Genomic DNA, 72089 nt, shown 5'->3' with positions numbered 1-72089 from the left:
AGAGGGTTGAACACAGAGAAACGACTGGTGCCAAAGTCATAGACTAAAACTCAATGCCAAGAAATTATTTATAGGGCCTTTTGGAAAACCACCCAAAAGCTAATTACTCTATATATAAGACACCCCTAAGAGTTGACCCAATAGTCTGGAATCTGGCAACATATGTAGACAGTAATCTGGCCTTTGACCAACTTATGGCCAAGGTAGAAAGAAAATTATTCTATGTCACCTAAATTATAATTAAGTGCATTATAGTCAGGTCCAAGGAAGTCATAGTGCCACTTTATTTGGCCCTGACCCATAATGACCCTTTTGGCATGTACCTGACCAGACATATGCTATAGCTGAAATGCCCACAAAGGCTCCTTACCAGGAAAATCCAGGGTTTAAATATGGTGTCCTATACATATTGCCTTAAAGCCCTTTCTCTATACTCTGACTCCTACTGGTTACTGATAAGCCAGGTTATGCCTGGCATACAAGGCATCCTTGGATCCAGCTCTGATGGAATTTTTGCACATCTACAAAATGAACAGGATCCAAACCACTAGGTCCAAGGATTTAAATTTTGCTTGTGACATAAGTAAGACATGTTGGAGTAACATATATGTCTCTCAGAGGAGCTCCATGCTCTAGAACAGGGTCCTCATACATGTGAAGCAGAGTCCATCCCTAATCCTATTTAAGCAGAACCTTGACCAGTAGATGGGAAATCATAAATTCACCCCAGGTGTAGCCTCCCTTTCTCTGATAGAGAGAAACAGACAGTAATAACCAAACACCCCCCACATAACCTCTAGAAGATTACTAAGATACCCCCTCCTAATAAATGCCCATGATACATAGGGTCACAACTGGGTTGGATTGCACAGCTAAGCTTATAAAGGTCCTGCTGATCGTTTACCTAGTATATATTCATGAACATATGAACCTATGTTCTTGACTACATTTTCATTTTTAGTGGTATGTTGTTTATACAATATGATGAGGGGTCTACTAAAAGTGATGATATTCCATTTTTTAACATTTAGCTTGAGCCCATTTTTAGTGCATCAAGAGTTTACCAGGGAAAGTTCATTCTGTGGGGTTTGATTGCCAGAGGGTGACTTAACAACAACTCCCAGTCTGTAGCTGTCTGCCGACTTTATTAGTCAGATGTCTTGGCTCTCTGCTTAAAGATCTGGGAAGTAAATGGTATAAAGGAGCGGAACAGCAGCAATCCCTGAGGAACTGTGCTGGTTGTTTTCATACTTACTGTTGAGGCACTTGCATCTCCTACTGTGCAAATTCTTCCAGTCAGGTTGTTACCCATCCTACCCATGTATGGGCTAATTTGTAATGGGTTTAGCTTTTACATGATGGGAACAGTGTTGAAGGCCTTGGTCAGGTCAAGGTACAATATGTCTACTGCATGTTCACCATCTGTAGCCTCTGTAAGTCTTTCAGGCAAGTTTACCAAATTCAGTCTTCACAAAGCTAAACTGCTGAGGGTCAAGTCTAATGAGATTCTTGCTATCATAGTTCAATAATAATGCATTCCATGGCTTTGCAAATGTGACATGTAAGACATATCTGTAATCAAACCTCTCTACCGTATCGAATTCCTCTGTATTTCCTGGTTTTGAGGGAAAATTAATGGGGTGCCAAGAATTCTCGAGTAGTCCCTTCATATCCCAGTTTTTTATTTACTATTTTTCATTACCGTTTACATCATCCCACATCACCAGCATTTCCTGCAACATCATCAATGTGCAGGGGCGTGCACGATGACATCAGCATTGTGAGGCAGTGCCTAACTACCTGTTTGAGACTGGGAGAGCTAGAAGAGCTTAAAAAGTTGTTTACAGCTGCAGCCCACAACTTGGAGAGCAGCCAACCAAAAAGGACGTCATGACAACATGGACTAAACTGCTCCTTGCCAACAGCACAAATCAGAAATACAACAAAAACTGCTAAGTACTAATGTAAACACAGTTAATAATAACTTCTAAATGTGCAACTACAAATAAAGAAAAATGGACACTGAAGCACGGCAGCAAAGTAAAATAAGACTAGAGTAGTTTAATATGAGTAAGGTAGTAGCAAGGTAAGCGCCGGTTTCACAATATATTAAAATACTTTGCTGCCATGCTTCAGTGGCTGTTTTTCTTTATTCATAGTTGAATCTGTTTCACAGACACTATTTTACTCGAGTGGTGCTGCCTTTTTGTATGTTAACTTCTAAATGTTAACAACTTTAATTCACACATACTTTTAAGTGACGTGGTCAGTAACTTTAAACTCTAATTTTTTTTTTTTTTAGTACCTGCGTGCAACAGTTAACATAAGATAATAAAGCTCATCTGTGTGTGTACCAAATTTTTCCAGTGTGCGCCGGTTACTTCAGGTGTTTGCATTAGACAACATGTTAATCAAACATTATTGTGGATAAGTGTTATAGGTGTTTCCATCAGGGTGCGTGTTAATCAGCAACTGGTTAGTTGTCTGCAAATACCGTTAACTACAGCCAGTGTCCAATCACACTGTCTCTTTTGCCTTTTAGTTGGTTTTCTCAATTCTTGAAAAGCATTAACCATTGCCTCAATGCTCGCTCTTCTCTGCTTCCCTGTTCCATGTTGCCTAGTGAACAACTACTCTCCAGGAGATGAAACGTGGTTTAAAAAGGCAGTCTTATTATCCCACTAATGGGGGATTTTCGTCATGCAGTGAGCAACAAAAAAGGATAAATTAACATGCTACATGGTTACCAAAGTTTAAACTGATTAGTGAATGCTAGAGAGGATGAAATGGAGCTAAGATAGAAGTGGTAAATGGGACTTTTGGTATGGCAAACAACTTTACCATAGTGATTAAAGTAGGATGGCCAATAACGCATTATGGTATCACATTTAGAAACCAACTTCACTGATTTTCTAAGATGCCGATAACTCTGTGTGGTGGATGCAGCATTACTGTACTGAAATATAGAAATATGACATACTTTTATACTGTGATGTTACTATTATTAGTGGAAATTAGAAGGCAGTAGAAACTAGTATCATTAATGTCCATTTCATTTGTTGCAAACATTCTTCATTTGTTCTTATTTTGGGAGGCACTGGCAGATGAATTAAAATACTAACTAAAACATGTAAAGCACATATTTTCATGGACTTGCTTTGCTACATGTTTAAGTCTTTATTAAGTACATAATGCCAAATATATACTCAGTACAGCCTGTAGTCATAACAATTTGTTAATTAGTGTCCTGATTTTTGGCCAGCTGTACCTACTTTTTACAGGCCTTTGTCCAGATTTTTGATATCTCCAGGTTGAGAGGTATGTCTATAATTACCTGCATTGGTTGTATGGCGACCCCTTTTGGAGGGGCATCACCATTGTAGTGCATCACTCATCAGGGCTATGACCAGTAGCTAAATTTAGGTTTAATAGTTTAAGCAGTGAATCTGAAAGGACATATTTAACACAATTAAGCAAAGAAGTATATTGTCAGTTCTCATGGAGGAAGTGTTTTTAGTCCCCCCCCCCCTCCAATATCTTTATTTGGATTTCCATGAAGAAATTTCAAACACTTCTTCAACATGTGGCAATCAAGTACGTAGAAAATGTTTTGTTTATAATTCATTGAAGAATTAACAGAAAAAAATAAATAATAACATAACAACTATGTACAATAACTTATTGAAGAATTAACAAAAAAATAATAATAACATAACAACTATGTACAATAACTCATTGAAGAATTAACAGAAAAAAATAAATACCATAAGTATGTGACAAGTGTCATAACATGAGCTCAATTAAAACAATGACAATAGTACATAACAGTAAGGTCTCAGAGATAAAAGAATGAAAAAAAAACAAGAGCTGAGTAATAATAGATTCATAGATTGAATCTATGAATGTATGAATCTATGAGTAATAAATCTTCTCTTTATTAACACAGCTTAACATGTTGAAGAAGTTTTTGAAGACTGCCAAATTCCCATAATAACGGCCACACAAGTAAAAAACGCACTCTCCAAAGCTAAGAATACAACATCCATGGGACCAGATGACAACCCAGGCTGTGTACTACATGAACTACAAAATGAATGGGCACCTCACCTAAGTGTCATGTTTAATCATACCCTCACCTCAGGCTTCATGCCCACTGAGTGGCATACAGCTACAGTTATCCCACTCCACAAGGGGGGATCTACCTTGGATCCTGGGAACTACCGCCCTATCAGTCTGATGAGCCTGATCTGCAAGGCCATGGAACGTATTATCATGGAACTTATAAACAAAGATATTGGCAACCTTAAAACACTGGACCCCACCCAGTTTGGGTTTGTGAAGGGCAGATCTTGTCTCCTGAACCTTATTGACTTCTTTGAATCAGTCTCCAGAGCTGTGGACGAGGGTAGGGCAGTCCACACAGCCTATCTAGACCTCGCCAAGGCCTTTGACACCATCACCCACTCTGGAATCATAGATAAACTTACTAAGCTGGGCATTAATCCCTACGTCACTCGATGTGTTGCCAATTGCCTAATAACAGAACCCAAACTGTAAAAGTAGCTGACTCCAAATCCAGCTCCAGACAAGTGACAAGTGGAGTACCTCAGGGTTCAGTCCTGGGACCTCTCTTGTTTGGCATCTACTTCTCTGAAGTACAGGCCAACACTAAGGGACTCTGGCTAACAAAGTTCACAGATGACTGAAAACTGGGAGCCATTATTGAATCCCCAAATGATGTTGGATACTCTACAAAAGGGCCTTACAGAAACAGATGCTTGGTGCCAGAGCCATGGGATCAAGCTCAATGCCAAGAAATGTATAGTTATCCCCTTTTGGAAAAAACATGTACCCATGAATTATCACATAGGTGGCAGTACACTAAACACCGAAAGTATGATAAGAGACTTAGGGACACAGGTGGACAGTGGTCTCACCTTCAATAACCACATTGCCACAACAGTCAGGAAATCCTTCTATGTGGCACACCTCATCACTAAGGGCTTTCATCCAGAAAAAAGGAGGTCATTGTCCCATTGTACTCATCCTTCATTAGATCCATTATAGAATACAATGCCCCATTTGGTATGTACCTCTCAAGACATCTGCAACAACTGGAAAGGCCACAGAAATTCCTCACTAAAAGAATCACAGGCCTAAAGCAGATGCCCTATGCTGACCACCTTAAAAACCTCCAGCTATACTCTGTCGCATATCGTCTACTCCGAGGTGATCTCTGCTTAACATACAAGGCCATGTCAAACCCAGAGCTGTTGGACATGCTACACTTAAAGAAATCCCAATCCCTCAGAGCCACATGCTCCAGGGATCTAAATCTTGTCATCACAATAAACAAAACATGCTGGAGGGATAGGTTCCTGACCCAGAGACTCCCCAGACTCTGGTATAGACTGCCCATACATATCAAGCAGAGCACCTCTTTGTCCCTCTTCAAAAGGAACCTTGATGATTGGATGGGAGAAAGGAAATTCACCCCGGGGATCATGTCAGTCGCCCTGCTAGACATGGGTCCAGGGAAGTAAATAGTCTGGGAAGAAATAGCCAGGGAATTTTTATGGCTAGGCTTGTATAGGCTCTAGGGCTGATAGCCTAGTACCAACCTATGAACCTATGAACCTATTTAGCTGTGACTAGTTGAAATTACTGGAGTATTTGCTTTGGTTGCTAACTATTAATTTATGAGCCATTTTATATGTAATCACCATATGTTTAAAGCCATTCCATGATACATTTGATCTATCAAGCTAGTTTTTTGAAATATTGGTCTTGACAATATAGACCGTTTGGAGAAGATGTGAAATAATATTTATTGAGTTTGGCAGGAATTAAATAGGCATTCAATTGTCCACATTAACACTCCCATTAAAATTGCACCAATAGATGATTAAAAAGTGTTTTAAGAAACCATAAGAACTGTTTTTATCACATAGATTTGAATATAAGAAAAATTACACATTGCACTCAGCTCTTCCTGCTTCAAACCTTTGCCTAACCACACTCCCAAGAAAGCCAGGAAGAGAATAAACTAACAGTGTATAAATAACCATATAAATAAATAACATTATAGTCTTGCATCCATGTGTGTTCATTTTCCAACATTTTTACCCTGAAATTCAATATAAAAAACATTTTAAGTAGATCGAAAATAGCATGACTACCCCAAAAACCCTGTGAAAACAAACCCCCCTTTTGAAGTGCTAACTTATAGTATATAGAAAAAGCAACAGGGATACTTATCGAACGAGTATTTACATTCAAACAGGTTGATTATAAACAAACACACACATCATTTTAGTAGCACAGATAGCATTTAGCAGAACAGATAACATTTAACCTGTTGGTTTCTTTTTCTTTATCTGAATGATAAAATCCGTAGCAGTATGTTATAAATGCTAAAGACATATCCAATTTGAAAGCAAGGACCAGCTTTAATGCTTTCATTCTCATAGAAAATAGCTCCAAGACATGAGAATCCTTTGCATGTACTACAATATGGTAAATTGCCGGGAAGTGTATTGCATAAACTCTGACTCCCCCGATCATTAATAATGATTATGTCAGCACAGACAAAACTCCAGTACAAAACACATATGTGATTACACCAGTAATTTGACATGAAGGCGCAATTATTTAGTTGGCAAATCTTGGAAATCAGTATTTACAATATATCCACTGATATTCAGTATATGGTCATCAGATAATGTTGATAATAAACTGATTTTCTTTAAGACTAACTTAATGGTAATGCTCACATAGAAAGAAAAATAACTTACATAAATTACATTAGGGCACTTTAACAGGGAACCCCCCCTCCCATGAATGATAAAAGAATGAGCACTGTAGAAACATTGTTGTATATAAACAGAGCCCCAGCGATCAACACTGTCAATTAAAGTGTAAAGCCAGCACAGATAATCTTGAAATACAAAACAGATTGCATATGATATTTTATCCCAAACCTACATTATTTGCTTCCACTGATACTGAGTATGCGGACATTAAATAATGCTATTAACATGGACACTTCATTCAAGACCAACTTGATGCTAACTTTCACATAGAGAAAATGGCTCTGGTACATGAGAGCACTGTCACGGGGACCCCCCTTTGAAAAATGGAAGGAAGTGCACTGTAAATACACTGTCATATATAGAAAGAACCTCCGTGACCACATGGTTATTAAGAGTGTAAAACCAGTGCAGATCATATTGAAATACAAAACACATTACATATGATATTTTATCCCAAACCTACAGTATTTGCTTCCACTGATACTGAGTATGCGGACATTAAATAATGCTATTAACATGGAGACTTCATTCAAGACCAACTTGATGCTAACTTCCATATAAAGAAAATGGCTCTGGTACATAAGAGCACTGTCATGGGGACCCCCCTTTGAAAGATGGAAGGAAGTGCACTGTAAAAACACTGTCATATATAGACAGAATCCCGGCGACCACATGGTCATTAAGAGTGTAAAACCAGTGCAGATCATATTGAAATACAAAACACATTACATATATTATTTTGTCCCAAACTTACAGTTCTTTGGTTAACACAGTTTGATTTCTACCATTACTAGTATATCCGTTAATATTTGTATGTGGTCTTCTTATAATGATTCAACAGTCAAACTTCATTCAGGTATTTTGTTGAAAGTATTTATGAAGGCTTGTTTTGCATCTTTAAGTGACTCCACAGAGTATTTATTTCCTTTCTCCAGGAATACCAAAGTAGAGGGGGTATCTCATCTGAAACTTGATCCTCCTCACAATCAAAAATGCACAAAATGGTGACAGTCTCTGTCGCTCCTACTTGACCTGGCATGGTAAATCCTGGACGATAGTAATTCTGTTCCTGTTCCATGTCAGTGCTTTTTTTCAATTTGGCAGCCGATAAGATTTTAAAGGCATCTTGGTAATTTAAGACTCATGGATACTTGTCTCAATTTGTCTTGTTACCCTTGGTGTCTTAATGCACAATGTGGTCTGTCAATAATGATCTGGTTGGATTCAGCCTGCTTTTCTAGGAGAAAGCCAATAATTTGGTATAAAACTTTGGTTAGTTTTGACTGTTTTGACTGTTCGCATATTTCGGGTATTCCTCATACCAAGATGCTGTTTCTTCTGCTTCTTGCATCTAGGCCTAGGATGTTTTGTTGCAGTTCCTGAGAAATTTTAATGTTAGATTGTGATGTTTCTAATATCTGATTGATTTTTTTTATTTTCTAATGTTTTAGCTTCTGTTTTTTCTAATCTGTCTGCTTTACGGTTGATTGGATTACCAAAAGTTTGCAGTTGGTCTTAGAAGTTGTTGAATCACTGATTTTAATGTTTGTAGCACAGTTCTGAAGTCTTCCAAGTCAGGGAAATATTCTGATTTCAGTTTACTTATGCCCTTTTGGCCTTTCAGTTGTCTGGTAGTTCTCAGTCATTTGGAAATAACACCTGGGACGTCACCCGCACCTCAGAGGTAAGTCTCTTCATGGTTATCTATTTGTTGTTTTCTTTTTTTTTCACAATTTTTGAAGCCTTCTGGTTAGCAAATGGTTTCGCTAACCTTTAAAGTCATTTTGGAGCTTAGTTGACTGTCTGAGCTGATTTAGTTGTCTTGTTCCTGCTGTTTTTATCGGAGCCATGCTGACATTATGTTCACAGGACATCTGCCATCTTACCTCTCTATGTTTTTAATCTTGGATAGCATGCTCAGTAATTGATCTTTATCTATAATTGGGGGGGTTTAGGGATTCAGATATATAAGAGTTTTGATAGACGTGTCTGAGAGAAATTGGCATTCAATTTGTTTGCAAGGATGCTGGCAATGTCTATTGGGTCATAATAGGAAATATCATTATGAAAAAGTTCAAAACAATGTCACATATTGTTCCTTAGCTTTCTAACATAAACAAGGAAGGATTTATAATTATCTTTGGTTTCAAAAAACAGCCTAAGTTCATGGACTCCTTTAATGGACCTGATAGTGTTCTTCAGTTTTTTGTAATGCATCTGATATTACCTTTGATAACAGGGGGGTTGTATCTACTAAATAATTAAAGGAGTTTATTTTTTGTTGTTTAGTTTATTTTTGGCACTGTCCCACCAGATTGGTTAGCTTTTGAATTTTCCCTGATGGTTTGTTCCGGTAGGGATTATTAATTCTATGTATTTTTCAAATGTGAATACAATTCCTCAATGAATCCTGCTGCTGTATCAGTGTCAGAGGATATTTCATCACAGAGAAGGATGACGTTGGGTCCATACATTTGTAGTCCTTAAATTCTCTGAAGTTTGTTTTAAGGGGCTTTTGGAATTTAAAGGAGAAGGTCACAAGCTTGGGGTCACATTTCACTGAGGAGTGAGATACCAGAGAAATAGTGCACAAGACAGCTATATTAGTAAAAATCAGGTCAAGAATGATGTGTCCTGTAGTAGGTTTATTTACCAACTGGTCAAGATCATTTTGTTTATTAAGTCTAGGAATTTGGGCCATATCCTGCACTGGACATATAGGAGCCCTAGTTTCTTAAAGGGTAGTTAAAAGCATCAAGGATAATGCAGTTTTTGGTAATAGGGAGACCATTTAAAACACTGAGGAATCGTATGTGTTCATCAGGGGGATGAAGAAAGTTTTCTATAACAAGCTATTAGTAGATAATCATACACAGAGTGATCTGAAACAAAAATGAGTTCAGGCTCTGGATCCCTAGAGACCTTAACAAATATGGAGACTCCACTACAGCTACCATTGGGTTTGAAGGCATGAAAAGTGCAAAACCCAAGCTCAGAGAGAGTACACTCTTTACATATAAACCAAGTCTCAGTGTCCATGTAGAAAATGATGTTTTTCAAATGCGGAAGTCCCTCAAAATCAGGTGATTTATTCTTTAGACTTCTGGCATTGGGGACAAAATTGAAGTGACAGATTAAGTGTACCTTGGGCCCTGGGCTGTTTATAAATTATGCTCCTCCCCACACCTACTTTTTTTTCACCACACATAAATATAGAAGCTCAATTTGATTAACTTTCCTGATTGTTTTAGATGCACACTTACCTAACTACCAAATTGTTTTAAGCTAGATGTATTGTTTAATAAAGGTAAATCTGTGTGTGTACATGTGTGTGTACGTGTGTGTGTGTGTGTGTGTGTGTGTGTGTGTGTGTGTGTGTGTGTGCGTGTGTTTTAAATTTATGTAAACTTGAACATTTTCCATCAGTAAGTGAATCAAAATTTACTTTCCAATAACAAGTAAACCATTTTAGAACATTTCAATCACAGAAGACCACTCCAGCTGGTATCATTATAATCAGCCCACATTTATACACATCAGTTACAGCCACTTAACTGTGTATACCACAAATTTCCAATTGTGATGAAGAATAGTCAGATTATAATAAAAATAATAATATATATATATATATATATATATATATATAAATGAGAATAGAAACTGAGTTCATAACAAAAATATTCACTTTATGCAAATGTTGAAATTTCTGCATCTTTTCATTTTGTAACATTGTGACAAGCCAATTGCAAACATCATGGAGGTTATCTGTAAATGTTTAATTAGCTTTATGAACTATGTCCTTTTGTAACATGTGAAATATAACTTGCAATTATTGTGGAGCTTTTCTCCCTGGGCCTCCACTGAAAATTGCCTCTTCTTGGCCCAGTGGACTTCTCCGGTCATCAAATTTAAATAAATAAATAAATAGTGGGAGTAAAGTATTTCAGCTTGTTTTGTACAAGTACATACTAGTCCTGACAAGAGGGTTTAAACTGAGTAACCAGCAAGAGGGCAAATGGTTTATTATTAACTAATTAATTAATTTACCATTTATTGAACAGGGTAGAGAACTGATCCAGGTGAACCACTTTCAGGCTAAGCACAGGCTAAGTGTAAATAAATTAATACTAAACAGAGATGTAGTTTACAATACTAATGAGGTGAATAAGTACAATATTAAGTATGCATTTCATTATAATATTGTGGTAGAAGCCTGTCTAACAAATCTTTTCATCCACAGACAGCTTCCATCCCTGCCCCCACTGTACCCAGCAGTTATAGCCATTTTGTTGTACACTTTATTTGACTGTGTTAAAAAATACCTCTCAACTTCTTAGTTCAAGAATCAGGAGAAAAGCCAAAAAATAAAGAGGGAAAGAGCCCAAAATCAGGAACACATTTTAAATATTGCTCATATGTACCTACACAATTGTTAGAATAAAAGATTTTCCATTGGCATGCATTTTCTGAAGGATATGACATCTGAAAGTGTATGTCATTTAGTGACTATAATTTCCATTTTTTGCAAAAAAAACAAATTTTATAAGGAGCAGACCAAATATATGGGGTAAAATCAGAAGCATTTTGTAAAATCATGAAGAGTTAAAAACTATATACTTCATCTTTGTACTGCACAAAAGCAGACGTCATAAGTATTCTACCTTATTTCTCACTAATACACACTTCAAAACCAGATGGATGACTGCTTAACCTGATCCTGATGGAAGGAGCAGTCATTCTCATCTACAGCCAACCCTTGTATTCAGCACCTATAACCCCATTGTAGACTCCACATCTCAGATCTCTGACTGTGGAAAAAATAAATAATTATGGCCACAATGATGTAACTTTCTTTTACACAGACACACTGTATCCCATTATTCCTGCTTATTCCACACAAATGCACATTACTCATGCAAATCCAGACTGTTTAAACTGAGCAGCCATCAAGATGGTGAGTTACATCCATCCACAGACAGCCACTATCCCTATACTTTCCCCCCAGTAGTTATAGCCACTTTGCTGTATTCACCTTAGTTGACTGTGGAAAGAAGACCTGTCAACATTTTAGTTTCATAGGTTCAAAGGTACTTATGAACCTCTTAGGTTCTTAGGTACTTAGTAGGCTACTGATGTGTGAGGATGTTAAGAAGCTTAGTCTTGCATTCTCATTGTAGTTCTTAGCCCTTATATTTTGCATGTTAATAACCCAGAGATGGGTCAAACAAGGATATGTTGGTAAATGTACACGTTTGCCATCTATGAGAGGCAGGAGTGCTAAATCTGGGGTTAATTTGTGGTTACTCATCTATTCATCCAAATTATGTTTGAATAGAGTAAGAGCAGTACTTTGTGTGCAATGGAAGACAGTTCATTAGAAATGGCATTCTGTAATAGGTCTGACACATCAGGGTCTGTCGTAGCTATATACACAAGGCAGAGGTCATCTCACAAACGTCTGTGTGGTATTGATAGGAACAAAGCTTTCAGATAGGCTGTATGTTTTTTTATGAGTTAGGCTGTTGCTTTTTTAGTGAGAAAGCATTGTGGTCATTCTAGTACTGACAAGCCCTTTAGTAGGACATTATACTCAGTGATTGGTGCCAAGTGCAGTGAAACAATTACATCCCTGGATGTGAATGCAAAATCTGTTGCTATGAGCTGTGCAATGAAAAAAAGACTTTCTTGCAACAGAGGATATGTACTAATCAAAGGATAGTTCATTGTTGACATAGGGTCTGAGATCCCCAACTACAGGACCAATTTGCAGTGGTGTGTTGTGTTGTCAATGTGGTAGTTACAAAGGACATGATTATGACCGTCTTGATATTTAGTGTTATACCGTGGGGCTGAGTCTTAGCCGAAGAATCGGTGACAAAGCCAAAAATAATGAGGGGAAAAGGCCCAAAGCCAGTGAAAGATTGTATATACTTAGAAAGTTGCTAGAATAATAGTTTTCAAATTTGCATCCTTTTTCTGAAGGATATGAAGTCTGGAACTCAGATGGCTGTCAATATTTAATGACAGCATTTCTCAATGGATTTGCCAGCAAACCACAAATTATAGTGCCATTCTGCCATATTAGAAACAATTATGAGCTATGTAATTTCAACTTTTATTTCATGCAAGCAGCCACAAGTTTTCCAAATTGTTTCATATAATTGTACACTAATCCTGCAAAGCCAGAATGTTTAAACTAATCAAGCAATAGGAGGGTAAGTTGCTTTCATCAACAGACAGTTCTTACTCCCACCCAGCAGTTTTAACCACTTTGTTGTGTACACATCATCTGATTGTGATAAAAGTAATAACTCTCAACCTTGGAGCACAAGAATCAGAAACAAAGTTAATAAATAAATAAATAATGCAGGACAAATGTCTAAAATCCATTTTTTACCTATTTCTGTTCTGTCACCATTTGTATGAACACTTTAAAAAATACATGACTCAAAATAATATACAGACCTAAAGACTGAATACAACCCCTAGTTACCTACCTCATCCCTATGAATCAATTGACTCCCCCCTCTATCTCTCTCTCTCTCGCTTGCTATCTCTGGCTATTCCTCCAAGACTTATCTTTTAAAGGATAAGGAAAACTTCAAGTTCTCTTTAACTAACATAGCTCCACTGTAAATGCGTGCGTGCATGCGCGTGCTTGGGTGTGTGTGTTTATCCATCCTAAGGAATTTACTGAAATCTAAGTTCTGGTGTACAGGCCAAATGTTCTATAAGAAATGGCACTGTGCTATCCTATGGTGTCTCTTTGCATGTCCCTCAGTATTTCATGTCTAAGTCATTCACACCCACATATACCACTACCATGTTGTAATCATAGTTGGCAAGAGTTAGGGTCCTTAGGTTCCTTGTAATGTCAGAGATTCTGGGGACTGAAAGACAGCTCAGTATAATCCTCTCCTTGTCCAGCTTTGTGCCTGACAATACAGTCACCTATCACTAAAACATTTTTATTGCTGCCTTGGTTCAAAGTGATGGATTTGGAGTGATTTTGTTCAGGCTGACTCTTTGTGGTAGGTATACATGAGGTGAAGAAGTGGCATGATAGTCTCTGAGATTAAATCTTATTTCTAGGAGACTTTCGGAGTGATTGTTTTACATTCTCAACATGTGATACATTGGTTTGGTTAGTAAAGGATTGTAGTGTAGGAGTGCAAAGTTCATATGGCAACTTTATAGGTGAAAGGGAAGGCCAGTAATAAATTAGGTATTTGTACCGCACACAGATGGACTTATTAGTGCCAATAGTAAGTTTGTTATCGCTGTATACTGTCTTAAGAGACCTAGTGCTAAAAGACTGTCAACAGAGATGAAACAAGCAGGCTAACCTTCCATCTTGTCCTTTGCTAGGTGTTTACATGAGTAAGGTAAATGCAGATGAAGGTTATGTAATTATTGTGGAATACGCAAAATGTACAGAAGATATACTAGTAATTGATAACTGTATTACCTATGCTGCAGAGTTTAAAAGTAAGATGGAAAAATGGGTTAATACCTCTGGGTACTGAACTGTGTACTAAGCAGGTAGGAAGGTATAAAAGAGGGCATCTCAAGCTTTAGCAGTCAAAGGGAAGGATCTTCTAGTGCTCATTGCTATGAGCAGGTGAAGGAAGACTGGGAGAAGCTGCCAAAGACAAACTCATATTAAGGGCAGGCAACTCAAGAGACACCAAGTCTAAAAGAGCAACATGAACTGGTTTGGTGGAGACTCAGTGTTCTGGATTTGTGGAATACAGTCCGGAGGGCAGGCATACTTAAATTGCTTAAGGAGAGTGCCCGCACATTATGATATGTTTGTGCTTACTGACAACAGCCAAAGAAAGAGGACAGAGAGAGAAGAAATGTTGTTAAATTAACATATGAGACAGACAAGAAGAAAGCCAGTGCCATACCTCTCAACTGTCCAGATTTTCACAGAATGTCCAGATTTCTGCCTCATATTTCTTGTTTATTCCTCATAAAATGTGTGGCTTTCTGGCAAATCACTGGACTGATCTGAGGAGTGAAGTCACTAAATTACATACATTTCAGTTTCAGACATCAAATCCATCAGAAAATGTATATTAAAACAATCCCTATTACTCTAGCAACTTTCTAAGTTTAAAAGAGAAATATTTAAAATCTGTCCACATTTTTGGGCATTTATTCCCCCATTTTGTCAGGCTTTGTCCAGATTTCTTGCACTAAGAGGTTAAGAGGTATAGAAAGTGAGTTTAAGAAAACAACCAAAATAGGGAGGGAAGTATAGAGGGTACAAAAATTCTTAAGAAACTTAGTTCTGTCACTGAATGCCCTGGATCTACCTTAAAGCAATCTCAGCCCTTGAACTAGTCTGGTTCTTAGTCCTCTTCCACTGACTATAGGCTGAAAGAGCTTAGATAAAACAGATGCAGACTGTTAATTTTTTGGACACCTTACCTTTGCTGTTGAATGGCCACAACTATCTCAAACCAGCCATAACATTTCACAGCAGAAATCCCATTTTTCCAAAAAAGGTGACAGTTTCTCAGGAAGCACACATTCCATTCTCTCCCTATCACATTCTTTTTCTTTGCTGATGAGTGTGGTAACCCACATATATCAGCAGTTTTACAAGTTGTTCATAGGTTCATTTGTGCCTCTGTCCCATCCACAGGTCAAGATTTCATGTTACCTCTGTATGAATGAAATTAATTCACTAGGTATTAGCATTTTCAGGCAGTTATGCAGGAACACAGATATTGTAATTTGATATATTTTTACCAAACATTGCTTACTGAAAAAAACATCAGAGCTAGGAAATGTTTAACACAATGAGAACACACTCTTAGCATGACATGCCATTTTAAATTCAATATATTAAGCCTTTCTGGACCACTTTACCGGTGAGGAACACCCTTCCACTTTTAACACATTGTATCAGCTTCTATAGGATACACCTGAGACTGCAGTTTTAAAATTAAATATTCAACTTTACCTTCACATCACATAAACATTTTGCATGAACATTTTTATGTCCATCTTGTTGTCAGTCAAAATTAAGGTTTTTATACTCAACCTCTGTCCCTCATAATAACCTAGGCAACAAAACTAAACAAAGACTCATCACTGGTTTGTCGATTCCAGTACCTTCTAGTGACCTTGTCTCTTTCTGTTTGTACTGTTCTGTTCTGTTTACTGGCTTCAGCTGGTGTGAGTTTCAGCAGATCTGTGCCTGATCTCCAACATTCTGTGCTTTTCTGTTTAACAGTGGCTGCTCACTCTCCAACAGTGACTTCTCTCTCACTCCAACAGTGGCTGGTAACTCTTCAACAGTGGCTGCTCACTCTCTCCAACAGTGGCTGGTAACTCTCCAACAGTGGCTGCTCACTCTCCAACAGTGGCTGCTCACTCTCCAACAGTGACTTCTCTCTCACTCCAGCAGTGGCTATAACTCTCCAACAGTGACTTCTCTCTCTCTCCAACAGTGGCTGGTAACTCTCCAACAGTGGCTGCTCACTCTCCAACAGTGACTGCTCACTCTCTCCAACAGTGGCTGGTAGCTCTCCAACAGTGACTGCTCACTCTCCAGTAGTGGTTACTCATGCCCCAACAGTGGCTTCCTCCACAAAGTGTAAGTGTGCATCTTTCTTTCACAGTAACCATAGCTGCTGGCTATAAGCACTGTCTTTGTTACTGCAAAAACAAATGAAACTGAATTAAACTGCCATCGATACAATGACATGTTCCCGGAGTGGAGTCTATTAAGTGCGTAATGAGTTGATCTACACCTCTGAAAACAGATCATGATTCAGCAATGATTTAGTAGTGTCACTTACTGTACACACATAGCTCACTCACCTTTAACAATGAAAGGTCAGAAGGTCATATGTTCAGTTTCCAGCCCAGGTGCTTACATTAATTTTCCAGCAACAACAATGCAGCATCGGGGGGGGACACAAAATAATAAATGTGGTATCCTTTGGATGAGCACTTAAACAGATGTCTCTTTGGTCTGAGCTGGAGGTGGCTTAGGTGTATGTAAAAAATAGCACTTATCAAAAAAGAGTAGTGGTACATTATTTACATATTCACATATATAAACTTTTTTCACATTCTATTTGTACTCAGTCTTCCTTATTTTCTCATATTCAAATAAATACAATATAATACATATTACCCCAATTATTTCTACCACATCCTTTCTTTGTTGTACTTAGTAAAACACTAATTTCCCCTTTTCTATTAATGAACACAGCAAATCTTCCTTTACAAATCACCCCAGTCAGAAATATTCTCCCTACTCCCCCCAAAACTTTCTATTTCAGTTTTCATATAATTCAATTAAAACATTTCGATATTCACATTAATGTGACCTGCATATACAAAATTGCATAAGGAAAAACTCACCAAAAACTAGGGATGCTTTACAAAGCCAAAAACCTTCTCACCAACACAACTAAATCTACACTTGCACTCCTTATCTCCTCCCCACTCTTCTTGATGGCACTCCTGTCGTTACTAACCCCCAGGCTTCACAAAAAGTAAAACTAGAACAATGTTATAACAAAGTTGCTAAATTTGCACCATATACCCCTTTCAGAACCCGTCACTGTATAGCACTGAAACACCTAAATTAGTTAGAACTGCCACATCAACTAACATATACACAATTTGTTGCCACCTATAAAATTATCCAGCATCCATCTGCCTGTCCAGCACTAAAAAAACATTCTATAACTATGTTGCCAGTGAGTCATTGTGATCCAGTGACCAAAAACTCTGTCTACTAACATCAAATCTTTCTACTGAGTATAGCGAGACTATTTGGGAAGGCCAAACCCCTTAGCTCTTAACCTTGAAATAAAATAGACTCTATTCAGCTGATTTTACTGTTTTACTGTACTTCTACTGTGCTTTGTCCTACTTTAATACTTTATTTTGCTTTTGCTGCTGTTCTTAAAAGTGTTCAGTTGCATTTATACTGCTTCTTTTATTATTGCTTGTTAGTAGCCTGATTACATTGAGAACATTGTTCTACCAAATTGCTGCTTTAAACTGGGTTTTTTTTTTTTTTTTTTTGCTGTTGTGACTGTAATTTTAAGCACTTTAAATGTCAAATACCTCTGCATTTAGCATAGGCTAGATTCAGCCTTACATAGTCTAGACTGCCTTGTATAACTTGAGCACAGACACCAACTCTTCACTGAGATACTGAGAGATTTGCTTGTTAGATCTTTTCCTTAGCACTTTGCTTGTGGTCCTCCAGAGTTTTTTCACTGCTCAGTTCTGCTGTCAGGTAGAACACTAAGCTTAGCCTCAGAGGTTCCAACACACCTCTCATCCACTAGCCACACCTAAGTGCAACCTCCCTTCCTGACCATATAAATTTATTCAACACTATGGATGCACAATTTCCCACAGTTTCTCCAGCCAGCTTGGTCGGCATGGGTATCCTGAGACAGTGTACTTACTGCCCTATGTTCACTGACAACCCTCTGCTCCTAGACCACACAAACTTAAAATGTGAGAGATGGAACTATATTAAGAACCTCAAATCCATGCTCTCTCACACACCAGTCAGTGCATATGACAATGAGTGAGTGATCAGCATGCACACCTCACCTCCTACTCCACCCAAACCCACATCCCACATACCTACATATGCGGAGGTCCTCACCAGAAATATACCTAAACACCAGAGCCCTCCCAAACACAAACACAAGCACGCTACACATAATAATTCCTCTGCAGAACACAATACACATAATAGCTCACTTATTAGTGTCTTACCAATCAAGCCCTTAAGGCAAAACACAAAACATATTAGTCATAGGTGATTCCATCGTGAGACACACAGATGTCCTTCTCACCAGGCTGGATAATGATAAGGTCACAGTCAGCTGTCTTTCAAGTGTCAGGATCCATCATACATGCACTCAGGTCTCTCAACAATAGGTACTGTATGCCTCTGCCATAGTCCATGTTAGTGCGAACAACTTGAGAAGTACCTCTCTGGACTATATGAAGAGAGACATGATTTTGCTCTCAGACTATGTGTCTCAGGCCAGTACGTCCCTAGTCTTAAGTAGCATTTTACCTTCACCTAGGATGATGCCTCATTCCAAACAGAAAATGATTGACTTCAATAATTGGCTTAGTTTCTGGTGTCATTCCAAGGGGATTCAGTATCTATCAGCCTGGGATGAGATGTTTGACAGACCCTGATGCTTTGTCAGAGATGGTCTTCACTTGTCACCCCTGGGATTTCGGCTACTGGCCATGGCTCTTGCCACCCCATAGTGCCTTTTTTAAGCAGTATCTCAAGTACAAAATCCCCGACATAAAAACCCCATCTAAGGATAATCTCACTTTTTGCTGCTAAACGCTAGGAGTCTTAACACAAAACTGCATTCATTGGAAGCAGTCCTCACCTTGGAAGACAAAGATATTTGTGCACCCACGGAGATCTGGCTCAAGGCTTTGGACAGCACCCCAGCCATATTGGGCTACACCTCCTTCCACATGTTCAGACCACAAACTGAAGGCATGAAAACTAAAGGAGGTGGTGTATCAATATTCATTAAAGATAAATACACCTCCAGATTGATTAGACAGCATGATTCCCTGAAGATACTTCAGGTGCAATTAACTGTTGGTAGGACACCTCTTCAAGTCATTGCCAGCTACAGGACCCCCTGCTTGAATAAGGACACCCAGTCTGCCTATTTGGATCTACTTGAGTCTATCAAGATGCATGCAATCACCATGGTTTTGAGTGACTTTAACTACTTATCCATTGACTAGGGAAATTTCCTCGACTTCATTAACTTCAGTGCCCTGGACCAGCTAGTTGACACCCTCACAAGGGATGCCAACATCCTGGATCTGGTGCTTACCAATATGGGAGATCACTGTACCACCCCCATTGTGAGGTCTTCTCTGGTGAGATCTGACCACAAATCAGCCTCAACTGAAGTTACTATCACAACTGACCCCCCCCCCCCACGCAGCACAAACTAAACTACAGGACTTCACCAAAACAGATTACAACCTCTTACAGGATGGTATAAATAGCTTCACTGCACATCCTCCCTCAGATGGAACTGGCAACTATGTGCTGAGTTCTACACAAATGCTCTATAGAAACAACTTCACTGATGCAGCTGTACCTGATAGGACCAAAACAAGCTATTCGAGGAAGAGCAAACTTATCTGGTGGACAACTGCCATTAACAGGCTTTACAATAAGAGGAAGAAATTGCTGTCTAAGAGTAAGAGGGAGCATACCACAAACTGGAAACACTCCCTCCTCAGCTTAAACAAGCAAATAAGACTCCTTGTAGTCCTCCAAAGCTAACTTGTTGTTGTTGTGTTTTTCAGCTTTTCCCGGTTAGGGGTCGCCACAGCAGAACTCCAGTCTGCTAATGATTGGCAGTAGATTTTTACGTGCCGAGTTGCCAGCCCTGACGCACAACCTTCAACGAAGGTACGCCCATTCACGCATGTCCCCACAGAGAAGATGCTTTAGCTGAGAATCGAACAGGACAATGTCTTACTGTGAGGTGACAATGCTACCGCAGCACCACCATTAGTTTCCTCAACTAAGGACAACCATAAAGCATTCTTTAGTTATATCCATAACCTAAAAGGAAAGGCTCAGATTTGTGCCGAACTGGTAGTTAATGATACCACATATACCAAGCCTGTGGACATTGCTAACCTGTTAGCCAACAGGTTCTGTGAAAACTTCACTCCCCCTTCTCTCCCATACTTACCCCAAGACATCCCTACCACATGTCCTCTGCCCTGTATCTCTAAAGAGCAGGTCATAAACGCCCTCTCTAAGGTCTAATTTGTTATAATTATTTAAACTGCAGATGCTTTTGTTTTACTTTTGAAGATTGTAAAATTATTATTCTTAAAATGTTTTGTAATAATTTGGAGTTTTTTCCCCAGTCTCCCACTGAAAATGGGCTTCTAGCCAGTCGGACTTTCCCAGTAATGAAATGTCAGTAAATAAATAAATGCAATACTTTTTCAGATACCTTTTAGCTATTATAGGCCATAAATATTTACTCCTCACACATTTAACAAAAGCATGTTGACTAGTCTCCTCCATCTCACCCAAACTGAATAGTCTTTTCACATTTTTTCTACTTCATGGATCCCTAAAGTGGAAATTTATTTATGAAAACTTGCAATAAAAAGTCCTTCTATTATTCTATATTCTGAAATTACTTGTTTAGCATTATCACTTGTTTTTGTTCAGATTTTAAGCCATGCCAAGGATCAACTATAGAATACATAATTGTATTTTCCTCTGATTTCCAGTACCATCTATATAACATTTCCATAAAACAGCTTCTTTTGATATTCACCTACCTCTGCTTTACCTTTAACAACTAACTTTTTTTCTGTAATACTACTCCAAAGGTAGTCATATTTTTTACTGAAGAGTTCATAGGTTCATAAGCAGTTACTAGGAATGCAGTACAGGAGACCATTGAAAATCCTAGTCCAATTTTCCAATTGCCTCAAAGCATTGCCTGTTAAGTAACTTGCTCAAGGCCACATGGAAGGCAAATGAAGGTTGAGGGAATCAAACACTGTACCACTGGAAGCAGCTCATTAACCCCAGTGCCTTGAACTATCAAAGTGTTTCCGTGAAGTTGTATTACCTGTAATGCAGAGATAATAAATACATCACAGGGTACAGCAAACGTCAACCTCCATTTTCTACTTTGTAATACAGTACCCTTTTTCAAAGGATTTAATCTAGAGCCACATATTACACAACAAAAAATAGCTAAAAGATCCTTTTCTTTTGGAAACATGGAAACCTAACTTAGATAAGCTAATTTCCCTAATAACCGAGAAAAAAAAAACAAAAACACTCCAAACCAGGAAAAGATGCAGCAGGATACAGAGCAAGCAGTGAAAATTGTACATAACCAGCCCTCAAACAGTTCCATATGCAGTACTGGAGAAAGTGACAGCAAACCACACTGCAACAAAGTAAAATCCGCAAATGTTTATTCAAATAAGAACAAAATGCCACTGATCTTTTTGGTTTAAATGATACTTTATCCTTCCCTTATTGGCTGAAACTCGGGATACTGTACAGTTAAAATCTATATATAAATATTTTATAAATATAAATTGCGTAATGTATGTATTTATTGGATATGTTGGTAGTAAATATTTTTTAATATGTTTTACAGCTTTTATACTTCAATGTGATTTCGTAAATTGGAGATATAATCAGTTGCTAGGAACTCTAATTAAAAGTATTAATGGGGTGGGAACTTGATTGGTTTTGCTATATAGCTTGGACACTCTGTTTTAACTGTAACACACACACACACACACACACACACACACACACACACACACACACACACACACACACACACCTGTATTTATATTTTTATACACACACACACACACACACACACACACACACACCTGTATTTATATTTTTATACACACACACACACACACACACACACACACACACACACCTGTATTTATATTTTTATATTTTTATACACACACACACACACACACACACACACACACACACACACACACACACACACACACACACACACATCAATCAATGGTATCAGCCTGCAGAATACTCAGCATGTTCTCAATATGCTACTTCCACAAATGGAAGCATGCAGTGTTAGTTAAAGGCTGTTTGGCAGTTCATGGTCAGATCACACCATGCATCAGACTTCTCTGCATACAATGCATAGGAAGAAGGGTGCGATAAGCCACAGTCTTCATCATCTATATAAGTGGTAAGGAACACAATGACACAGGGTGGCTATCACAGTCTTTGGTGGACAGCATGTGACTAGACGCAAGATAAGACTATTGTGGCAAGAGGCACTATGTGTCATATATATAGTGTCTCCAGTGGGGGTGGCAGTATAGAACCATGGCTGAGAGGGGTGGCACTATGTGACCATGAGTTAGGGGGGAAGCTAATAGTCAACCTTCATCTGAGGCCATTGTGCTGTTCTGTTATAATGGGACAGCAGACCTCCTGTGGGGGTTATGTGCTGCTGTAAGAATAGGATCTTTGTGCTTGCCACTGGGAAGGTATCCTGCCCTAGAGGCTGACAGTCATCATTGCCCATGACGTTGTGTGTTGGAGTGAAAGAACTCCTAGACATGCAAAAGTAAACTGTGTAGCATGTGATGTACTCACAACATGATAATGCAGTGTACAAACCAGACCCCAACCACAGACAACACTGCTGGACAAGGCAGTGATGGCACTTGATATCCGCTGCATAGAGGTAGATATGGCAACAAAGTGTGCTACCACAGCTCTCAGAAGATCTACCATGGTATCATCCTTGAACTCTATGAGTTCATCAAGACATTGGCAGTGATGGACTGCATCCTTACAGAAGACACACACCACCCCAATCATCTCCATACTGACATGGGTAGTGGCAAACTGTGCCCACATAATAGTCTTGCACATTCATTGACTGAACGTTGATGCCACCCACATATTAGGGGTTTGGCTGTGACATGTTACAGTGCTGGGAAATCCTGTTAGGTTGTCACATGGTGGGATATATCCACATCAGAAGCAGTGTGCTCCTCTGCTGTTGCAGCCATACAGAAACACTACTGTGCTCTCAGTCATGGGTGAGACCCTCCCCAGCAGGAATGGGAAGCACTCAGGTGTGAGAGAGGCTGTTCCTTCACCCTGAACAATTAGATTGAGGACCAACAAGGAGGAAGAGAGACCAAACTTGTGTGTCATCTGACTGTGACTTGATCTGTATCACAACATTATTATCAAATCCTGCATGGATTGCTGACATCAACCTGTTGTCCTGACCTTACCTGTACAGGTATTACCTCAGTGGTGGTATGGTTGGTGAATGTACATTACAAGACAGAACAGAGTGAATCTGATTATGCCTTCTTCATTTGAAGCCCTGTGTTGTGCATGCGGACAGTGATACACACTGTGCAGATGTAGAACAGATACGTAATTTGGCTGACAGCCCTGCATGCCTGCACACCTGACTCACCTACACACATAAGACAAAGTACATAGCTGCTATATAAATATGTAATATAAATTACTAATCTGGTGCATCAATCTCCAAGATTAATGATGGATTTCAACTCCCAGGACCTGCGTCCAATCTTCCAGGCATGATTCTACTGCCTTTGTTATGTCCGTGCAGTAAGAACTCTTCATCAGCTATACCTGCAGTTTGACCCACCCCCAGTGACTGACCACTCTGCTGATACACTGTGCACCTTCTTCTAGATCTGCCAGTGGCAGACTTCTGACTTTGCTGTGTTGTGAGAGTCTGCCCACCAGCAGCATTGACATCATAGACCAATGCCTCCCAGACAGTCCCTCACCTCAGCAGCTGGTTGGTGCCCTGACTCCTAAGCCTCTGTAGCAGAATGTCATTCGCAGCTTGACTGTAGACGGAGGACTGCTGAGGACAGTATGCTACCAAGTACTCACAGCGGGCTGCTATAGATATACACAGCAGTACATGTGTTGACAACATACCTCTCAAGCTCTTACAGCAAGAAATCTGGACAAAGCCATAAATAAAAGTGGGACAAAAGCCCAAAAATCGGGACAATTTTTAAATATTGCTCTTACAAACATAAAATTAATAGAATAACAGGTTTTACATTACCATAGATTTTTCTGAATGGTATGAAGTCTGAAACTCTAATGCCTGTCATTATTTTTTAACTTTAATCTTTTATGATTTGCCACTAATTTATGAGAAAAACACAATTTTTTATAAAGGACCAAAAATATGAGACAAAAATCTGGATATTCTGCGAAAATATGTACAGTTGAGAGGTATGAACTTCTCAGAGATACAGGCACAATAGGTGCAAGAGATATGGTATGTTATGGACATTGGGGCACTCCACAAATACCCTAAAGTACATGTAGAGATGGACATGCACATGTTTACAGCTGGGGTTGCTGCCACACAAAGGCCCACAGAGATATACAGGTAGAAGGTGGACTTCATTGACTGCATAGATGTTTCTGAGTAGGGGTATGTTGTCTATAACCTGACAACAACTTAAATACATATTTCTTAACAATTCCAGGTTGTTACATCTGAACGTGACCATCACAGGAACAGTAATTTCTCCCACAAAATGACGTCCTGCTTTAAGACTTCATGAATATCATTGCTGGATGCTCCGGTATGAGAGCTGAGTAGACCTTCCATATGTATGTCAGTCAGGGACTTATGGAGTATATCATTGCTGTCAGGGGCCAAAACTGGACCTATGATCAAATCTGCAGAAGGGTCACCGATATGATTGCACAAACACACAATAAGGCAAACCACATGGCACAGGAGTGGAGTTCTAATGGTGGGGTCCACCAAGACAGCCACCATTGACAGACATGGAGAAGTTCCTGGGATTTCTGTCTGGTGGTGCAGACAGCTCAGGAACCCATGCTAAAGTGCTGGATATTGGTGCTGAACTGCAAGTGGCACTTGGATTATAAATTGTATTGACCCAGGTGGGCATATAGTACTTGTCCAATTCAGGATAATAGAATTTATCTGCAAGATGTCTTTGTTTTTATTGGAACATTGGGATTACAAGTGCAAAGATGGGCTGATCAAGGTATGCTAAGAATAATTTTTCCAAAGCACTTTGTTATATACAAGGAGTTTTACAGGGCTGCAGGTGTAAATAAATGGTTTATTCTTAAATTGGGTATTGCTTATATGTTTACACAGTTGGTGTGATATCAGGTTCCTCCACCATAGATATAAGTATGCCTGATGTCAGAAAGCAGTCTGGGCGTTATGGTGATGGAAGCTACATCCCAGTACAGTCAGATGTCATGATATCTGTGGCAGATACGGTACTGTGATGGTCACATCTCCATCCCCTTCCACAGCCACTGCTCCGTGTCTGTATAACCCTGCTCATGGACCCAGAATGTCATTCAAGGATAGAATGAAACCAAAACTTAAGCCCAGAGAGTGGTCTCATCTCCAGCAGCAAAGTCACCTTTGGTTGGTATCAGCTCCATTCAGTGCTGGTAGCTGAGATTGCCATGAGTACCACACCCTACCCTTGATCTAAATGCCTTCATGGACACTGCTCAACATTTGTGTAGGGCCCTAATTCAGGGACAGAGAGAACAGTACAGCCATATCTGAGCTGGTTGGGATAGTATGTGGTTTGTGTGATGATCTGTAGATGTGCCTAGGCCAGCTGTGCACCATTATGGACAGGTGTCATAAGGAGTCTATGCACTGCAGATGACCCTGTGTGGCTGCCCACCACATCCATCACTCTTCCTGAATTTGCTCCATCTCTGCTTCTGATGGGGAAGCCCACCACAGGAGGGGGAGGGCACGGTCTAGGGTCTATAGCACCACCACCTCCACACCACCATTCAGTGTGGAGAGCAATGTAGGATATCATGGACATAGATGAGTATGAAGCATTCATGTTAAGACCAACAATCGCATGTTTCACCATTTGTGCTCACACGGTATTCCATCCTCTAAGCATGCCCTAGATTGTGCCTGTGATCTTCCCAGGAAAGGATGGTCTCATGGACAAGGATGTGTACAATCAGTGCATACATCTCCTGTGGATGCCCTTGATCTGTCCATCAGACCCCAGCACAGTATTGCATCATCTGTTGAAATTGTGTCTATGCACACACATGCATCAGCACCACCCACTTTTCCCCACCAATAAGACAACGGTGGCACCCCCCAACCAGTCTCCCTAGGTCACCACGCTCACTTACCCATGCCTTACACAATTTGGGGAGATATTTGACATAATTGTTACGGTGTTTACCTTACATACACAAGGTGCAGAGTTTGATTCTCACATGGGGTAATTCGTTAGGCTTAAAATGGCCGGCAGGGGCAGTTAGCCTAGTACTGCTCTATGAACCTATGAACCAATATAATGATGACTATGTCCTGCCCTCAGTACCCTGTTACCTAGGTATCTTGCCTGATGCACAGTGTGGTCAGTCCATGCATGCTATAGCACAGCCTGGATATAGTATTGTATGCATCATTCTTACTGTTAAATGTTATGCTTATTTGGGCCTATAGTTGTGAATCAGATGGCAGCTCTTAGCCAGTGTCATTGTGTACTGTACCTATGTCCACTCGCATAGTCATCTGTGGCTCCTCCACAGACTACTCATCAGGTACCTCCTTCACTTCTAAGTCCAGAACTTCCTCCTCCTCCTGAATGTTTCTGCCCTGCTGTAACTGTATGAGTATAAGCATGTTGTGTAATACTGTACACGCTAAAAGATTTTACTGCATGTTTCAGATTCATACTGCAGTGCATCACCAGAGGCATCTGATATCAGAGTCAAGCCTTTAGCAGTCCAAACACTTGTCCAACAATAATTCTGGTCTGTGACAGGGCGGTGTTGTACGCATCCTCTGGTATGGTCCGTGGGCTTTCTAATTAGTGTCAATAGCTATGGCTCCAGGGCATATCAGGCTTTGTCAATCAGATATCCTTTGAAAAATAAATCCCATACAAACTGCTGATATAAGTCACACTTGGCAAATGGCTTGCTAACACAAGTATATTATGTCTGTGCATTGCAGACAACCTGGTAGTTGATGGAGTAGAACTCCTTACAGTTGATATGTCATTATCCCTTGCAATGTGGGAACACTCAATGGTTTTCTGTACCTCACAAAGATGGGCTATGTCATAAAATGCCTGCCTGGTGTTCCCCTTTCTACTATATGGTGATAGGAAACCACAAATGTTCTCTTACATGTTGTAGCATGGCAAAAACAGGAATGCAGGCAAGAGGGCTTGAGGCCTGCACACAGTAGCAGTTTCCAAAGTTTATTCTTCAGACTTTACTTCAAACAAACGATAAAAACAATAAAAAACAGTAACCATAAAGTGCTTTTCATCTCACGCCTTAGTGAGACTTCATCAGACAGTTGCAACAAGAATGTTTCAAACAGTAAATACAAATTCAAACCACATCAACTTCCTCCAAGCAAAAGACAAAGGTAAGCAGGAAATAACAATTAACCCATTGTATGCTTTTTTAAAAATCCGGCTTCTTGTAAAACAAATATCTGTGCAGTAAATATATTTGTATATGTATAAATATAACTCACCAGTTTGAAAACACTCTTAAAAGACCATTTAAAAGTGTATTCAGAAATATTTAAAAACCATGCTAACATTAAAACCAATAGTTAAGATAACAGTAAAAAGTGAGAAGTCAAGAATGAAGTGTAAAATTGAAAATGGTATAAAATAAAATACTTTACCACTGTGTGAAAAAGTATTAAAATGAAAGTTCTAAAAAGTAGGATGAAAAACATGATAAAACACTCATATTAGCCCCATGTTGTCTGAATTTGAAACTAAGTGAATGTGAAAAACCATGTGTGTGTATAAACATGTATACACATAACTAAGCAAATAAATAAATATTTGACTATTTAGATAAATATTTAACATACCCTGTTTAAGCAAAAATGTGAAACCTTTCTTGCAGGCTGAAGTGAATAAGGTATATATTCACCTTATTAAACTCTTTAGTTTAAGGATGCAAGATATGGAATAAACTTCATTCAATCCTGGCAGGTAGCAGGCCCTGGTACGAAGTTGCCATATTAATTTCAGTTTTTCTAGGAATAATGAACTAGGGCCACCCCTTCCATCACTCGTAACCTGGTCAATCACTCTAAATTTAAAAGAGTGTAATGGAAAAGCACTCACATGTCTAGCCAGAGCATTTTCCTGCTTTGATGTTCTAATGCTGTAAAGGTGTTCGTAAACCCTTTTGTTTAGTTTCCTGTCCGACTGCCCAATATAAAAAGCTGGGCAGACTTGGCATTGGGCCAAATAGGCTATACTTTTAGTGTTGCAGTCAAATTTTCCTTTTGACGCATAGGGCACTCCTCTGATCGAGAAGTTTACCCCAATCTCCATAAAGGGGCATTGGGGCACATGCTACACTTTATCATCCCTTTCCTCTTGCTTCCTAAACTGTCTTCTTTCCTAGTCTGTAATAAGCTTTTTAAATTCCTGCCGCGTCTAAAACTACTCTAAGGGGGGTCCTTCAATTTAGCATATAAATTGTGGTCAAGAACAATTAAATACCAGTTCTTATTAATGATGTCTTTGATATCATAACTATTCCTTCTAAAAGTAGTAATAAAAGTGGACCCTACTAAAGGAGCATATTCATGAACCATCCGAACTTGGTTGATTTCCATTTCTTCCTCATTAATTTTAACCCCCAGGATAGGTTGGTACATGTCCCTATGCCTCTTGTTTTGTACTTCTCTTACCAGTTCCCTAACCATAGGTAGAGGGTATCCCCTCTTGATAAACATGTCCTGAAGTTGATTACATTCTAGTAAAAATTCCTCTTGTGTGGAAACCATCCAAGCTGCTCGTACCAGTTGGCCTTTTACTACTGAACGCTTTTGGAATAGTGGATGACAACTGTCAAAATGTAAAAAAGCGTTCGAGTAAGTATCTTTCCTTAAAATACAAGCTGTATAGCAACCATTAATTATGTCCTTTTTTAAGTCAACATCCAGGTAAGCTATTCTTTCCATGTGGAAAGTATGTGTGAACTGTAAAAAAACAGTGGTATTATTGAGGTATGTCACTAGATTGTTAGCTTCTACCTCATCACCTTTAAACAACATAAAGATATTGAACAGGTATCTTGTATAAAAGTGTATTTGGCTTCTAATTTCAGGTACATTTAAAATAAACTCCCTTTCCCAAGAAGCCATTGCTAGATTGGCGAAGCTGGCTCCACACGGGGAGCCCATTGCTACACCGATGGACTGGACAAAGAACCTGTTATTGAAGGTAATATAATTATTAGACAACACTATGTCCAAGAGTTCAGTGAGCAGAGAAATTAAACTTCTAGGGGCCTCCAGTTCTAGCAGTAACAGGCTGAGCTACACCCTCAACGTGTGGGATGGACATGTACAAATCTTTAACGTCTATAGTTAGGAAATTGAAGACCTCATTAAACTGTAAATCTTGTATACTCCCTAAAAAGAACCATGAGTCCTTGCAGATCTGTTTTTGTAATTTTACATATTTCTGCAAAAAATGGTCAATATATTTGGCTAATGGGTAAGTGATGCTATTCCAGGAATCCACAAGAGGTCTCATTGGTGGGTCTGAGACACTCTTGTGGATCTTGGGGATGCCAAACAAAGTTGGAATTGTAGCTGCTGGCATACATAAAAAACTGTATATATATCTATGTCAATCCTTGCCTCAATAAACATTTCTTCTAAGTTAGCACAAATTCTCCCATAAGCAAAATTTAATTCATTACAGGACACCTCCATGTATGCTTCAGTCATTACTATCCTTTAAATTCTATTGACATATTCATCATTATTCATTATAACCAGTCCCCCACCCTTATCAGGTTGCATCACCCTCACCCATGCCTATTGATCCAAATTAAGTGCTAGTTCTTCTTCCTTAGTAATGTTGTGACCCTTCCCTTTACTTTGATTTTGTACACAAATGCAATTGAATAAGTCCACTTCACAAACATGTTCAAACATTGTTAATGTCGGGTGTAATGGGGGGCAATAGGTACTACGTACATAGAATGGATTCTGAGGTTGATGTCTAGCCCCAAACAAGTTATTAAAGTGTAGCTTCCTTGTGAATAATTTTAAGTCAGTTATAGTTTCAGCAAAGGAGGCTTTGTGAGATGGAACAAAGGTTAATCCTTTCTCTACTAAATCCGCTAGCTCAATGCTCACTTTCAGTGTAGAAAAATTGAAAAATTTAAAGTCACCTTGGCTATTGTATACCAGTTCAAAGTTGTTCTCCACACTGGGTTGTTGTGGATCCAATACTAATACCTGTTCAAGTTCCTGTAGTTCACTCTGGGAAGACCCTGCCTCAGGTTGTACCCTGAGGCTTGTGACCAAAAATTCTGCTGGTTTCCAAAGTTGTTATTATTATTCCTATATTGGTTACCAGTTTCATTCCGGCCTCATGTAGTTTCCCTTGAGGTGCCTACAGCCTGCTCACATAGGGGTGGACCCTGGCCCCTGTTGCCATCTAACCCAGATTTGACCCCGTCTTGATAACTGGTACCGTTCGTTGATCCAAAAATTCGGCCAAGGGTCTGACCAGTTTGTGGTGATGGGGGGTTTGGATACGCAGAGCCAGATGCATATGCTTCCCTGTCCCTGTTCAGTTTCTTTATTTTAGTGACTTTTAGTTTGGTAATATGTTGGTCTATACTAGTTAGGCATCTGTCATATTCAAATTTGTACCTCTAAAAATCAGCATTCCTTCTTATTTTTTCATCTAATGCAGTCGCCTCTTTTAAAAGGGCTTCAGTCATGATTCTATAGTGTTTACTCATCAAGTCCAATAATTCCAAACCGTGTCTATTAAACAACTTAACTCCTCATGGAATTTTGACCCTTGAATGAGGCTATTCGGGTATTGCCAAGACCTCAGTCCTTTAGGGACAATACCTTCACTAGTACATTCTTTAAAATATGAAATTTCTAACTGTAATTTTTTATACTTCACCAACATTCCATCCGAGTTCTTCAAGTCAGTGGTGATATCCACGGTAGAGTTCTGTGTCCCTTCAGCCAAGTCTCCCCTCCGAGTACTATTCGTCGGTTCAAACAATATTGGCCACTCCTGTAGCCAACCTATAACCCCAGAGTTGGAAGCCCTAATAAGCCCCAAGGGTTCAGTCTCTACTGGGTCTGCTGCTTGTTCAGCCACTGCATTTCCACCAACCGATTCTGTTGAAGTAGCATGTATGCTTACATCAAGTAATGGTTCATCATTACAATTTGCACATCCATCCACAATGTTGAACCCGGGATCATCAAGGTTAGCGTCTATGCCAGATCTTCGGGTGGATGACGTGGTAGTAACCAGTGATTCCACTCTAGCTTTAAACAATCCACTCGTTCCAGTAGTTTGCCCACCAGTAACGTTAGGGAGTCCGTACTGCCCTCCTGTGAGTTTAGTACAGTAGCCTCTAGTGTCCTCTCCAAGCCAGCCGACACACTAGACAAACTTGGAATACAGAAACAAGTAACTGCAAAAACAGGAATGCAGGCAAGAGGGCTTGAGGCACGCACACAGTAGTAGTTTCCAAAGTTTATTCTTCAGACTTTACTTCAAACAAACGATAAAAACAATAAAAAAGAGTAACTATAAAGCGCTTTTCGTCTCACCCCTTAGTGAGACTTCATCAGACAGTTGCAACAAGAATGTTTCAAACAGTAAATACAAATTCAAACCACATCAACTTCCTCCAAGCAAAAGACAAGCCCGCCCCCAAGGTAAGCAGGAAATAACAATTAACCCATTGTATGCTTCTTTAAAATCCAGCTTCTTGTAAAACAAATAAGTGTGCAGTAAATATATTTGTATATGTGTAAATATAAATATAGCTCATCAGTTCAAAAACACTCTTAAAAGACCTTTTAAAAGTGTATTCAGAAATATTTAAAAACCATGCTAACATTAAAACCAATAGTTAGGGTAACATTAAAAAGTGAGAAGTAAGAATGAAGTGTAAAACTGAAAACAGTATAAAATAAAATACTTTACCACTGTGTGAAAAAGTATTAAAATCTTAAATAACTTTCAGTAGTAGTTAATAATGAAAGTTCTAAAAAGTAGGATGAAAAAATATATAATAAAACACTTGTATTAGACCCGTGTTGTCTGAATTTGAAACCATCAAGCTAAAAAGCTATAAAGACTGGAGCAAAGAAAACAATCCTGTAAAGGATGTCCAGTGAATATGATAAAAGGTGGAGCAAGAGTGCACACATTGACATAAACAACTCTAAATGCAGACACATTCATGTATAGATAACAACTAAGTGAATGTGAAAAAACATGTGTGTATAAACATGTATATACATAACTAAGCAAATAAATAAATATTTGACTATTTAGATAAATATTTAACATACCCAGTTTAAGCAAAAATGTGAAACCTTTCTTGCAGGCTGAAGTGAATAAGGTATATATTCACCTTATTAAACTCTTTAGTTTAAGGATGCAAGATATGGAATAAACTTCATTCATTCCTGGCGGGTAGCAGGCCCTGGTATGAAGTTGCCATATTAATTTCAGTTTTTCTAGGAATAATAAACTAGGGCCACCCCTTCCATCAATCATAACCTGGTCAATCACTCTAAATTTAAAAGAGTGCAATGGAAAAGCACTCACATGTCTAGCCAGAGCATTTTCCTGCTTTGATGTTCTAATGCTGTAAAGGTGTTCGTAAACCCTTTCTTTTAGTTTCCTGTCCAACTGCCCAATATAAAAATATGGGCAGGCTTGGCATTGGGCCAAATAGACTATACTTTTAGTATTACAGTTAAATTTTCCTTTTGACGCATAGGGCACTCCTCTGATCAAGAAGTTGACCCCAATCTCCATGAGGGGGCATTGGGGGCACATGCTACACTTTATCATCCCTTTCCTCTTGCTTCCTAAACTGTCTTCCTTCCTAGTCTGTAATAAGCTTTTTAAATTCCTGCCGCGTCTAAAAAAACTACTCTAGGGGGATCCTTCAATTTAGGATATAAATTACGGTCAAGAAAAATTAAATCCCAGTTCTTATTAATGATGTCTTTGATATCATAGCTATTCCTACTAAAAGTAGTAATAAAAGTGACTAGGAAGGAAAACAGTTTATTAACTTCTTTGGATGTAAAAGTACACGAGGTAAGAGCATTTATTCTTATTAACAAAGACACATTTTATGACATTATATTTGAGATTATTTTTTCAATGGAAATTTTTCTTGGAGAATATGAAAAAGAGAAAGACTATAATCTATGGAATCTTTATATGATAAAAGCAACAGGGAAATAAAAAGAAAATTCATGTACAATTTTGAGCACAGATAGAAAGAGAAACTTTGAAAGGACATTTGAAAACTTTATGTAAAGAAGTACTTTGCATTGCAAAAGGTTTATGACAAAAGGGCTTTATGGACTGGTGGCTGGGATTCTAATGTTATATTAAAAATATAAAGATAAAAAAGTATACATATACCAACTATGATGTATGTGGAAGGAAATAGGGGTGTTGTAAAATACTGGGGCAACCTCAAACATTTTTTTTTGTGGAAAAGAAGGACATTTGATAAGTAACTGTGACCAAAGAAAATGTTATATTTGTGGTAAAATGGGCATGATGCAAAAGATGTGAAATGAACTGTTAGAAATGTAACAAATGTTATAAATGTAACAAAATTTGATGGTTGTGTATTGATTGCAAAAATGAAAATAAGAGAAGAAAATGAACAAAGATAAGACATTAGAAGTAGTAGAACTAGAAGAAAAATTAGATGAGGAAAAAATAATAAAGAGAACATAGAAGAAGGTTCTGAAATAAATTATGAAGAAGACATAAATTGTGAGGTAGTAAATAAAATAATTTTGTTGGTAAAAGGCTAAAAGGCAAAAAAATAAAATTTAAAGGGTTAAGTGCAAAAGAAAAAAGGAAACAGATGAAGAGAAATATGTACAGCTAATAATTTGGGGTTGGTATAATGGTATAATGGTTAAGGTGTTTAATTCACAGATACAAGGTACAGTATTTGATTCTCACCTTTGGGAGGACAATTGGCTAGGCTTAGAATGGCCTGTTAAGAAAGCTAGCCTAGTAATTAGCTGTGAATATATGAAACCATGAATCTAAGGAAAAGGAAAAATCAATATTTTCAAGTGCACTCTGTAAATGTGAACAGTATTAAGAATATAAGAAGAATAGGAATTTTGGAAGGGTATAATACTTGTGATACAGATGCAATTATAGAAGACACAAGATTTTTAACAAATGAAGAAAGATTACAGAGAAACTATGGGGAAGAAAGATAATCTAGAATTTGGGAAATGAGAGATGTTCTGGAATAGCAGTATTCTGTAAAATACAGTAAAGGTATTAGATATAACTTTATCAAAAATTAGTATATCCATTATATGCTTATACTGACTGTCAAGAAAGGGAAAGGTTATTTCATCAGATTTTAGACTATGTAGTAATAAACATGAATATTATAATAACAGTAGAGTTTAATTATAACCTAAGAGGAAAGAATAAGAACAGGAAATAATATTAAAAAACTGTTAGATGTTATAAAATGTGGTAAGTTAAAACTTTGGGAGTAAAATTCATGGACTAAAAAAGGGGTATGTATAGAAATGAAATAAATTATTTTATGGTATCAGAAGGCTTAGTTATAATAGAAGGGGTGGCAAATGAAACAGGATTTTCTGATCATCTTGCAATATGACTAGATATAAAGGAAAACTAAGAATATATAAAATAGACAAAGGAATAAAAAGAATAAATGAGAAAGCATGGGGTGAAGAAGGAAAGAGATTAGTAATACAGGTATGGAAATATTATATTACTATGAGAACATTTTATAAAAATTGGTCTGAACGGTGGATGATAGTTAAGGAAAAATACAAAAAGTGATTTTTACAGTGGCAATATGATGTAAAAAAGTATTGAAAAATATAGAAGAACATGTAATAATTAACTGGAAGATTTTAGAACATAATGATAGAAAGCACTTTGACAAAGAAAAGAACCATATGAAATAAATCAATAAAACATACAAGAATTGTTATATAAGCAAAACAAGAAGCATCACATTACTTAAGCAGGTTAGTAAAGGAAGATGTAAAAGGACAAATAGAAAAAAACTTATGAAAAGATTATATGTAGTGTAGTACAATATGTACAAGAAATGTTCACAGAAAAAAGAAAGTAGTGAAAAACTTGGAAAGGAAAAAAGTTAACAGAAAAAGAGTTGAAAAATAAGATTTGTTTAAATGAGCTAAAGTATTAGGACAAGTAAATATAGATTCAGCTACAGGACTAGATGGAATAGGGTATGAAATGTGAAAAAATGTAAGGGATTCGCAAAAAAAATATTTTGAATGAATGGTTAAATGAAGGTTTTATGTATGAAGAATTTTGTAGTAGAATATTTAAATTTTTATGGAAGAAGGAAGCTAGAAGACAATTAAAAACTGGTGAATGGTAGTACTGAATAATAATGATTATAAAATCTTTAAGAAAATAATATAAAAGGGATTTGAAACAAAAGTGGAAAATATTATGGAAGATAGCAAGCATAGTTAGTATAAATGGGAAGGGTTGTCAAGAATTATTAATGATAGAGAAATTGTGAATGATAATCAAGTCACTGGGGAATGCACAAGCAAGTGTATTTCTTTGTGCCAGTTCCAAGCCCGGTTAAATGAGGAGGGTTACATCAAGAAGGGCATTTGGTATAAAATTTTTGCCAGAACAAATACGCAGACAATACAGATTTCCATACTGGATCAGGTGACAGCCACAGCAGAGGTGATAAGGGAGAGAGAGATATAAAAGAAGTGGATAAAATAAATAGAGATGGAAAGATGGTTGGTGTGACATCTGGACAGAGGAAGGAGGACAAGGAGACCTGGTGGTGGAATGAGGAGGTACAGGAGAGCATACAGAGGAAGAGGTTGGTGAAGAAGAAGTGGGATTGCCAGAGAGATGAAGAAAATAGACAGGAGTACATGAAGATGAGGCATATGGTGAAGAGAGAGGTGGCAAAGGCTAAGGATAAGGTGCATATTGAGTTGTATGAAAGGTTGGACACTAAGGAAGGAGAAAAGGACCTGTACCATTGGCTGGACACAGGGACTAAGCTGGGAAAGATGTGCAGCAGGTTAGGGTGATAAAGGATAATGAGGGAAACGTACCCATAAACAGGAGTGTGTTGAGCAGATCAAAAGACTACTTTGAGGGGCTGATTAATGAAGAAAATGAGAGAGCGAGAAAGCTGGATGATGTGGGGATAGTGAATCAGGGAGTGCAATGTATTAGCAAGGAGGAAGTAAGGACAGCTTAGAAGAGGATGAAGAATAGAAAGGCTGTTGTCCCAGATAACATATCTTTGGGAGCATGGAGGTATTTAGGAGAAATGGCTGTGGGGTTTTTAACCAGATTGTTTAATGGAATCTTGGAAAGTGAGAGGATGCTTGAGGAGTGGAGAAGAAGTGTATTGGCACTGATTTTTAAGAATAAGGGTGATGTGTAGAGCTGTAGTAACTACAGAGGGATGCAACTGATCAGCCACAGTATGAAATTATGGGAAAGAGTATCAGAAGCTATTTAAGAAGGGAGGTGATGATTAGTGAGCAGCAGTATGGTTTCATACCAAGAAATAGCACTACAGATGTGGTGTTTGCTTTGAGGGTGTTGATAGAAATGTATAGACAAGGTCAGAAGAAGTTGCATTGTGTCTTTGTGGGCTTAGAGAAAGCATATAACAGGGTGCCTAGATAGGAGTTGTCGTACTTTATGAGGAAGTTGGGAGTGACAGAGAAGTATGTAAGAGTGGTACAGGATATGTATGAGGGCTTTGTGACAGTGGTGAGGTCTGCAGTAGAAGTGAAAGATGCATTCAAGGTGGAGGTGGGATTACATCAAGGCTCAGCTCTGAGCCCTTTCTTATTTGCAGTGGTGACAGGTTGACAGACAAGATCAGACAGGAGTCTCCGTGGACTATGATGTTTGAGGATGACATTGTGATTTGTAGTGAGAGTAGAGAACACATAGAGGAGACCCTGGAGAAGTGGAGATATGCTCTAAAGAGGAGAGGAATGAAGGGTGGAGGAGATCCTGGAGAGGTGGGGATATGCTCTAGAGAGAAGAGGAATGAAGGTCAGCAGGACTAAAACAGAATATATGTGTGTGAATGAGAGGGAGGCCATAAGATTGGTGAGGATGAAAGGAGTAGAGTTGGCGAAGGTGGATGAGTTTAAATACTTGGGATCAACAGTTCAGAGTAATGGTGAGTGTCAAAGAGAGTGCAGGCGGGGTGGAGTGGGAGGAGAAGAGAGTTAGGAGTGATTTGTGACAGACAGGTACCAGTAAGAGTGAAAGGGAAAGTTTACTAGATGGTAGTGAGACCAGCTATGTTATATGGGTTGGAGATGGTGGCACTGACAAAAAGACAGGATTCACAGCTGGAGGTGGCAGAGTTAAAGATGTTAAGATTTGCATTGGGTGTGATGAGGATGGACAGGATTAGAAATGAGTATATTATAGGGTCAGCACATGTTGGCCAGTTTGGAGACAAAGTCAAAGAGGTGAGATTGCGTTGGTTTGGATAAGTTCTGAGTATGGATGCTGGGTATATTGGGAGAAGAATACCAAGGACAGAGCTGCCAGGTAAGAGGAAAAGATGAAGGCCTAAGATAAGGGTTATTGATGTGGAGAGAGAGGACGTTCAGGTGGTTGGTGTGACAGAGCAAGATGCAGAGAACAGAAAGAAATTGAAACAGATGAACTGTTATGGTGACTCCTAACGGGAGCAGCTGAAAGAAAAAGAAGAGAAATTGTGAATGATACTGTGAATAGAAAAGAAGAAGAAATTAAATCATGTTAGGAGGACCTTAGTAAGGTATTTGATACAACTGGACATGAAATCTTATGGGCAATGATGAAAGAATGTAATGTAAGTGAGAATGTAAGGAAATGATGTATGTCAACGTATAGTAATAATAAAGTAAAAATACTTGTAAATGTCTGGTTAAGCCAAGAGGTACATATGAAGAGTGGTGTGTGAATAAAAGGAGTAATAAGTTGCACAAATAATTATCTAGAGGTGATAGGGATGGCTTTAAATAAAGAGAAAAGTAAAGGTTTAGGTGATGTAGTAAAAATAGGGGTATATGTTTTACAATGAATGAAATTTCCGTTAGGTATAACATTTGGGAATAAAGGTATAAGTAGAATTCAGTGGGGAAAAAAAGAAAAGAATTAAATCAAACCTGTCTTTTCTGGAGAACATATAAATTATCATTCAGAAAAAAAGGCTTACTTGATTAATTCAGTACTGATGAGAAAATAGCATACCTAGCAAGTGTATTTATGTTGCCAACAGTACTTGAAAAGGAATTATTGCAGATAATTATTTTCATTTGTATGTGGTTCTAGATTAAACCTAGTCAAAAGAGGAATTTTGTATGTAAATAATGAGGAAATAGGTTTAGGGTTAATTAACCCAGTGGTATATGCTGCTTCGTTAAATTTGTACATGTTAAAGCAGATGAATGAAAAAGAGGGATTAGTAGTAAAATTGTATAAATATAAGTATGATAAATTTTGGGGTATGGTAAAAAGAGTAAGAGAAAAAGAGTGTATAAATGAAGAAATAAAATGTTACCAGGAAAAAATATATTTTTGTGGAAAATAAAAATTGATGCTGTAGAAAAAGATAGAAAAATATGGTATAAAAATGTAATGATAAAACATTACTATGCAAAACCATGGGAAAATCTAACAGATGAAAAAAGTAAAGCTATAAATAAGAAGCGAATGGTGTAATCATAAAGTAGAATGTCAAGATTTTTTGTGGAGACTGGTAATAGATAAACTGACAGTAAAAGGAAATATGTCATATAAAAACAGTGATAAACATGTTTACATTGTCAAGACGAAGAAGAAACTATGGATCATGTGTTTTTGAAATGATTATCTGAGGAAGTGTTACAACGAAAACGCAATTGTGCATTAGCAGCATTCATTTGTTTCAATAAACTGTGATTTATATCAACTTCGGCTCTTATTTGGCTGGTCGTGTGGATTACAGTTGTTTTTGAAATGTAAAAGAGTAAAAAAGGTATGGGGAAACTAAAGAAGATTTTTTTCAGAGATATAAAAGAAGTGGATAAAATAAACATGGGTATGATTAAATATGGATATTATAAAAACAGAAGTAAAGAATATGTTAGAAGAAGAGATAAAAAGGTTATTTTATGTTATAAGGGTTATATTAAATGAAAGAATAAATAATTTAGGTTTACTGTTAAATGGATTTTAGCAACAATATTAAGTAAAATCAGATGGTGGTTATAGAAAAAGGACTGGGGATCTAATAGGGATGAAAATTGCTATGATTGTAAAAGAAATTCTGAATATGTGTAAACTGATATATATATATATATATATATATATATATATATATATATATATATATATATATATATATATATTTGCACATTGGTAAATATGTAAATGTTTTGTGAATAAGAGTTCTTTTTGTATATAAATAAAGGACCCCCTACTCTTTTCAATAGCTGCCGTGGGATCTTTTACATCCAACTAAGCTACCACCAACTCAAGTAGATGGGGCCTCAGTTTAACATCTCATCCAAAGGACTGTTAACATCTCATCTGAAGGACCTGCTATGTGTATTTCTTTCTTTGTTTGTGCTAGCGTGAAGTGTTATTAAAGGTAAGGCATATACAATATAGTTTAATTCAGTATTAGATGTCCAATTTTATTTCATGATGAGTATCTCCATTATTAGTATGTATAACTTCATTACAAGGTTTGGTAAATAAGAGTTATCTCTGTCTCACTAATTATCAGTCCTGCTTATGAATACTGAGGAAAGCTATCTTCTAATCAGCTGCCAGAAAATCAAAGTTTCTATATAGAACATATACCAAACTTTAATGAGCAGTTATAAAGACTTATACATGAGGTTTGGTAACAAACCAAGTTGTCCTGGGACATCTTCAAGAGAGGTTAGGGCAATATATTAGTAAAAATTAGTTGGGTTGGGGAGGTGAAAGGGTTAAATGGAGGGATGGATGATGGGGAGGAAATGGGATAATGTTGGGGAGGGGCTTGAGGGGTTTAGACAACTGTAGCTGGGTAAGCAATTACATTTTGGTGTGAACTTGCTCCAGCAAGTACTATGTCCTTGATGACCTGTAGGTGCATAAGGGTTCAGGTAGGCCTTGAGTTAATAGTGGTAAGGTATGTTACAGTTTGTTTGTGTTTTTTTGGGGGGTTTTTTTGGGAGGGTGTAGTGGGGCTCCACTTCCAAGCTTAGGGATATCTATTATTTGCCAGATTGTTTATGCTTTATTCTCCTGTTAATTCTTTAAAGGGGAGTAAGGCAGTGTTTTCCTTTTTCATACTTACAGAATTCTTGAATTGTGGTCTGGGGCTGGGATTGAAGTGCTGTCTTAGGGTTATGGTTGTCACTTAGTGGGGCTCGTAAGCAGATGCACATTGTAACATGATGTTGGAATGTGGTTGTGGATACAAAGGCAGCAGCAATTTGTTGGTGGAGTTGTGGTAATTTCGCTGATGGGGTGGCTTTTCAGCTCATTCAGATTGTAGAAGCTTGCCTTCCCATTAAGGGAAGCAGTGTGGCTTCGCCGTTCAGTTGGGCGAATTAATCGTCAATTTGCTGCATTATGAAAAAAAAAAAAACTGACATGCTTACTGATATTCGTTTTGTTTTATGTTGATGGTTGACCTTCAGCACCTTTACTCTGCATACTACTTTGGGAAAGTCTGCAGAAATGGGCACAATTTCAAAATCTATGGCATCTATTCACATTGGCCATCAATTTTCAGAGTATATTTCTTCCTTATTCTTTTCAAAGCCTATTATTGTGCCAGGAAAGAAGTAAAAAAAAAAAGCATACCGTACATGACAGTTTTCATTGCAATTCAGGACATCCTTCTGTCAAAATCGTATTAGATTACAATGAAGTTTCAGAGACTGTGCCACAGTTATTTGGTGGAGGGGAAGTGGAGGCACTCGTTATTAAGGACTGGTCGCATGGGCTGTTTAATGAGATGGAGTGTTTTTCATGGGTTAGGGGGCTCATGAAGTTATGGCCATTTGCCAGGTATGTGCGGGATGCTATTAGCAGCTGTTGGCATTATGTGAACAGTTTGGTGGTAAAACCAGTTATAGCGCCTTCATGGTTTGCGGATTGTGGCATGGTGTTTAGAACATGAAGGTTTTTTTTTTTTTTACAAGTTAGGCAGCATTTACAGAGTGTGTCCCCATATTTGTAGTTGAGAGGGGAGGAAGCAAGTAATGCACGGGCATTATTGTGTTATCGTCACTATGTTTTGCTACAGTGAGTGATTTTGGGGGAATGGTGGTGAGCTGACACGATTTGTCTTTTCGGGTATCAGCAGTTTTTATGGAGCTGAGTGACGGTTTTAACAGGTTGCAAAGTAAGTGCTTGCTTGTCCCACTCGAAAGCTCAAGTGGTTGCAGGGCTGTGTTGGTTGATATGGGGAACTGTGTCCCTGGTGTTTGTTCTGTGTTTGGAGGGTGCTGCAATGGCGTGTTGTTTCTGGTGCTGTCAGGATGGGGGGTGAGGAGTATCTTGGGTTGGGAAACAGCCTTGGTTGATGGTTTGTGGTCCTAGCTGGGGGGGGGGTGCTTTTTCGTGGGCTGCGAGCTTTACTGACAGTAAAATACCACGCATGCTCAGTTTACACACAGCTAAAGCATTCCTCAAAAAAAAATGTGTATATCATGCTGTGTGGACATTCCGCCTGGGCTTCCAGAAATTAGCTACACGGGGAAAGGATGAACGTTACAGGCACACTAGTTTATTTGCTTAAATATTGGCAACTAAGCTTATTCATAACTGGTCTTTGTGGGGTTTTGTGAACATGGCTTCTCACTTTATTAGGTTATATGATTGGAATTTTGTTTTTGGGTGGGGGGAATTATGGTCAAATGTTTGTTTCTGGCAATTCATTACCGTGGGCTTCGGCTGGATTTATTGCTTTGGTTAGGAGAGGTTTTCATCTTTCCCTTGAAATGTTAGCCCTAATACTATTGCAGTCCCCTTGGGAGTAAAGTACAGTCAGGATCATTAGCGGTGCCATAACTCACAGAGAAAACCCTGCTAGGGTGGCACAGGCACCTCCGGGCCTATCCATGTGGAAGTAAGGCCCAGGGGTTCAGGAGCAGTATTTCTCCTCTGTCCAGTTTTGTTTTAGTCCGCTTGTCATAGAATTTGTGCTTTGCTGTTGAGTTATGAGGATTTAAGTAGTAAATAATGGCAAGCATTTGACTTTGAAGGGGGCAGGGCTGGTCATGGGGCTGTGCACTGGGGCACTGCTATGCCGTGTAGCTCAAACCTATCACTGGTGGTAGGTGTTTGGCAGCTAGATGTTCTGGGCAGTTTGTGGGTGAGGGAATATGCTGTGATTAATTTGCTGCTGCTGTGCAGGTAGATTTTGAGGCTGATTGCTGCTGAATATCTTTTGTGAGTTGTGAACTTGTCTTGCATGATGTTCTGTGATGGATTAGATAAACATTGATTTGATCCAGCCAATGTGATAGGTAACATATCTGTTGTGTGATGGTTTGTACTGTAGCGTTTTGTCATCTCTTTTATCCCTGGGATTGTTGTTCCTGAGAGAAGATGAAAACATACAGTAAACCACATTATAACTTAATGCAGAAGTTAAAAGGAGTGTCATACTGATAAAATGTTTGTCACATAGACACAAGATGTTGGGGACTCTATTACATTTCATATAACTTAATTCTGGTTCATACTAAATGGGTTAGGTAGACTACTGTGACAGAAGTCAATAAATATGTATTAAAAGTACTGGATGGTAAGCATTTATCAATGTTCCACCTGGGATTCTTTCAGCAAGAATTTAGCTGTGGTGGTATCATTTTGAGATTCTCCCTGCTTTTGGGGACATGGCGGCAAAGAGTGGGGCCAGAAGGGTTACAACCTGTTATTCAAGTGGTGGGGTCTGCAGTTGTATGAGGGTGATGCTTTAGGTGAGAGGTGGTTAGCTGTTGCATTTCAAAGCTGGTGCTTCAAGGGTGGCTAGAGTGGCAAGCAAAGACTGCACAGATGGATTACTGCCAAGTAAGCAAGGCTTGGTTTGAGGTCTCCTAGCGGATGTTTAGGGTTGAATTCATTGTGGAAGGACAGAGGGCATATTGAGAGGAAAGCTTTAAAGGGGAAATCCAGGGAATATGGGATTTTGGTGTGTGTTTTCAATTTAGCAGGCATCATACCTTTAGTTGGGGAAGTCTGAAGGAGTAGGGCCTATTCTCAGGGTTGATATGACTGTGGTATGGTTTGCTGGTTGCCAGGCTGGTTTAGCAGGACCAAACGCTTGCTGCAGGAATTTGGGGGTAGCTTTATAATTCAAGTAGATGGTAGGGGTGTTAGCTTGGTCAAATTGTGCTGCAGTCACCGGGGGTAGGAGACTGGTGGACAGGTGGTTGCATTATTTGGTTCAGGCTTGTATACAGGGCAGGACATTCCAGTTGGTCAGGGGGATTTAGCGGTGACTTTTGTATGTTACAGGGGAAAGGGTTATGTTAATTTACAAATTTTGGACAGTGACCTGATTGCCATTTGGTACTGAGTGAATTGGGGGGGGGGTTAAGTTTGGACATGTAGAGTGCTTCATGGATGGAATAGAGAGTTCAGGATTTAGGTTAAGGGGTTCTGGTTTTCCTGGCTCTTAGTGTTAGGTCATTAAAGTTTGAAGTACAGTTTTGAAGTTAGTCTTTGGGTGGTTTTGGGATTATGAATTTTCTTTTTGGAATAGGGGGATTACTAGGCAGATGATTCACTAAGAAAGGAAAATCAATTTGGTGATTACTTGGGGTTCTAATGTACTTTACAGAGAATGGGTACACCGAATGATGTTTGGTTTAACCTTTCCCTTTATGGGAGGTAGTTGGTTTAAAATCTGGGAGGTAGTTGAGCTTAAAATTTGGGGTAGAAAGGAGGGGGAACAACCTGTTCAGGTTGGTTGGCGGAGAAGAGGGACAGGCTTGCCCTCTTCTGTTCCCCATCTTGTGTCTGGGTTCATTTCAAGGATTTGGGAAAAGGAAAATAAGCAGCTGGAGGAAGTTTGCCAAATAGATAAATAAGCTGAGGTAAGGATGCTGCTTATTTGGTGGAAGGTAATTCAATGAATGGTGTATGAAGTGAGTTGGGACGCTGCTTCATAAGTAAAGTAAATGAGTACAGGTATGGGCGTTGCTTACTGGGTAAATGGGATATGAAGTGAGTCTTGGACGCTGCTTCAGAAGTAAAGTAAGCGAGTAAAGGTATAGACGCTGCTTACTGGGACAGGGTGAGTAGGTACGCTGCCCTGATTAACATTACAAGGATGTTTATGCTGTGTTTAAAACCAACTATATTGTATCTAGTTCTAATTAATAATTTTGTTGATCAAAGCTATGTTATGGAAGTTTTAATAAAGGTCGTCAAATGTCATTCGGTGTGATGTGTTTATTGAAGGGGACTGGGACAGTTAAATGTTATATTACTTAAACTTCATACCCCGTGGTACAATAGATACTACATGCTACTTTGTGTTGACAGATACAATGGAATTTATGTAAAGGTCCAACAAAGCAACTATATTGTGTCTAGTTCTAAATAATAATTTTGGTGATCAAAGCTATGTTATGGAAGTTTTAATAAAAGTCGTCAAATGTCATTCGTTGTGATGTGTTTATTGAAGGGGACTGGGACAATTAAATGTTATATTACTTAAACTTCATACCTCGTGGTACAATAGATACTACATACTACTTTGTGTTGACAGATACAATGGAATTTATGTAACGGTCCAACAAAGCAGGAAAAATTTCACAATATTCCATTGAGTTAATCTACTGCTGACTTTAGGTAAGAGTACAAAGGCAAAATAATTTCCATTTTAAAGTTAAATTCAGATGAGGCAATTTAGAACAAAACTATTCTCAGATGTTTATATTTTCTACAGTTCTTTTAATGCCAGATGATAAAACTATTGGATCAATATCCTATTCCCCCGAGAGCTTTTATAGTTGTCATTGTGCCAGTTATTTACATTACGTTAAACTTGTCAAAAGTGATGCATTAGGAGTAATTATATGCTATTCAAGAAATACATGTGGGACAGTTCATGTCTAAACATCATTTTACATTAAATTATTGCATTATTTTTGTTACGCTTTTGCCTACTGGTCTGGTGCTCTCAGTCTGTATTTCTTTGCTACAGTTATCAGGTGGTAACATTTGATTCTAAATAACCCATCACAAACAAGCATGTTAAAATTAGATATGTGTTAAAGCATGTGACTCTTCCTCACCCTTTACATTAACTGTAAAGTCAGTTTCACAGTGCTGGATACAAGAAGATAGCTATCTGCTGCAAGTGAAAAAGATATTCCAAATAAACTGATTAAAGTAATACATCATTTTAATCTGTACAGCCATGGCTATTTGCATTAGCAAGGGACATTTATCCTGGTTCTTCAGCAAATGCACTGAAGTTTTAACACACCCATGTGAAAAATATAATTGCACATGACCCTATGCCATACTAGTTTTGTCACGCAAGGACATTTCAACCAGCCAACACTTGATGTATGTAATGAACTACCTTGTAACCGCTAATGGTGATATTAATGGCAACAAACAATGTAACGTAAAAACATCCAAATATCACCACCACGACATAAAATAAAACAAGTCTGTTTAATAAAATCCACAAATACACACATGAACACAAAATATCCAGTTGAAATTAAATTCTAAAAGAATCCCTTTGCATACGATAAGCACTTTCGGCTTTGCCATCTTCAGATCGTAAATCATTAGGGATACCTTTTTCATTAATAAATCTCTAATAACCAATAGAATCTCTCAGTTGCATCAATGCCCTCTCTTAGAGCCTATTAGCAACTTCCCAATCAAAGGACGGGGATAGGTATACACTTTAATTATAACCAATCACAGGGCGCCTGCCTTTTAAGATTGGTCTTAGCGGAACTACAGCATTCAATCCCAGAGGTCTATCTGCTCATAGTCTTATTATCCACTTGACCTCACTTTTCTCCATATGATTCCTAATGTCCCCACTCTTTAATATTAAAGCAGTGTGTCGGAAACTCTATTATATTGCTAGCCAATGCATTTTTGGGATCCTTGTTTCATATATCCCTTAAATGTCTTAAAATTCTGTTTTTAAAAAGTTGATTAGTTTTGCCAACATAGTATGTGGACAGTGTAAACAGGTAGCTAAATACACTACATGCTGTGTATTACAGTTCGCATGGCATAGAAAAGTATACTCCAAACCTGAGTTAGGATGTTTGAAATAGTTACTTGTATCAATAACATGACATACAGCACATTTCCCACATCTGAAAGTCCCTTTCTTATTGCTTGAATTTTCCTTTGGGCAGCCATCTTTTGAACATAACAATCTCTTTAAGTTATTTTTATTCTTAAAAGTAAACCTTGGTCTTTCTCCTACTATATCACATACTTTCTTGTCTTGCATTAGAACTGGCCAAAATGTTCTGATTATATCACATACTTGGGTGCAGTCATTGGAATAGGTTAGAACAAAACTAACCTTATCATTCATAGAGACGTTTGTTCCTTTCTTACCAGTTTTATTTCTTGAAAAATTATCACTACAGTATGGTTTCCCTTTATTCTTTCTAAGGTCACATAACTTTTCTGAATCCAGTAGAGTATCCTCTGTGGTATAGCCTCAATTCACCAAAACGTTTTGTAAATTGTCCTCTTTTTCAAACTCTGTATCATTCGTACATAGTCTGGAAATTGTTGTCATTTCATTCTCCATAATATTTTTGGTAACAGGTCTAGGATGCATACTGCTTTTATATAAATAGTGATTCCTCCGTGTATTCTTTCGATATATTGATGTTTCTATTTCTTTTTTCTGGTTCTTGTTATGTAAAGGAGGTGTGGACCAACTTGACCTCTTTGTTGATTACTTACACCAAACCACTACTTTTCTGAAATTTACCATGCCGTATTCAGAAACATGTACAGATTTCTTGGATGTAAAGATAATGCTTAACCAGAAAAAAAATGAATAAATAAAAACAGAAACATCAATATATCGAAAGAATACATGGAGGAATCACTACTTATGTAAAAGTAGTATGCAGCCGAGACATGTTACCAAAAATATTATGGAGAATGAAATGACAAGAATTTCCAGACTATTTATGAATGATACAGATTTTGAAAAAGAGAAGGACAATTTACAAAACTTTTTGGTGAATAGAGGCTATACCACAGAGGATACTCTATTGGATCCAGAAAAGTTATGTGACCTTAGAATAAAGGGAACTGTATTATAGTGATAATTTTTCAAGAAATAGAACTGGTAAGAAAGGAACGAACTTCTCTATGAATGATAAGGTTAGTTTTGTTTTAACCTATTCCAATGACTGCACAAAAGTATGTGATATAATCAGAACATTTTGGCCATTACTATCCCAAGATGAGAAAGTACGTGATATAGTAGAAGAAAGACCAAGGTTTACTTTTAAGACTAAAAGGGACTTAAAGAGATTGTTATGTTCAAAAGATGGCTGCCCAAAGGAAAATTCAAGCAATAAGAAAGGGACTTTCAGATGTGGGAAATGTGCTGTATGTCATGTTATTGATACAAGTAACTATTTTAAACATCCTAACTCAGGTTTGGAGTATACTTTTCCATGCCGTGTGAACTGTAATACACAGCATGTAGTATATTTAGCTACCTTTTTACACTGTCCAGCATGCTACATTGGCAAAATTGATCAACTTTTTAAAAACAGAATTTTAAGACATTTAAGGGAGATACGAAACAAGGATCCCAAAAATGCATTGGCTAGCCATATAACAGAGTTTCCGACACACACCTTTAATTTTAAAGTGATTGAGTGTATTTTTGAAGGGATGAAGAGAGGAGACAATAGGAATCATATGGAGAAAAGTGTGGTCAAGTAGATAATAAACCCATGAGTGGATAGACCTCTGGGATTGAATACTGCAGTTCCATTAAGATCAATCTTAAAAGGCAAGCACCCTGTGATTGGCTATAATTAAGGTGTGTGCCTATCCTCGTCCTTTGATTGAGAAGTTGCTAATGGGTTCTAATAGAGAGCATTGATGCAATGGGAAATTCTATTGGTTATTAGAGATTTATTAATGAAAAAGGTACCCTTAGTGATTTATGATCTGAAGAAGGCAAAGCCAAAAGCGCTTATCATATGCAAAGGGATTTTTTAGAATTTAATTTCAACTGTGTTTGTGTGTGAATTTGTGGATTTTATTAAACAGACTTGTTTTATTTTATGTCATGGTGGTGATATGTGGATTTTTTTACGCAACATTTTATGTAGGTCATTTTATGAATCAAATCTAAACCATGTTATGTTTACTGTACTTTTTAGCCTGAAGTAAACCTTGTGGAAAAAGTTCAAATCTAGCATTCATTTAGTTCAGATTTAGTGTAAGTTACTGAACCCAACTACACAAATGAAAGTATTTTAAAAAAACTGAAAGTAGATTTTACTTAAAAAAATAAATAAAAAAGAAGGTTTTATAAGACAAGCTCCTCTGCAACCCTACATAGCTGTTATGTTGTATTGGCCTACAAGGTTCTATCCCTAACAATGTACAGGAAGCCAGAAGCAAAACTATACCCATAACTGGAATACACAAGCTAATGAATTTGAAAAAACAGAAATAACAGATACCCTTTCCCATTAAGGAGAAGAAACAGAAACAATGGATATCCTTTCCCATTAATCAATGTTTTGCTTGTGTACTGAGCTCTCTGCTTTTAAACTCCCACACGTTCTTCAGACAGCCACTTTATTTAATTTTATTTTTCTAACATACAGTAGGACTATGTATTTGGTGAACAAGAAAGCTGAAGGTTAACATTCTCTTGTCTTTTGTGCAAAACTGTTTCTTCTTCATAGTGCAGCCTTTGAGATCTCCACAGATTTTATTTCTAGCTCTTTAATTGCTACCATACATGCTGCTACTGTCTCCTCATAAGAGGATGTGGCTACATTTTGCAAAGATACTGCCTACACACATGACAGGAGATTCATATTTATTTGGACTGCAGGCTAGAGACTGCCTTCCCTGTCAAATATTAATATCAGAGTATAGGCAAAGAGAAAGTAATAGGGAATCTTAAGTGAAAGAGTTTTTGTGAAATCTAGAACAAAAGCTGCTGTTAAAAAAGGATAAGTAGTAGATCCTATAAAATATTGCATAATAACTATAGGAATCAATCAGATGAGGTTAGAAAGGTTTGGCAAGAGAGACTGGATAACCAATTAACATAGAAACAATGAGAGGATATATGTATGCCTCCTAAATATACAGCAAAGTCTAGAAGATTTATTATCTTTGATTGGAAGTATTTGCATAAGTATTTTTATGCCCCAAGCAGATTCCAAAGAACATTTTCTCAGGTCAATTGCAAATGTTGGAGGTGTGATGGGGATGAAATAGGTAATTTGGAACATATTTTTGAGAATGTAATGAGTTGGGAAAATTTAAAAATTTCCTGCAGACTTCTGCATCAGAAATACTGAGTAAGCAAACTGGTGTAACTAAGGAAATTATTTTTTGAGCTGTGATACAGAATCAAATTTGCCTAGACATAGTAAGGCCTTGCTGAGTCTAATCCTGGTGGCTGCCAAAAAAGCAATTACTAGAAAATGGAAATCAGAGTCTAAACCATCCCATACTAGAAGCAGTGAATATAGTAGCAGATATAAAAGAACTGGAAGTGGGATCTTTAGAAAATGGTAGGAGCAAATTACATAGAAAAAAAGTGGGAATTGTGGGAACAATACATACAGAATAATATTTCAGAGGAGGAATGAGGTGTAAGGGAAGTAGGAATTAAATGAGCATTGTAATGTTTAACTGACAATGACTGTATAGAATATTATAGGTGGTGTACAATGTTTTCAATTGAAGATATGTCAATATGGTTTGTTTTCAGTTATATAAATGTATGACTGCCTATGTCATAAGTGATAATTCAATAAAGATAGTTTTTTGTTTAAAAAAAGATATGGGATTCACAGGTTTGGTGAATAAACATAAGCCCTGTTGGCCACTGAGGAGCTTAATGCCCCCGATCCCATCTTGGAACTTATGGCTACCCATGTCATCATCCAATTCCTTCCTGAAAGTATGAATTGATAGGATGAGTTTACCTAACAGGTAAAGTTTATTCTGTAAATATGGAAGACTTTGAGATGTAAATCTGTCACATTTCATGGTACGTTCACTTGCAATTAGGTCACTGGGGATATTCTAAGCAAAAACCTTTCATTAAGGGTTCCTATAATATTTTGTATTTCAGGTATAATGTCCTTTAAGAAGTGCTATACTGCTTTGTAAGGAATCTTTGTATCTTCTCCAATTACAGCAAAAGGCATGGAGGTAGGTAACAAAATGGGGTACATGATTCTATAATTGCTCTGGTAAGAGATATATAAAGGCAGTATGCTTTGTGGATGGAATGGTGGCAGATATGTGGATATCAAACGAAAAGTCATTCTGCTAAAGCTCCATGGTTTTTCACATTTTTGTAAACTTTTAGTTGCTTGTCAATAGTGTGTACTCTTGGTTTGGAGTTGCCAAATGCCAGAATGCTGCATTTTTTGATATTCAAGGCAATGCAATTTCTAATTCACCATTTATATGCAATATTAAGTGCTACTTGAAGGGAGGTGGTGTTAGCAAGGTTAAGAACAATGCTCCTAAATTTGTAGTCATATATATATTTGGTGAACAAGGCACTTGAGGTTAGTTCTGGCATCTAAGAAAAAGATGCCAAAAGGAATGGTCCCAGAACATAGTCTTAAGGGATTCCACTGGTGATGGGATGGTGAGGTTAGGAGTCCTGCTATTCTTACCTGTTGTGTACAATTATGTAATCAGTTGTTAACCCAAGTAATTATGGCTTAATTTACATTCAGATCCCTGACTTAATGCAACTGCCCCTGATTTTGGCTCATATTTTGGCCATACCCCTCATTAAACTTGTGATTTTCTGGTAAATCATTGAGGATTACAGTCAGTCAGTAATGCCAGTTAGTAGAATTTATTGCTTTTTATTGTTCAGAAAATACACGTTAATGCAAAAACTGTTGTCCAATTAACATTTTAAGTGAATTAGAGTAATATTTAAAAATGTCCCTGATTTTGTGCCTTTGCTCCTCAATTATTTTGGCTATATCCAGAAATCTTGAGCAAAGATATTGAAAGGTATGCATGGGTATGTGTTCAACACTTAAGCCAGATTGAGGTAACTGCATGGAAAGATAACAGTCATCCAGGATAACAACCACACTCAAAAGAAATTTATGAGCTTATACATATAACATCTATCCTTTTCACAACTGCACTGGATTTGGCCATGGAGAGAGAGGTTTCACGCATCAGTCTGAATAAGTTCAGTGAAGAGTCTCTCCATTACCTTGCAAAATACACTTATGAACATAATTAGTCCGTAATTACAGGGGTCTTTGAAAGGGCAACCCTCATGGATTGAAACAAAACAGACTGTATCCAGATACCAGTGACATAAGCAGTTTTTAATGTTATATTAATGAATGTGTATAAGGCTGTATACTAGGCTATATCTGATTGCTCATCATGTCTCATGGAACTGGTATTTTCAAGTTACCGCGGACAGAGGTGACCATTTTAGATGTAAATTCAGGTGGGATCATTTTGCAGACAGGAAGACAGGAGATTGTTCCCTTTTGTGGACTAAATGCTGCTCCCAATATGTAATCTACAGAACTATCCATATTAATTGGCTGAGTTATGCTAATTCTGTTTTGTTCTAGCACAATGCATTCTTGTTCACTCCCCTTTATTTTTCAGATGTGGTTGCAGCTGTTAAAGTGCCTCTCCTTGGTTGCTTGGTCTAGCGACATCTTCTGCCTCCCCCAGAATTATTGAGGCATCCTAGGACTTTATCATACTGCTGCCAAGAGAGTGTCTTACCTACTACTCTCCACCCCTGTACCTGCTCAGTAAGACATTGAGAGTGGCCCACGCAATGGGCATTAGTGTTAGACTGCCCCTTACTTCTGCAAGGGGCTGATACCAGCAGGGTGCCCCTTCCAGTCTGAGGCAGCACCACATGCCATTTCCATGGTCTCTGTGTTTATGCCCCAAGAGTGTGTACCACCCTCCAGGATGGGCACATCCATCTTCCCTGCCTGCCTATCCTTATCTGTTATTTAAACTTGGGTCACCTGAACCATGGTGAATGCTTTATCCCTCTACAATACCTGCCGTGGCATTGTCACATGTCTTGATGGTAAGTTGTATCACAACTTAATCTTTGCTTCTTTTGATCATTTTTGGTGGGTTTCTTTTAGATTGAAATGGCCTAAATCTTGTTGTTTTGGGATGCCTAAAGTTTGATGGCTTTTGCTCTTTTTCTTTTGGCTTTTCTGAAAAATTAATTGGCTTGAGTTTACTGCAGAATGCCCCACTATGTTTATACTTCACAGTGATGAATGCATCAATGAACTTATTTAAAGTGAATGACTCACCTACAGGCTGTGAGGAAAGCCTAACATACAGACCCAGCTGACTAATGTAATATGATTGTTCAGGGTACCATAGTCACTGCCAGAAAAATCCTTAAAGATGGTATCATTTTATTAGGTCTACTTTGATATGTATAAGGAACATCACAGCACTATGAGCAGAAAAATGAGGTGAGGCAAAGTTTCTCTTAATACAGATGTCATAGGTGCTTGTCAGGATGATAGCTAATATGATTTCTAACCTTGTTGGTGTTTTCATACTTTATTGAAGATTATTAAACTTTATGGTTTGGTAGTTTTTACCCATGATTATTAGTTGAGGCATACTCTTCCCAGTCAGTGCAGGGATAATTTAGGTCACCAAGAGAAAGGCATTTTCTGTTATGCTGAATGTTATAACCTTATCAAGGAATTGGTCATGTTCTTGCATTGGTGTGGAGGAGGTTTTGATAACATGCTACAAAACTACATTTTGTGTTGTTTGTTGCATCTTTGTTGTGAAGTACTTTATGCCCATGATTTGTTTCTATACAGTAATTTTGAAGGATTGAAAATGAATACACCATCTCTATGCCTGCCAGGGTAGACTGACTGGAAAATGTTATAACTAGCTATATGCAGAATACAACAGGTATTTCAGCTATGCTGTAACCATCTGTTTGCAGAATACAAGAATTTGAGCTATCTGTCTTTGACAGCACATAACCCAATTACCTTAAAGGCAAGGTAAGCCTTCAGGCGACTTGTTTTAATTAGACTACAGGTGTTTTCAAGTCGCACCTTCACATTATTGCTTTGTGCAGATTTTTAGTTCAGAATGTCCATTAATTTGACCCTGCTAAGGAGCTAGGGAAAGGAAAGAAAAGAGCCCTTTCAGTGCTCTAACCCCTTTTTGAGGAGGAGGAGAAGATTAGCACATGTCTAGACCACATATATTTCCTTCCAAACAGAAAGACACCATGATGGTTTAAAGCCAATTTAGGTGCCATATTCAGTGAAAGAAGGGTCTTACCACCTCTAAAGGAAGTTACCTGACTATTGAAAGGCATCAACATGGCGAGCCATAACCCTTTGTCTCACTAGTAAAGAACATACTGGAGTGTTACTGATTCAAACATGCACAAATGAAAGTAAAAATCATTAGAAGAACCATGGATACTCTTATTGTCCTTAGTGACATCTCTTATGTTAGCTTCAGAGACACAGGCACTATGACTCTCTCATCTAATTTAATTAAGTTCAGAGTCAGTGCATCTAAGCATAGTGTCACCATTTATTAGAGTTTTTCAATATATGCATATATTTTTAATATATTTTCTGTTTTGGTTTTAAGAATGGATTTAGCTTGTGTTGTTAGCATGTTTCCTTGTGACCAGAGCCCAGTGTCTCTGTGTATTGTGTCGTATTTTGAGGTATGTGTCCAACAGAATTAGGGTGCTGGATGAGTTTTGCTTGAGGTAGAGGAGTGCTTGTTGATCACTTTATGTGTGTGGAGCTTTTCATCTAAATTAAGTAAATATCTGCATTGCTCACATTTGGAATCAAGTCCAGATGAAAATAAATTATATGTGAGCATTAAGCAATTTAGGCATTATTGAAGGAATTTTAGAGTAAGAAAGCTGGAAATAGAGAACTCAGGTTTTCTTTGCATTTTCTGATCTAGGAGAGGAGTACACAGAATTATGTGAAAGATGGACAGTGTTAAAAATCTATAGAGGAAAGTATATTCTTCATCTGTTTGTAACCACATTCAAAGAAACAGGCAGAAAATCAGTCAGATTATAAAATACAGGTAGGAACATTGCAGACGTAACCAAGTTTTTATTTAATTGTGTAGTTATTTAATAATCTTGTACCAAACAAGATGTTCTCTCTGTATGATAAAATGAGGAACTAGGCCAGAAATTTAAAAAGAAGTTGAGAAACATGAAGAAAGCTTTACACCAAGCTCTCTGAGTGCTGTGGAATATAAGTTTACTAGAATTTAGCTTAGTTCTGTTTAAGTTAGCTAATATGTGACATTATTGTGCTGTGTTCATCAGACAGACAAGGGTGGCTGGAACAGATATACAACTCTGTCAACAAAGAGTAAACATCTGAAGATAAGCTTGGAAGTGAAATCTGACTAAAATCTTGGGCAGGATCATCACATTTAAAGAGACCTGTAAATATTTATATTGGTCTATATTAGTTCATCGAAACACATATACGTCAAATACATATTCATTGACCAGCAAAATAGGCTCAAAAACCTTCAGACTTCAATATTGGGTGGTAAACTTCAAACATTTATATACTATAGTTAATCAAAGCTCAATTGATCAATCAAACAATTGACTTAATAAATATTTAAAGTGCCAGTGCTCAATGTGCATGATATATTTTAAACACAAAACAAAAACATGTTAATCTGTACATTTATAAACACATTAGGAACATTAAAAATAAAAATAACTAACTTAGTGTTTAAGCCTTAGCTGCTAAAAGGTTTTAAAGTGATTTTATCATTTTATGTGTGCCTGGAGTCTAAGGATCCATCTATTCTCTAACTCTTCTGTACAATTCTTAACATTCCCTAATCTACTGTCTCCAATTCTAGAACTTTAAACTTAAAATGATGTGTAGATCCTTTGTCCATAACGGCATCTTCTTTGACATTGAGCGATGGATGCTCTGTGAATTTGTCCTTTCATAGCATAGAAGTCTTTTAAGGGACTTCATGATTCTCTCATCCATAATTAGAATCTTCCAATTGTTCTCTATTATCTTTTTTATCGAAATGGATATCTCTTTCTTATTTACATTATTAGTGTTTTCAGTTCACCTGCCGCACAGCTTGTTTGTTATATCCTCTATGCACAAAATTTTCTCTAGAATTTCCTTCTGTTCTTCAAATACTATCTCATCAGTGGTCACTGATTCATTACCACATTTTGATGGAGTAGGTTATTCCTCCAGCATGCCTTCCTGTACATTTCAACCATTAGATCCCTTGGTTAACTGAACATCGAAATTCTAAGAATTTAGTTGTCCCATTTATATACCTTATAAACTCATTTAAATGATGTTCTGTTCCTCTCCATAACAGAAAGACGTCATCTACAAAACGACAATAATGTATTATATGTTCATTGAAAACTATATTTTTCAACACATATGCTTCCTCCCAATATGCCAACACTAAGTTGGCATATGAGTTCGCGCATGGGGTTCCCATTGCTACCCCCTTTCGTTGTAAATAATAATTATTGTCATATACCATAACATTATTCTCTAAAACTATTTCAAGTAGTGACGTCCATCTAATTATTTTGTTGTTATCTATGCCATGGTCCAAGAGGAATAGTCTCAGAAATTCAATACCAATATTATTTGGGATTGATGTAAATAAAGATTTCACATCTAAGGTGACAAAAAAATCACCAATTTCAATGGGATGCTCCTCATTGTATCTTGCTAGATCTTCTATAAATTGTTGTGTATCCGAAGATACTTTAATGTCATATATTTCTATGGACAGGGAAATATATGACATTAAAGTATCTTCGATGCTGCTAGTTTACTAAATAAATTGATTAAAAGTGTACATGCACAATTATATGATTTGCTCATTTAGAGAAATGACCCACCCTTAAGATTATCAATTTTCTTAGACAAACAATTTAAACCCATAGTTAATTATAGAAGATCTAGCAAGATGCAATGAGGAGCATCCCATAATTAGATGGACGTCACTACTTGAAATAGTTTTAGAGAATAATGTTATGGTATATGACAATAATTATTATTTACAACGAAAGGGGGTAGCAATGGGAACCCCTTGCGCGAACTCATATGCCAACTTAGTGTTGGCATATTGGGAGGAAGCATATGTGTTGAAAAATATAGTTTTCAATGAACATATAATACATTATTGTCGTTTTGTAGATGACGTCTTTCTGTTATGGAGAGGAACAGAACATCATTTAAATGAGTTTATAAGGTATATAAATGGGACAACTAAATTCTTAGAATTTCAGAGTAGCCATTCATGTGAGGTGATACAATTCCTTGATGTTCAGTTAACCAAGGGATCTAATGGCTGAGTACGGAAATGTACAGGAAGGCATGCTGGAGGAATAACCTACTCCATCGAACCAGCATGCATCCCCGACACATTCATAAAAATGTGGTAATGAATCAGGCGCTAAGGGCATCTAAATTGACCACTGATGAGATAGTATTTGAAGAACAGAAGGAAATTCTAGAGAAAAATTTTGTGCATAGAGGATATAACAAACAAGCTGTGCACAACACTATAACTATGGCAGGTGAACTGAGAAAAGATAAAACCAAACACTAATAATGTAAATAAGAAAGAGATATCCATTTCCAAAAACAGACTAGTCATACCCTATACCAATAGGAACAGTCAGATAAAAAAGATAATAGAGAACAATTGGAAGATTCTAACTATGGATGAGAGAATTAAGACATTAGTTGAAGGAACACCAAACATAGCATACAAAAACATGAAGTCCCTTAAAAGACTTCTATGCTATGAAAGGACAAATGTGGAAAATTTTAAATCACAGAGGGAAGGTACCTTCCCCTGTCGGACCTGCAATCAGTGCAGGTTCATAACAACAGAAAATGCATTCATCCATCCCCATACTGGTAGAACCTACACTTTTAAATGCTGTACTGATTGTAGGTCTAAGAATCTGATATATTTAGCTCAATGTCAGTTATGTTTGAAATTTTATGTAGGCAAAACAAACCGTACATTACGTGAGCGGATAAGAGAACACTTATACGCTATTAATAAAGAAGATGCCACCAATGCTTTAGCAAAACACGTTATGGACAAAGGATCTACACATCATTTTAAGTTTAAAGTTCTAGAATTGGTTAAGTTAGACAGTAGATTAGGGAATGTTAAGAATCGTACAGAAGAGTTAGAGAATAGATGGATCCTTAGACTCCAGGCACACATACACGGCTTAAATGATAAAATCACTTTAAAACCTTTTTTAGCAGCTAAGGCTTTTAAACACTAAGTTAGTTATTTTTATTTTTTAATGTTCCTAATGTGTTTATAAATGTACTTTTAGATTAACATGTTTTTTACATAATTTTATATAATATTATGGTTTGTGTTTTTAAATGTTTAAATAGTTGTTGAATATCATGCACATTGAGCACTGGCACTTTAAATATTTATTAAGTCAATTGTTTGATTGATCAATTGAGCTTTGATTAACTATAGTATATAAATGTTTGAAGTTTACCACCCAATATTGAAGTCTGAAGAAGCGTTACTTTAACGTGAAAGCGCTTACGGTCTGGTGCAGTTCTGCTACAATAAAGGTTTTTTCCATACAAGATTTTTGGAGTCCGTGCCATTGGTATGCCTTTGAGCCTATTTTGCTGATTGCTGTTTCGTTTTTGCTCTACAAAGGCATTTTATCCAGCACAGGTGATTGTTTCCTCACATATTCATTGACGGCTAAACAGCGAAATTCATTACAGTGAAGCATGACATTTTTCCCAGGGTTAAGAACCACTGGGTCAGCAGCACAATTTTGCCCTTTTTCTCATTGTAGTGTGATCTCTGAGTTGAGATATATAGTTGGGTGTGGGGAGCAAAGCCCCCACTTGGGTAGGTTTGATTTAGTGCAATGTGTATTCCGGAGTGTTAGAGGGTGAGTAGTTCCTAACCCGGGGAAACATTCTGTGCTTCATTGTAATGAATTTTGCTGTTTAGCCTTCATTGACTATGTATTTGATGAGTACGTATTTCAATGAATTAATATAGACCCAATTTGTACATATAGCTCTTTAGTACAAACTACAATGAATCCAAGAGGATCAGTCTTATCAAAACCAACAAATAACTTTAGGAGTACACGGGACATAGATGCAGTATGTATACCTACAACAGATACATATTGTCAAGATGAACAAATAAGAGGCATGCACTTAGAATGTAAATCAAGAAGCTTTTCTTCATAGTGTCTCAAAATGCAGGGTCACATGACACACTAGTACTCATTGTTGTGTCTTCCTTAAAGATGCAGATATCAGGATAGCTATCATTTCACAAACACCTTTATTTGTGACAGTATCTGGTGAAGGGTAAAAATAATTATGTTGGTAGGCTGTGACCTAAACTGGAGAAACAACATTCAAATACTTCAAGCAATGATACTGGAACAATTGTGCAAAGTAAAGGTACAGCTAGTAGCAAGCAATAATGCCCAAAGGGATGTGTGTTACTCTATAAATAACCCACACCCAGGGGTGTTATGAGACCCGAAGCCACAGGGCATGTACACCACTGCAAGGGCATTATTTACACAGTGACACTCACCCTGGAGGGCATTATTGCACTTAGAGAAGGGGCTGTCTGTAAAATTGTTGTCTTTTACTTATTTATTTCTTTATTACTGCATTATTTTTTCACCTCACAGCAAGAGGTTCCCCGGTTCAAGCCTCGGCTGGGATGCCTTCTGTGTGGAGTCTGCATGTCCTCCCTGTGGTCGTGTGGGTTTCCTCCGGGTGCTCCGGTTTCCTCCCACATCCCAAAGACATGCTGTAGGTGGATTAGACACTCTAAATTGGCCCTAGGTGTGAGTGTGTGCATGTGTGTGCCTTCTGTGGAAGGTTGGGCCCCGGGCTGGCAACTCGACACTGTAAAAACTCCACTGCCAATCATGAGCAGTCAGGTGATCCGCTGTGGCAACCCCTAACCGGGAAAAAGCCGAAAGAAGAAGAAGAATTACTGCATTATTTTTTAAATGCATTTTTGATGTAAAATAGTTCCTAATGTTTTAAACTTCCTGTAGTATATGTAAATGGTGTTAGAGGAAGTATTTTACATCCAAAATACAACATTTTTAATAAGTATCCAGATATTTACTTCATTTTTTGGTCCCTTACTCCTAAAATGTGTGGTTTTCTTGCCAGTCATTGGGGACTGAAGTCACTAAATAATGACATACATTTGAGTTTCAGATTTTATTTCCTTCAGAAAATTCATGCTAACATAAATCCTGTTATTCAAGCAACTTTGTAATTTTATAACAGCAATATCTGTTTCTATTTTTGAACCTTTATTCCCCCTTTATTTTAGGCTTTATCTAGAGTTATTTATTTATTTATTTTATATATTTATTTCAGTTTGATAACTGGGGAAATCCGCTGGGCCGTGAAGAGCCCGTTTTCATTGGAGGCCTGGGAAGAAAAGCTCCAATGAACAGTGAACAGTTACAGAGAAATAGAATATATACTCAATTGTGAGAATATGCAGTGTACAAAATAATAGTGAGGTAACATACAGTGAGTTTGTAAAGAAAATACAGCATACAATACAATAACATAGCATTTCTGATACAGACATATGATAAAAATATTAAATTACATATATAGATATATATATATATATATATATATATATATATTTTTTTTTTTTTGTTAAGTAAGTTAAGGTAACAGTAAGAGAGTGGATCGGGTGTAGTAGGTGACTGTCACAATAAGGCTGAAGAAGTAGTAGTACCAGTGAGCATTGAGAGGATTAGTGGCTAGAGGCGGAATTTAAGCTCGGGAGTGGGGTATGTTCTTGAGCTAAGAGGTTTAGAGGTTTGCAAACCTCTTAACTGCTGTTGCCAGAGGTCAATCGATCTCATGTTCTCTCTCTCTCTCTCTCTCTCTCACACTCACACACACAGAAACACAATTTCGGTTCACAAAATGCATGCTAATAAAAATCCTGTTATTCAAGCAACTTTGTAATTTTATAACAGCAATATATGCTCCTATTGTTTGAGCCTTTGTCTTTATTTTAGGCTTAATCCAGATTCCTTGGGCTAAGGTTGACACAAACATGCACAGACATACACACACACACACACAAAAACATACATACATAAACACACACAGAAACTTCTGCTTTCATGCATTCAAGCAAGCATACACACACATGCAGACAGAAACAAACACACACACACACACACACACACACACACACACCTGCTTTCATGCATGCAAGCAAGCATACACTCACACGCAGACAGAAACAGAAACACATACACACACACACACACACACACACACACACACACACACACACACACACACACACACACACACACACACACACACACACACACACATAACACACACACACACTTTTCTTTCTTTTTTATGTTTCTTTTCCTTTTACAGTCACTAGACAGGAAAAGTGTTTCTTAGCCTGTGTAGAATAATGGCTCGATTGATGTCACTCTCACTTTCATGCACATATACACTCACATGCAGACATAAACACACACTTTTCTATTTCTTTTTTTTTTTTTATTTTACACTCTCTAAACAGCAAAAGTGCTGCTTAGCGAGTATAAAATAAAGGCAGCCATTCACTTTCTTTCAGTCCAAGCTTCGCAGCAGCATAATATGATTAATATTTTTCTAAATTTTTAATGTTGCTTTTCTTGCTCATGTTGGCCAACTACTGGTCTGTACTGACATGATAGTAAGGGACAGAATCTGATCCACTTCAATGCAATGCAATTTGAAGTAATTATGCAAATAAAATACTGAATTAGATGCACAGACTGTGTTTTCTTACCCCCATTATACTACTAAAAATAAAACAAAAATCCTTCATCAGTAAATATTTTTTTAACAATAACAAGGCATGTGCACTAAGAAGAGATGACATTGTTATTGATGGAAATGGCCAACATCTATCCTTCCTTCTATTTAATTTGTATATTCAAAACATAGTGTCTTTTGTGCATGCCCATAGACATTGCTATATTTTATTATTTTTGTAATTTGTTTTTAAATGCATTATTATTGTGTTTTTATGTTTTATGTTACAGCTTCTGTCCCTTCTCAAAACAGGCATTTCCCATGATGGCTAACCTGTAAATAAAGAAATCCTAAATCCATACATAGGTTCATAGGTAGGTACTAGGCTATCAGCCCTGGGGCCTATACAAGCCCAGCCAAAAAGGTACCCTGGCTTTTGCCACCCAAGAAAATTATTTTCCTGTGCCACTGTCGAGCAGAGCCACAGAGGTGATACCCTGGGTGAATTTCCTATTTCCCATCCAATCATCAAGATTTTTCTTGAAGAGTGCTAATGAGGCGCTTTGTTTGATATAGATAGGTAGTTTATTCCAGAGTATGGGAAGTCTCTGGGACAGGAATCTATCCCTCCGGCATGTTCTGTTTATTGTGGTGACAAGGTTTAGGTCCCTAGAGCGTGTAGCTTGGAGGGATTGGGATTTCTTTAAGTGGAGCATGTCCAACAGCTCTGGGTTTGACATAGCTTTGTATGTTAGGCAGAGATCACCTCTGAGTAGGCAATATGCGACAGAGTAAAGCTGGAGTTTTTTGAGATGGTCTGCATAGGGCATCTGTTTGAGGCCGGTAATCCCCTTTGTGAGGTATTTCTGTGGCCTTTCCAGTTGTTGTAGATGTCTTGTGAGGTACATACCAAAAAGGGCATTGTACTCTATAATGGGTCTAATGAGTGATGACACGTGCAGTTTGAATGCATAACAGGTCACAGCATAGTTGCTCCTCTGCAGCAGCTAAATAGGCAAATGACATTAATGCCCCATGTGACATATTTATCACTTGTTTAAGAGTTGCTTAATTCCTGCAGTTCTGGTACAAAATATACACATGTATTATCTCATTGACCCTTGCTTTGGCAGCTCAAGTGTGGGCAGTATGGTGAAGCAATTCTAGTATATCCAATTATCTGTCAAAAAGTTAATAGCCAACCAAACCTGCTACACACTTAGAATTATGTTGTTACAATGTTTCAGTTTTTTAGTACATTTATGTTATTTATAAAATCAGGCTTATTTGGATAATTTATGAAACATAAATAGATATGCTTTCCTGTTCCACATTGCATTTATAGGTGCAGGTTCATAGGTTCAAAGGTGTGTACTACGCTAATGGCTCCGGAGCCTTTACAAGCCTAGTCCATAGGATTACCCTGGCATCGTGCCACCCAACCTTAATTCTCAGTGCCTCTGTCGAGTAGAGCCACTGGAGTGATCCCCGGGGTGAATTTTTTATTTCCCATCCACTCATCAAGATTTCTTTTGAACAGGGCTAGTGAGGTAATCTGTTTGACACGTATGGGAAGTCTATTCCATAGCATGGGCAGTCTATGGGTTATGAACCTGTCCCGCCAGCTTGTTCTGTTGATTGTGGTAATGAGGTTGAGGTCCCTGGAGCATGTGGTGTGGAGGGATTGGGATTTCTTTAGATATAGCATTTTTAACAGAGCTGGATCAGACATGGATTTGTAAGTCAAGCAGAGATCGCCTCTAAGTAGGCGATATGAGACAGAGAATAGTTGAAGTTTTTTGAGTCTCTCCATATAGGACAAGTTTTTAAGGCCTAGGATCCTCTTTGTGAGGTACTTTTGTGGCCTCTCTGCTTGTTGCAGGTGCCTAGTGAGGTACATGCCAAATGGGGCATTGTACTCGATGATTGTCCTAATGAAGGAAGAGTAGAAATAGACAATGACCTCTTTCTTCCTGGATGCAAAACTCTTAGTAATGAGATGTGCCACATAGAAGGACTTTCTGACCACAGTGGCAATGTGGTGGTCAAAACAGAGGTTGCTGTCAACCTGTGTTCCTAGATCTCTTATAACTCCTTCTGTATTCAGTGGACTACCATCAATGTGGTAATTCATGGGAACCAGGTTTTTCCCAAAGGGCATGACGACACATTTTTGGCATTGAGCTTAAGGCCATGGTTCTGACACCAGTCGTTGGTCTCAGTGAGGCGTTTCTGTAGGATGTCAACATCACTTGGGGAGCTAATAATAGCTCCCAACTTGCAATCGTCTGTGAACTTTGTCAGCAAGAGCCCCTTCATGTTGGCCTGGACATCAGAGAAGTAGATACCAAACAGGAGAGGACCCAGGTCTGAACCCTGTGGGACTCCTCTTGTAACAGGTCGGCAGTCTGACTTGAAGTCAGCTACTTTCACACTGTGGGTTCTATCTGTGTGCCAGTTTCCAACCCACTTAGTGATATAGGGGTTGATGCCCAGCTAAGTGAGTTTTTCTATGATTCCTGAGTGGGGAATGGTATCAAAGGCCTTGGCCAGATCAAGGTAGGCTTTATGAACCACCTTGCCTTCATCCACAGCTCTGGTGACTGACTCAAAGAAGTCAATCAGGTTGAGCAGGCATGCTCTACCCTTCACAAAACCAAACTGTGTGGAATACAGAATTTGGAGATTCCCCATATCCTTGTTTATTAGGTCCATGATGATGCGTTCCATAACCTTGCATATCAGAATCATCAGGCTAATGGGGCAATAGTTCCCAGGGTCTGTAGTTGCTCCTCCTTTGTGGAGAGGGATGACTGTAGCAGTGCACCATTCGGTAGGGACAAAGCCTGGGGTGAGGCTGTGATTGAACAGGGCGCACAGGTGTGGTGCCAGTTCACTCTGTAGTTCATGTAGAACATAGCCAGGGATATTGTCAGGTCCAACAGAAGCTGTATTTTTGGCCTTGGACAGTGCTGTTTTAACCTCTACAGCAGTAATACTGGGTGCCTGGCAATCTACTGGTATTATGATTGGTCCTTTGGTGGGGGAGAGAGGGGTACAGTTGGCACTGAATCTGTCGGCCAGTATGTTGGCAATATCTGTGGGCACAGTATAAGATGTATTGTGCAGTAGCTCAAAGCAAATCTGAGTATTGCCATGGAGATTCTTTACATAACTATAGAAGGCCTTGTGGTTGTCTTTACTATCTGCTGTAATTCTGTTTTCATAGATAGCTTTAAAAGATTTGATGAGGGATCTCAAATTTTTATTGAGGTTGATAAGGGAGTTTTTTCAGTCTTGGGACTTCACTTTATTTCGCATCAGTTTCCTCCTTCTGTTGTAGAGTTTGTTTATGGCAGGGAACCACCAGATTGGCTTCCTTTTTTTGGAGGAGAGCATCTTGGTTCTATTGGTTATGGCGAGATCCATGCATTTGTATACATGTTCGTACAGTGCATTGGTGTATGAGTCAGCGGTCATGCAACTATTCTCCATTTGCATGGGTGCTGTGAAGTTAGCCACCTCTGTTTTTAGGAGCCCAAAGTTAGCTTTGGAGAAGTTTTTCATGGTGGTTACCTTTGTGGGGATGAGAGGGAAGTGGATTTCCAAGGTGATTAGTTTGTGGTCGGATCTAACCAGGGAGGAGTTGACTATTGGTGTAGAACAATGGTTGCCCATGTTAGTAATGACCAGGTCAAGGATGTTGCTTCCTCTAGTGTGGGTAAGAATGAGCTGGTCCAGGATATTGGAATTAATGAATTCCAGGAAATATTTGGCAATTGTACTAGTACAGGAGTAGTTTTTGCAGTTAATGGAGAGGTTGTTGAAGTCAGCCAGTATGAGAGTGTTAGGTTGGACTCTAATATACTCCAGGGTGCTTAGAAATGTGGAGTGCGAGTCTTGGGACATGGTCGGGTACCTGTAGCAGGTGATGACCTGAATCGCTGTTTTACCCAATGTTAGCTGTGCCTGAAGTATCTCTGATGCATTGTGTTGGGCTACCAGTCTGGAGGTGTGTGCATCCTTTATGAATATGGAAACACCACTGCTTTTGGAGCTTTGGTCCAAGTTCTGGGGCCGAAAGGTGTAGAATGAGTTATAGCCTGGTAGTGCAGGGGTGCTTTCTGCTGCCTTGAACCAGGTCTCTGTTACAGCACAAATGTCGATGTTCTCCATTTTAAGGAGTCCCTCAAGTGAGTACAGTTTGAGATTTAGACTTCTAGTATTGAGCAGCATGACCCTCAGATTGCATTTGTTTGTAGCTGTTACGATGGTAATTTGGTCTTTGGAACACTGCCTAAAAAAGGCACTATAGGGGTGGTAAGAGCCTTGGCCAGTATCCGGAAGCCCAGGGGTGACAGTTGCAGGCCATCTCTGGCAAAGCATCGAGGTCTGTCAATCATGTCATCGCAGGCATACAGATACTGGATCCCCTTAGAATGACACCAGAGTCTTAGCCAGTTGTTGAAATCAATCATTTTCTGCTTGTACTGTGGTATCATTCTAGGTGATGGTAGGAGGCTGCTCAGGGCTAAGGTCATACCCGACTGGGCTACATAATCCAAGAGCTCCTCTGTGTCTCTTTTCATGTAGTCCAGGGAGGTACATCTCAGGTCATTCACACCCACATGTACAATAACAGAGTCATATTTGTACCAGTTGTTGAGGGACCTGAGTGCGTGCGCTATGTGGCGGATCCTGGCACCTGACAGCCAGCTGATTATTATTTTCTCCTTATTCAACCTAGTGAGTGGGACATCAGTGTGCCTCACTATCGAGTCACTTATGTCTAGTGTGTTAGGCATGCTGTTTTGCCTTAGGGGCTTTGGTTGAGTGGCACACTGTTTAGGAGAGTTATGTGTCTCGTGATTAGTGTTGTGTTGTGGTAAAAAAAATGAATCTGTTACTGCAAACAGAGTACCCATCAGAGTACCCATGAAAGAGGGAATAAAGGGAGATTTTAAGTAACAGCCTGGTCTGGTGGGTAATTGCTACACATGTACTGTGCTGCACTGTTACTTCTAATCTATTAATGACAGTAACCCAGCCCTGGGCAAACAGCAACATCCATCAAATATGTTATAAAAACAGTAGTATGCCACAAGGATTATATCTGCAGAGAATGAAAAAAAAAGCAATTTTAAATAGCACTCGTGAAATACCACATAAAAATCAGTGAATGAAAGGGTAACACCTCAATAAAATTCAGTAGGAAAGAGAACAACTCAAAATAGGTATAATGAGAGCTACGTGGAATGCCAGAAAGCAGTTCTCAACCCTCCCACTCTGAAACAAACTCTGCAAATCGGAAATATAGAAAATCCTATTTAGTCAACTAAATTTCAAGACTAATTTGCTAATCTAATCACAAGAATGTAAGTTGCAAAACTGTAGTTAAGTCTATGAAAGAAAACAGTGAAAGACAAGAGTGCATCTTCTTTGAACAAGGTGCAAAAAGAAGCAAATCTTTTACATAAGCTAAGAGGCATAGCTTGATATAGCTGAAAACATACCAATTTAAGGTACTCACAGTGGCTGACGGGTAATGGTAAATTGCTCAGTAGCTCGGTTTGAGGAAAACCACAAAGACTGCACTAACCAAACTTGTGGAATCAAAATGCTAGTCATCTTGAATTAAAATCAATAATGTAAGTCGCAAAATTGTAGTTGGGTCTATGAAAGCAGTGAAAGACAAGAGTGTATGTCCTTTGAACAAGGTGTGAAAAGAAGCAAATCCTTTACATAGGATATACATACTGAGCCGAGTGGATGAGGGGCATTGACTACAACTCTGATCTGAGATATATAACAATAAGTATCCTGTTTTTTTTTTCTTATTTTTACTAGTTATTGCTTCTAGCAATTTATATATAGCACTTTTTATTGCCTGCTGCATACTTTTTACTGTATTTTATTACTATTAACTAATCTGCACAGTTAAACTAAAATTGTCTGCCTTACAGGGTCTGATAAATAAGGTCTTTACTGTCACACTGTTTGTAAAGCTTTTTAGCTAGTTTCACTGTGTGAAAGGTATTAATGGGAAATTTTCTCTACTTGTTAAGCACCTATTTGTTTGTTCTGATTTCCTGCCAAGGAGTGTATTATATAACTGATTTGTTTGCAGTTAAAAGCATTCTGTAGAGTCTCCTTGCTCCTTTATCTGTTTAAAACTTTCATTTTGTGGCTCACTACTGTTCTTCTGCTGTGATAAACATTTGTGTAGTGTTTACTGTCTAAAATAGTGTAGGCTAGTAGCTGTAGTATTGTTGCCCACCCTCCGTCCCTGTTGGTGTCTTGCTGTTATACTTGGTGGCTTTGCAGTTGCCCGCCCCTACTGTAAATTTGATCTGGGACACTTCTCTCAGTCTAGTGTCATTAGCTCATTCTACCTAATACAGAGAGAACATTTGAGAATACCAACCCACTTAGTTTCCTAACCTTGAATCATCTTCTGCTTCTCCTCTCTCCCTTTCCTTTACAAAAAAAAAAAAAAAACTTTGCTAGAATCACTGTGTGTTCTGCTTAACTCTAACAAAAAATGAAGCTTGTTTCCTGCCTTTCCTGTAACTAGTCTAGTCCAGATACAGATTTGCTATATCCAGGACTGTTTGCAAGCTTCTGAGCCCCCCAAGCCTGTCTGTGTTGGTGGGAAGCCTGCTAGCTTATCAGTGGGAGTGGTAAGCACTAGGTAAACTATCTACCATATAAGGAGTGGTTGCTGGCCCAGAAATTGTAGTTATTGGCCGTTTGGACAGTTTTTCCATTTCTCTCAACTTCCTGATTTAAAAGCCCGCATTTGCACTTGTCCCCCCCCTTCCTATAACTAGTCTAGTCCAGATACAGATTTGCTATATCCAGGACTGTTTGTAAGCTCCTAAGCCCCCCAAGCCTTTCTGTGTTAGAGGGAAGCCTGCTAGCTTATCAGTGGTAGTGATAAGCGCTAGGTAATCTATCTACCACATAAGGAGTGGTTTCTGGACCAGAAATTGTAGTTATTGGCTGTTTGGGTAATTTTTCCATCTCTCTCAACTTTCATATTTAAAAGCCCGCATTTGTACTTCTTTATTTCCTGTAAGTAGTCTAGTTCAGATACAGATTCTTAGTTTTAGTACTTGAATTTGCTTATTCATGCTCAGCACTTGTTCAGAACTTGTTGTAAGCACTAAATAAACTACAAATTACTACGGCACTCAACCTTCCTCATTACCAAGAGGAAAACAGTTTTTGTCCTTACTTTCCTCACTTGCTTAGAGAAAAAACAGCTCTTGTACTCACTTTCCTCACTTGTCTATAGGAAAATAGTTTTTTTATTCAGGCATGTCCATGGGTCAGCTCCCAGTGTTCTCTCCAGTCTATCTGATGAATCTGGGCATCTTGGGGCAATGTAGCAATTGCCTCATGTACACAGACAACCCTCTCCTCCTACCACCCAGCACTACAATCTGTGAGAGATGCACTTATCTAGCCAAACTGGAGGTAAAGCTCTCTCCAACCAAGCCTGAACTTGACAGTCAAGAGGAGAAGGTAAAACACTTGCACCACACCACACTCATGACATAGTCCCACTAAACCTACACCACCAAAATCCGCACATAAAAACGCGAAAACATTCATGGAGGCTCTCAATAATAATCTGCTCAAGACCTCCAAAGCAGAAACACAAGCAACCTCCACCCCCCCAACACAACCCAAATGACACATAGCCCACAGACTCAGTGTGCCACTCAACCACAGCCTATTAGGCAAAACAACGTACCCAACACACTACTCATACGTGACTCTATAGTCAGGCACACTGATGTCCCACTCAGCAGGCTAAACAAGGATAAGGTTACTGTCGTCTTCCTGTTGAGTGCCAGGATCTGCCACATAACCCATGCACTCAGGTTACTCCACAACAAGTACAAATATGACTCTGTCATTGTCCATGTTAGTGTGAATGACCTGAGATGTCCTTCCCTGGACTATATGAAAAGAGACATGGAAGAGCTCTCCAATCTTGCGGCCCAGGCAGGTATGGCCCTAGCTCTGAGTAGCATCCTGCCATCTCTCAGAATGAAACCGTAGTACAAGGACAAAATGATTGACTTCAACAATTGGCTAAGCTTCTGGTGTCATTCTAAGGGGATCCAGTATCTGTCTACCTGGGCCGACATGGTCGACAGACCAGGATGCTTTACCAGAGATGGCCTGCACCCGTCACCTCTGGGATTCCAGATACTAGCTAAGGCTCTTGCCACCCTATAGTGCCTTTTTTAGGCAAGGTTCAAATGACAAATTCACCACCATAATAGGAACAGGCAAGCAAAAACTGAGGGTAATGCCACTCAATGATGGAAGTCTAAATCTCAAAATGCACTCCCTCAAGGCACTTCTTAAAATGGAAAACATTGATATCTGGTACAGTGACTGAGATCTGTTTCAAGGCTCCAGAGAGCACCCCTGCATTACCAGGCTATAACTCATACCACACGTTTCAGCCATCTAACCTGGATCAGAACACCAAAAGCAGAGGTGTGCCCATATTCATTAAGGATATCCACACCTCCAGGCTAGTTGCTCAGCATAATACAGCTGATGTTATCCAAGTGCAACTAAGTGTGGGAAAAACTGCAATCCAAATTGTAACCTGCTACAGATCCCCTACCATGCACCAGGATTCCCACCCCTCTTTTCTTGATATACTGGAAAATATTAGGGTTCAACCAAACACCCTAATAATGGGCGATTTCAACTACCCCACCATTAACTGGGAAAACTACTCATGTACCAACTCCTTCACTCAACGCTTTCTGGAATTCATAAATTCCAATGCCCTGGATCAACTTATCCACACCCCCACCATGGGCAACAATATCCTAGACCTGGTCATTACCAACATGAGTGACTGGTGTTCCACACCTGAAGTCAACTCCTCATTGGTCAGATCTGACCATAAGCTAATCACCCTAGATATCCACATCCCAATCCCACCCCCCATTAAGGAAACCATGGTAAAAAATTTCTCCAAACCCAACTTCATGCTTCTTAAGACAGAGGTGGTGAACTTCATGGCACCCATGCAGATGGACAATACAGTTACGACTGCTGAATCCTACACAAATGCACTCTATAAGCACTTACATGAGTGCATGGATCGTGCTATCCCAAACAGAACCAAGATGCTATCCACCAAAAAAGGAAGCCAATCTGGTGGTCCCCTGTCATAAACAAAAGAGGGTAAAATCCCATGAGTGGAGGAGCTCCCTGGTCAGCCTCAGTAAGAAGCTGAGATCCCTTATAAGAGCCTCCAAAGCTAGCTATGAAAACAAAATCACCACTAATTCTAGGGACAACCACAAAGCATTCTATAGCTATGTCAAGAATCTCAATGGCAACACCCAGATCTGCTCTGAGTTACAGCACAATGGCACAAAAATTACAGAACCAACTGATATTGCCAACATCCTGACAGATAGATTCAGTGCTAACTTTACCCCCATTTTACCCCCTAAAAGGCCCGTATCTTAAAAGGAAGAATGCAGAGTCCCTGTAATCACAACTACACAGGTAAAATCTGTACTCTCTAAAGCCAAAAACACAGCATCCATGGGACCGGACAACATCCCAGGCTGCATTTTATATGAACTGCAGAACAAACTGGCTCCCCACCTAAGCACCATGTTCAATCATAGCCTCACATCAGGCTTTGTGCCCACTGAATGGCCCACAGCAACAGTTATCCCACTGCACAAAGGGGGAGCTACCACTGATCCCAGGAACTATCACCCTATTAGCCTGACGAGCCTGGTCTGTAAGGCCATGGAACGTATCATCATGGAACTCATAAACAAAGACATTGGTAACCTCCAAACTCTGGACCCCACCCAGTTCAGGTTTGTGAAAGGCAGATCATGCCTCCTGAACCTGATCAACTTCTTTGGGGCAGTCACCAAAGCCATAGATGAGAGTAAGGTGGTTCACACAGCCTACCTTGACCTCACCAAGGCTTTCGACACCATCCCCCATTCTGGAATTATAACTAAACTCACTAAACTAGGTATAAATCCCTATGTCACACTGGCTCACTTACAGAACCCGCACTGTAAAAGTTGCAGACTCCAAATCTGACTCCAAACCAGTGACAAGTGGAGTACCACAGGGTTCAGTCCTGGGACCTCTCCTGTTTGGTATCTACTTCTCTGAAATACAGGCTAACACAGAAGGCCTTTGGCTAACGAAGTTCGCAGATGACTGCAAACTAGGAACCATAGTCGAATCCCCAAATGATGTGGACATCTTACAGAAGGGCCTCACTGAGACAGATGCCTGGTATCAGAGCCATGGCTTCAAGCTCAATGCCAAAAAGTGCACTGTCATCCCCTTTGGTAAAAACTATGTACCCATGAACTATCACATAGGCAGCAGTCTACTTAACGCCGAA

The sequence above is a fragment of the Protopterus annectens genome, chromosome 3.part0, assembly GCF_019279795.1.
Source record: "Protopterus annectens isolate FY-2018-M chromosome 3.part0, PAN1.0, whole genome shotgun sequence".
Taxonomy (NCBI): Eukaryota; Metazoa; Chordata; order Ceratodontiformes; family Protopteridae; genus Protopterus; species Protopterus annectens.
Note: the sequence above shows the minus strand (reverse complement) of the source record.